Consider the following 54,255-nt stretch of genomic DNA (forward strand, 5'->3'; position numbering starts at 1 on the left):
ATACATAAATGGTTGTTAATTACTTGTTACGTCCTTTTTGTAACGTGATATTTGCTTGCAAAATAATGGGTGACTGGTTCACCAACATAAACTATACGGAGTAATGTAAACTGATATTACTAGTCTCATTGTATTGCATTGATAATGATTGATAGCTACCGGAGAATAATATCATTGTTTATTACAAGCTCGAAAAAACAAACCCCAACAAAGAGACCTTCGGTTTACATACAGCCAGTCAGATAAAAAGATTTCTATGGTCAGCCCAACTTGACCCAGCCCATTTTCTCCCGTTACACAACTCAGCCCATCCATATTGCCTCTTTTGTTTTTTTCATTTTTTGTAAAGTATCCATATTGCCTCTTGACTCTTGAGTATTGACTGATTATTATTCCTCAGATTTACTAGTAAACCATTCATATATATAAAGGTAACAAGTCACTGCCTACAACCAACAATATTTGATTATCCACATTCTCACCAAACAAACCTAGCTTAAAAACAAATATATTTAATCCTTACTCATGTCATAAAAATATACTAATTACACTGTTCAAATAATCAATCACCCTATAATTTCTATTAGGTGTTCGTATTTTCAAAATGAATACAAGCATTGAACACTTATTAAAAACTGTTCATGAAGAAACCAAATAAATTTAAACAAAGTTTTAGCAATATATGCGCCGTTGCAACAGAAATATGCACAGTGATCAGCCATTCAGCCATGGTCTCAGTGAGAACTAATCAGGTCTTTGTTGACTTCATCCACTCTACATAATCGTCCACGATGAGGGGCCAAGCAAGTGTGTCATCATAATTTTTTAAATCTGGGAAACTTATCTGTGAAAGATAAAGTTGCGTTATAAGATGAAATTAACACGCAGGTGAATCAAATGTGCGTTCTCATTCATAGCTTTTACATAACTTGTGGGTTTATGATCTGGGCTATGATACATCTCTAACTGGTGAGATTTCAATAATTAACATATTACCTTAAAAGAAAACTAATCATACTATAAGATTGTCACCATAGTAAAATGTTTGTGGTCAAACTTTAAACAGTGCATTTTGTCATAAAATAATAATTTAAACAAAAAAGTTCCTGGTGACAACCCAACCCGTTGTAACCCATTTAAAAGTACTTGTTTGACACGTGATCCAACTAGCCCGATCAGTCCATTTTTTGACACCTACGGTGATAGGCTAAGCAGCTAAAAAGCTTGACTAAGAAGTAAGAACTATAGGGGGAAAAAAATGGGAAGAAAAAAAAACACGGTTGATTGAAAGAAAAAACCAAACATATGACTACCTCATTGCAAAATCTATAGAAAGCCGTCCATTGATCCGTGTTTATAACCTTGTAATCCACCTGTGTCTGCACAATGACAGAATAATCATTTAACGATGCTTCATTCATATTATCATCCTGTCTATTTTCTTACTTTTATCTAGGGTCAAAGGCTTGAAATGTCCCTATTTTCCTCTTTTGTACACCGTTTCACCACTAAGTTTTTTATTGAATAGTTTGCCCAACTATCGTTTAGATTTTGTATCCATGGTGGTTAGGAACAATAATTAGAGGTGACCATTTCAACCAGTTGTTTTTAATTGAATTGAATGATAACGGGTCAAATGGTCAACATACAAAAACAAAATTCTGATAAACTAGATCAAAATGGATCAAAACTCCAGAAGTTACCTAAAGTGTACTAAAATTATTTAAATGATATAGCTTATCATATTTAATAAAACCATCACTACAAAATTATAATGAAAACGGACAATGGGCATGTTGGCAGTCAACTCATCTTGGCACACTCTTAAAAGTACTTGTGATGTAAAAGTTTGCATATAATGAAAGTTCTAGCTCACCTTTAGATACCTAACAAACGACTTGACCTGATGATGGAACTTTGATCCTAAAACAAGCTCTAGTAATTGACATATGCACTCAACATCTATGCTCTTCTGTCTATCCTCTGCATAATCATAAAAATAGATGCTAATGAATAATACGAAGCTGAGGACCAGAAAAGTTCAAAGTGGCTAGGGACTTCTCATACCTGTTAGGCAATATTCAAATGCATAGGTATAGAAGTTCAAATGATTTGCTGGCTTTTGAACCTTTAAGAAACAAAATAACAAGATTAGAAATCCGTACATATAGACGTGACAAAATGGACAGGACAGACAAAGGGATACAATCAATACATGTATTTTTTGACCAGATTGCAATGGGTCAGATTGGGTCGACCCAACATGGTTCTTATCTGAAAGTTTCTTTTTTCTAAACAATAATTGGTCAGTCGAACTTTAATGCCAAAATTATATTATATCATTTATTGAACAAACAGATTTAGGCGACTTTATGCATTTTAGAAAAATACGCTTTGGAAATTTTTCAGTCCAGCCCGTTTGACCTATTGCTCTATTTTAACCAGGATGACTCATTAAGGTTGTTACTCGTTAGGGATGATCACAACCCATTCATAAGTTAATGGGTCGAAATTGTTACACCTACTAGTATGCTTATATCCGTATACCTCGTTCTCCAGTTCTGGAAGTGCCTGCTGCAACTTAATTATGGTATCAGCCTGCAGTGCTTTAAGGCCTCTTCGCCACTCCTCCTATAAACATTGGGAGGAAAATTAGTAATTAAAAAGTGTATTCCACCAAACAATATCACCCATTAAGGTTAATGAGATTCATAATGTTCCTAGAAGCATCCAAATATTAGTAATGCATATTTTCCTTACCAGGGTGAAAAATCCCTGCTTTTCAGCTTGCATTTTCCTGGAAGTTTTTTAGACCAATCAGTGCGTTAGAAACAAAAGGTAATAAAGGCAGCTGAAAACGGAAGCAATGAAACCTACCAAGCAAGCATTAGCATCCGTACATCGGTGTAATCAATTCCAAGATCAGAAGATAGACGCTCAATTCCTTCAGGACTGTTCGGAATTCATATTTAGAGATTAATTAGAGATGATGCAGAGAGTGGCAAAATGAACACATATTTAATATAATAATTAGATATACTAGGCTTACCCAATCATGGACGATGTGGCATATGAATTATATAGGTTATCTATGCATTCCTCCTTGCTAGGAACTTTAACTGGAGCTGCAGAACCATATCTTCAGTGTAAGTATAGTAACGATATACAAAATTGTAAGTAGTTTAGTCTAGATTATAGACTGTACATCTGAGCGTGCACATTCTTCGGTCCAATTCAAATTTGTAGATTAACAGATCAGATTTTTTCAAAACTTTTTTCCCTATATATATGGTGTCAACCTTTCTAGGTAAAACTTTTTTAGAACTTGCCTTCCTAATATGCTATTAGAGCTAGCTTACAATGTACGCTTCGTTTTGTTCTTTTTAGTATAATGTAATTTCAGTTTGTTTATCGACGACACTAACCCATTGAAACAACAACTAAGAATTAAACAAACTAACATGTTCAGTGTTGAATTACACTTCATTAGGAATTAACGCGTCACTTATTATATTTGATCGACTGCTATAACAACAATACCCAATCCCGTTTCATTATACTTGGTCGACTGCAAATGTATCGCACGTTAAATAAATATATATATATATATATATATATATATATAGACAAGTGCTATTCGTGTTGCATAATTTATTTAGGTAACCTTCACGGCAAATTAGAAAGAAAAAAAAAGATAGTGTAAAAACATAAACTTCAATATATATTCACCCATGTTATATGAATTTCCTTAGATAAATATAAAAAGAAAAAATCATCAAGATTGAAAGCATAAAGAAGAAAAATATAATGAGATATATATAATATACCTTGAGCTTGAGTAAAGGAGAAGGAGGAGGAAGAGGGCTTCGAATAAGAAGAAGTGGGAGGGGAAGGAGGTTTCTTGTTCTTGTTTGAATTTCGTCGACCCATCGATCTTTTTTTAATTAATTGGGTTGACGACCAATTAACAGGGGAACACACGGACGCACGGACGACCAGGTGGAATGCTAAAGTTTAAAGATGATTCGACTTTAGAACGATGTGATATAACATGGAGTTTCTTTTTATAACATTAACCTACCTTATATATACACATCATACTCATACACATTCTAAATTTATGTAAGTATTGGTTTTGGGTTCTTTTTGGGCTTTTTTTTCTTTACCTTTTTTTTGGTTTAATATGTGTAGATTTCCTTAAAACTGAGTTCTTTTTAGGCCCATTAGCATAAAGGGGTTACCTACTTTATTAAATTAAATATAAATATAAATATATTTTATATTTTATGGATTATTGTTTTTATATGCTGATAAATAAAAGTTGGGGTTTGCTAAATACAGCTCTTAGGGCTGTGTTTAAGGTGCATAAATTGTTTGTACATTTACCATGAAAATCAGGGGGCGGGCTTTTAATATGGAAGGTATAAGTTTTATGCACGTTAAATACATCCGTTACATTTTCCATAAAAGTTAGACAAGTCTATCAATTATGGAAGTCCTTGGGATATATAATACAAGTATCAAGTATGGAAACTTTAGATATAGAAGTTCTTAATTAGAGTACAAGTAAATTACTTGGTTGACAAGTTACTCTATCCAAAAATTCTCTCATCTACAACAATTATCTTCCTGATTAATTGTAACCTTAAGCCAAAATTTCTAGTATATCAATCTTTAGTTTGGCCCGTGAGTGATTAGACATAAACACGTAAAATACCAAAGTCGTTTGTTCTTGATTGTTGTTATTTTTACTTTAGTTTATGTCTATTGTTATGGGTATTTGATAATCAAATGCCGAAATGCGTTTATTTATTGTGAGTTGTGAAGTATAGTATAATGGTACACTTACAAACAAAAGTTTACAAATACGTATTCCACCAATCAAATCAACTCATTTTTTCTCTGTTATTTTTCTCTCTTTTTATTTATTGGTTCATGTCGCATATCATTTATGTTTGTATAATATTTGTAAGTCTAGCATTTCTCCAATATGAAACCAACAATCAGAGGCAGAGCAAGTTAAAGAGTATTCATTTTCCTCTAACCAACACAATTTCTATGTAAGCTTTCATTCATTCACAAAGTTAGATCCACATAATTTTTTCCAATTGCTACCTTCATTCAAGTAATCAGCCCTTTTAATGTGAGTTCTTGACTGCGCCACACTGCCACTACCTACTGTAGTACAAGTATTACCACTTACCACTATATATATTGAATTGAAACAACAAATTGAATAACAACTTTGTAAGTACCGTTACAATTTTTTTTTAAACCACATTATCATGAGCCCCTAACAATGTACTAGAAGCTAAATGTACAATTATAAATCTAGAAATAAGCAAAACAACAAATTCTATATTCATTTCATGACTTTAACTATAAAAGTTACAAAATGAATGAATGAAAAACTCGTGTCAAGTACAAATACATTTACACTTTATTTAACTGTTCAATATGCTGTACATAGAGAGGTCTAAATCATAAAGTCTCATTTGAAACACCAACAAAACATATGTACAAATGCCTCAAAGAACACAACACCAAGATGTTCATGATTTGTTGACTACTTTGAACTTATAAGTAATATTAGCTATATGGAATATCTTTCATTACTTGGTAATCCTAATAAGATCAGTGTAACAAATTGACATTATTACCAAGTTTATAGAAATACTTTTCCCAGAAAAAAATTATAAAGCTTCACTCTTTATGCTTCATTCTTCAACAATGCTAATACTTTTTTCTTCAACAATACCATGAAGAGTTCTTTCTTCAATAACACCAACGCTTTTTTCTTCAACAATACTATGAAGACTCGGTTGCCAATAATCATGAGTTGTGATCAACTTCTTGGGTGATCCTCCATTTTTCCCAATTCGTTGATCACCAGTACTCGAAGAAGGCATTGATCCAATTCCTTTGCTTGGTCCTGCTTTATGTTTCGACCCCATCAACCCACAAGCAAAACAACTTTTATTATTCGACTCATTTCCACCATTAAATGACTTTACGCAAGTCCCATCACCATCTTCCACCGAGCAACAACTTGTATCGCTATCCAAGCCTTCATCTTCACCGTCTTCTTTAGAACTTTCACTGTCTCGGTCCACAAGTCCTGAAGACAGAGATTTTTTTATGGATAGTTTTTGAAGTTTTCTAACAGTCGATATTGGAACCACATAGACCTTTTGGCCAGGCATTAACATTGTGTCCGGTTGCACAATTGCCCACGGTTGTTTGAACACGTTTGGGTGAGCCACACAACATTTGGGGTTGCGACGAATTATCTCAGAAGCTTGGACCGGTCGGTCATGAAGCTCGGCGTGTCCTCCTGGGTGCACGATTTTAACTCTTAGATTTTTTGTACTATTTGTATATAGCCAACTTCCAATTCCCATAACTAATCTCTTAATGGAACACGGATTGGTGAAATTAATGGTGTTATATTAATATGTTTATGGCCTAACATAGTCTTTGATAATATCGTGTCAACTATGCTGGATTTGGACAGCATCGATGGTCTACGGCAAGGACAATATATGGTTACTATTTTGGTTTTGGCTTTGCCAACAATTGCTCCAATAATATTCAAGGATTCCCTAACGAATGAACGGGCTACCCTCTAATCCATAAAATCCAATTTTACAGTTACATTGAATTGGCCATAAAAACCATGTTGTTCTAAATACTTAATGCTTTAATTCTATGTGACTTATAAAAAGAATATGAATACGAATTCTAGATACTTTTACTTAATCTGAAAATAAAAATATTGTTTTTCAAAACACCTTTTATCAGTGGTTATGAGACTATAAAAATTGTGAGTTGGGCTAGGTTATTTGGGGCTGCATATGTGTGCTAGGAGGTGATAAGCATGTAACTTTCTCTTTTTCTTTTTAAGAAAAAATGATATTGTTTGAAATAGTGGCGGAGCCAAAGTATAAGTGCGGGATGGGCCAAAACAAGAGAATAACTGACTGCAAATATGACATTTCGAATGACATGGTGATCTCTAACTAAAAATGATAGAGATTATTAAAACTACCTTAATAATAATATGCTAAATTGATGGGACGTGACTTTTGATTTTTTATCTTTCGAAATAGGATGGGTCTTATCTTGTAAATTACTAAAATTTCACTAAACTTATAAATAATATATTGTTGATATTAAGCCTCCAGGATGGGCCTTGGCCCTCTCTAAGCCCAAAGTGGCTTCGCCACTGGTTTGAAATAATGTTTGCACGATATCCGTGCAATGCGGTGGTGGTTGTTGCAACGACAATATGGTGGTGGGGGCGATTATTGGTGGAGGAGGCAACGTCGAGTGGTGTACACAATTGATGTAAAAATAGTTAATATAAGAGTTAATGCATATATTTCAAAAGATAAATGATTAATAGTGTTATTTAATCATTAATTAATGTTAAGGTATATGAAAATATTTTAAGGGTGTTACGTAAAAATATTTCATAACTTTTCAACACTTTCAAAAATAAATAGTTGTTTAGATATTTTCAAATTATTTTTAAGAGAATACAAGTAGATATTAGAGGCGATTTGTCTAACTTGGTGGTTGATGATATGAAAACACCGAAACAATGTTGTTTTCAAAGGTAACATCTCGCCTAGCATAGATATTTCGTGAAAACATGTCTTTATTTTCTGAATTAACTGTCGTAGTAAAAAATGACATTATATTGATAATACTTGTTTTTTAAAAAAATGTACTCTAAAATTTAGTATAAGTATTCGTTTTTATATTCTTTATACTCTTAAGCGATGTATTTCGCTATTTATAGATCTAACAATTATTTTTTTTATTTAAAAAATGATAAATACTCTTAAAAATTAACTTAGAAATCTTTCTATAATTATAAGAAATTTGATATGTAATATTCACTAATTCTTTTTCTAATCTCACCCTTAACTTTTCCACATATTATTCTTTAATAGTTATCAATTTGGGAGAATTAACCATCGATTCATTTCCCGTTTCCTTTTTGTTTTTGTTTTTGAAAAGCCTTTATTAAGACCTATGAAATACTAGAAGGGCCACTAGCAGCGATCAAGTAAACCACAGGGGAGGCTATTTGATAAATCTGGTCATCTAAACCCTCGTGATGGGCCTATAAATCCAACATAAAGATTAGGGTTTTACATACAATCTTCACTTCTCCTTCTCGGCTCTGCCGTTTTTACATTTCAAGTCATTATTAGCTATCAAAAGCCTATAAAAATCCAATTTTTCAAAACAAACGTTGTGTTTATTTCTTTATAAAAATATATATGATGACGATAAAGGGAAATGATGCTAAAAGATATCGAAAAATTATCATAAGCATTAATAATATTAAATGCTATGCTGATCGAAATCTATTTGCACGTCAGTCTGATCCCTAAACTCTAATTCTATTTCTGTTTTTTTTTTTTATAGATTTTAATCCTTTATTGTCCAGTATTTAACTTCACAGGTTTGTATAATTAAGATATTCTTGATTTACTTCTTTTATCCTCAAATCCTTATTGCAGCCCGGCCACTTGTACCATTTCAATATTTTTCTTCTACTCGAATTTTTTATTTTCAGTCCATGTCTATCATTTCAATCTTTTTTCTTCACTTTGAATTGTTGATGAAAATTGGATTGGAATGAGACTGAAAATAGAAATTAGGCTACAAGTAGTCAAAATGTCAAATAGTGAATTAGACATACTTGTTCTTCACCTGTTTATGATTTTTAAAAATTTTGGGTAAAAGTTTTTTTTTGGGGGTTTTAATTGGGCGATGACTAAAATTAAAAGCATGTTCGAATGGGATTTTGCAAATCTTGTCATCAAAAAATATACCATAAATAAAATGGTGAAACAACTTTTTTTTAATTTTGTTTTGATTTATTTAATTATTTTTAAATTATCAATTTATTTATTTTTTTCATAAAATATTACTCAGTACTACTTAACAAATAATATAACTATTGAAATAATAATATTAGTAATTTATTTACTTAAGTAGTTAATTCTAAATCCATTATGTTAGCCTTGAAGGTGAGTTTTTCTCAAGTTATTGGGTTTGAGAGTTTAATTGTTTCCAACACGTTTGAATCGGAACTAACTTTAAAAAAAAAACTTAATCATTTTAGGGCATATATTTGTGGCTTTTTATTTATTATATGGAAAATAATTATTTAATAGAATATGTCTAACAAACTTAAATCATGAAATTAGGGTAAAGCCTAACTTGATTTTGCTCTAATTTATTTGACATGTTTTTTTTTAATTGGATCTATTTTGATCTAGACTTGGTTTTACTCAATATTCAAACCTGACGACCGATCATTTTAGAAAATGAGCGGGTTGGGGAGATTTAGGTAACGAACGAAACCAACTGCTGGTCAAAACCAAGGGTTGTGGAATTGAAAAAATAGATCCAATTCGAATCGCTTAATAATAGATTTTTTTTATATATAAATAATAGTTTTTAAATTTATATGTAAGAAAAAATTAAAAATATATATAAAACTTCGAATTTAAACATGATATAATTTGATAAAATCTTTAAAATAAAGGAAAAAAAGGCTTGACTTTGGTTGACTCGATCTGATACAGCCGAGTCTTGACCGATACAACTGAGTCTTGACCAAGTTGACACGACTCTGGAACTCTGGTCGATTTTCAAACCTAGTATGACAAACTCGTATCGTTAGTCAGCCGATAGACGATCCGACTCGGCTGTATCGGACGAGTTTCACAAGATTGGTTAAAACCAATCATTTCAATACATTGAGTCAGATGGGTGCGAGTCTAATTGGATTTGGTTCATATAAACTTACATGACCTTTCATGTTATGAGTTTGTTAACCAAAAGACTCTTGACTTTTGATTAGTGTTGTGAAACTTGGCCGATACAGTCGAGTCGGATTGTGTATTGGTTGATTGACGATACGAGTTTTTCATACCCAGTCTGAAAATCGGTCAGGGTTCCATACTCAGATCAATTTGGTTAAGACTCGGTTGAATTGGCCAAGATTCAGCTGTATCGGTCAAGACTCGATTGTATTGGATCGGGTTTGTTTTTAATACCTTAATATTTCCTACTCTTATCTATTCAAACTAACTTTTTATTTTATTCACTAATTTAAATATTTCTATCTAATATATATGTCTATATTACTATTAATGAAATTGTTTACGATGTACATTTATAATTTTAACTTTTAAAATAACTAAAATAGCCCATTTTGAATCAATTACTTTTTCTTTTTGAATTAGTTGTTTACAATGTACTTTAACTTACACTCAGATGTATTTTTTTTTTACGTAATATACTAACCATGTTAAAAGCCTTTTAGCTAAAAAAGAATTAATTAAATAATTTATTTAAATAAATAGGTTATTAAAATTAAATACTATATAAATCAAATGGCCACCTATATTTCTTAAAAGATAAAGTTGATTCAACTTATATCAATTTTAAAGGATCGTAATCCTTAATATTAGGGGTGTTCATTAAACCGTTAAAACCAGACCAAACCGGCGCACTTAGATTGGTTTGGTCGGATTGAGTTGCTAAAATTTGGTTCGGCGGTTTAAGTTTTAAAAAACCGAGATCCTTGGTCCGGTCATAGTTTGAGAAAAAAACAAACCGTCAAAACCGGACCGGACCAAAAAGTATGTATATATATAAGATGTCACATATATCTCTAAGTTACCGGAGATATTTAACATTTACATTTTTAATAACATGTGTAATAGATTATGAGATATTTTTGCTCACATAGTTTGGAAATATATACTTATTTTTACTTTCATCCTAGTCTAACTTTACTATATCGTTTTAATTTTTTTATCTTCATTGCTCTATAATTTTTCCATTAAAAGATGCAAAATGATGTTGTAAGTATAAAGTACAGTCTATTTGCAACTTTTTCAATGGTTTTATTAGTATTAAGATGATAATTATGTGATAAAAGAAAAAAGTTATACATATAATTACATAGAGATAAAAAAAAAAAAAAAAGCTCGAAACCGTAAAATCGACCAAACTGGACCGGCTTATATGGTTTGGTTTGGTCCGGTTAGACAACATACGTGGTCTAATTTGGTTTTATATATGTTGAAACCGGATATGTCGGTTTGGTTTGAAATTTAGTCAAAACCGGACCACGAACACCCGTACTTGATAGTAACCTAGGTACCGTTAATATGTTTTTTAACTAAAGAATCACGTGTGGTACAGGACTTATGTTGATGCGAAAATTACAAAATATGAGGCGATATCATGAGCTCATCATTTATGCGACAAACCTTACTTTAGGGACACAAAATGTAATAAAAGTGACAAAAATGATTTTTTAAACGGGGTGGATTGTTGATGGATTTTGGTATTCTTGAGTTCCATCCACATATTTATGTAATTTAGAAATAGAATAGTTTGTCATTCTGAAAAGTAAATAGGATAGGATATTTGACCTTCAGGAGATTCACTTAATTTTAAGTATCAGTCTCCACATATATGTAGTGGATTATTGAGAGGTTATTAAAAAAAAAAACTAAATTGTATGTTAGGCATTCGCTTAGTTTAAAGATAGAAGCATGATAAATTGTTTGTTCAAAACTTCAAATGAGACCATGTAAATAAATAAATAATTGAAAAATGTTCAAGCCTAAGTTAGTGGAACCCAAATGAAAGCATATTCTGAATCTGAAACATTATACTATGGGTTTAAAACCCATATTGGGTTGGGCCTGAAATATTATGGTACCTTTTAAATTGATTGGAAAGAATCGCAACATCAATCTATTTTAAAATTGAAATTTAAATAATATAATTATTTATTTTCTACACATTCAAAACATGTCTATAAACACTAGCACGTTACTCGCGCAATACGGCGGTGGTTGTGGTGGGAATGGTGTGGCGGTGGAGCGACTGTTGGTGGTGGAGGCGGCGTCGTGGTGTAGATAATTAATGTAAAAGGTTAATGAGATATTTTGGATAAATAACTGATATTGTAATTTAATCATTAATGTTATTTTAGATAAATTTTTCATAACTTTTAAAGAGAGAGTTGTTTTATTTATTAAACAGTATAAAGAAATAATGGTATTTTGGGTATAAAAAAGTACTGAATTTCCTAAAATAAGAGAAGTTAATATGCGGGTTATAAAAATACACTTTTAAGTAATTCATATTGATTGAGCATATTCGAGCATTATGGTTGTAAGGCGGATTCACTTCCTTTTAATTAAGCTTGGTATCCCGATTGGTTCTTGGATGACTCGTGTTAATAGTTGGCGTCCCAATGTTCGAAAAAATATAGTAGGCGTCCCGTTATTGAATAAATTAAAAAGAGGTTGTGGGAATGGAACGTGAATATTCTTTCCATTGCGGCTCGAGCTACTCTTCTAACTTCAGTTATGGGGCCTCTTGGAATTTATTTCGATCTTCTCTCTTTTCATAATGCCGCGAAAAGCTATTAACATCCTTGAGTCATTATGTCTCACTTTGTGATACTAGATTGTTTTTTGCTAATTGTAAGACCATCACATTTGATGTAACGTGTATTATTGTTCGACATCTTGTCGAAGTTCCATTTTCATGAAATTTTAGTTGTTAATAGAAGAAGTGTCGAGTTGTACATATAACTTATAGTACATCGGTACTGTTTTAAGTATGGAACAATGTTTGTAAATTATTATCTTTTTAAATATGATAAACATAGTCACGAACATAGGCCGTGACTAGTTTTTTCCATTAAGCATAACTATCTTATGTATTTACAAAATATAAATCAAAATATAACTTCTCAACAAGCTTTAAAACATATCTTGATGATATTTTACCTTTTTCAAAAGAAAATGAAAAAGTTTTTCTAATTCTAAATTCAAACATGACTAAAGATGACGATCGGTTTTTGATCAAATGTTGTCATATTTTATATCTAGATCAGTATGGATCAAATGTCATATTCATTTTAATTAAAAAATAATAATTCATCTATCCATATACAATATATGAGATGGATAAATGGATATTCATTGGATATCTTTAAAATACTTTCACAAACAAAAGAATATATAACTCGAAATGTGTAGTAAACACCATTATCATCGATAAATATGTTCTTTCAACTTTATACAATCAGATGCCATGGTTTTTTCTACATTATACAATTAAAAGTCGCTAGTTTCATAGCTTGTAGTTCCACACGTTTTGCAGTCCAATAGTCTAAAGTATTGAATATAGTGACAAAGGTATTAAGACATTATTACTATCTTAATTCCGCTTATACACTTTTTGATTGCAACATCAAGCTTTTAGGAACAAACTACCTAAAAAGTTATTGTATAAATTATATGTATACCCAACAAAAATGTAAAATGTATTAAACACATATACATTTATATATGTAACAAATATAAATATAAATAGTTGTTAGTTTTTAGATATTGTAATTGTATTTGTATTGCATTCCCGGTGTCTTGTATTTCGTTTGTGCCTTTTAATTTAATATAATTTGCCCTTTAAAAAAAATAGCTAATTTAATTAATGAATTACACTTATGGATGACAAATTTTTATTTATATCCAATTAATTAACATCCATATTCATTTCACATCCAATATTTATCCATTTGATATCATCCATATCCACCAATAATAAATCGGATCATGTAAATTTTCATTTGAGTGGATTACCATTGTCATACTAAACATGACCAAGTTATGCAATATAAGAGGGGTGGGAGTGGATGCGGGGAGGAGTGCGGGGAACCCCGGCCCCGCGCGGGCACACCGTCGCCAGGGGTTTGGGGTGGGGTAAAATGGAAGGGAATTGGTGTAGTGAGCCCGAGGAGAGAGAAGAGGAGGTGGGGACCGTATGCGCAGCAAGAACCGCACGTGAGACTCTTAATTATTTTTGTGATGCCATCATTCGGTTGTATAGCCGAGAGTACCTACGCAGGCCGACGTCACATGACGTTGCGCGCATCTTCGAGGCCCACGAGCTTCGACATCATATGCCCGGAATGCTTGGTAGCATCGATTGCACACATGTCGAGTGGTCGGCATGTCCTAGACATTGAGAGGGCAATACACGAGGGGTGACCACAACGGTCCAACTATTATGCTTGAAATCACTGCGTCACAAGATTTGTGGATTTTGCATGCTTTTTTCGGTGTCCCGGGGTCGAACAACGACATCAACGTGTTGAATACATCCGATTTGTATGTCACAGCGCGTAACGGAACGGCTTCGGACTCTTCATTCACCGTGAATGGCCGGGATTATAAGCGTGGCTACTATCTTAGTGATGGGATCTACAACAAGTGGTCAACACGTGTTAAAGCATACCCGTATCCAACCGACCCTAAGGAAAAAAGATTCAAGAAATTGCAAGAGGCGGCTAGAAAGGATGTCGAGCGAGCTTTTGGTGTTCTCAAAGGTAAATGGAAAAATTTCAACGACCTATTCGACCTCAAACGAAAGACAAAATTGGGAAGTATGTTCATACATGTATTATTTTACACAACATGATCATTAAGAGGGACGGGAAGGCAATCTCACCGGTCCATATAATGGACCCGCCAGTGTAACCGGTGTACGATGAAAGTGTGTATGCGGAGTTGATAGACGAAGAAGTTCACCATCGCCTTCGATATGATCTTACGGAGCACGTATGGGCTCAAGATTTGGCGTATCTCGATGATTAGTTTTTTTTTTAGTATTATGTAATGTTTTTTTTTTTTAAGTATTATGTAATGTTTCTTTTTTTAAGTATTATGTAATTTTTTTAGTTTTTAATATAATAAAAGGGTATGGTTTTTAATTTTAATATAGTTTGTGAATTTGTTAAGTAAAAATAAATGGAAATAAAAAAGATGATGTGGAAATTAGGGTTGGGGTAAGTGGCGCCACCATTTTGGGGTGATTTGGGGTGAATTGAGGAAGTTTGAGGTGAAGAGTTTTTATTGGAAGATGGTGATGTGGATATTTGAGGAAGTTTGAGGTTGGCGAAACCACTCCCTCCCCCTTAACAGCTTTTCTTCGTATGAATGTATGATGTTTTCTACATATGATGTTTGATACTTTGTGCATTGGGGCTTGTACATTTAGAAGGTCAAATGGTCAAAGTTATTATGGCGGGAAAAGTGGGGATTGGTTAACCGAAACCAAAGCTTTTAGAGGGAAGAGATATCTGGCTTTGGCTTTCCCCATTGATCATGCCGCTAGAACCGCTCATCATTTTGATATATTCTTTTCTATTCCCTAAAATACCCTTTATCTATCATCACTTTCTTATTCTATCTATATAATATTTGAAAATATTTTCGTAAAATTATTATTTGTAGTTAATTATATTACTGTACTTGATGGGGACATTGGTGCAAACAAGTGGATATGTCACTTTAAATATAAAACTAAATAATTTTGTTAATTGTTAGACTTCCAAGTTATTATTTTAAAATGTGCATGTTGATAAATAACAATCAAATCAAACATGACAAAGAAGGATATGTCACTAATTATTATTTTGTCATTTTTTACTCTTATTGTCTCAATATTCAATACTTTCTTTGTATCATACTTATTAATTAAGGGTTAACTTACAACATCAGGTATCTCGTCGGGGGCTTTTTATTTAAGCAATCAGATGCTAAAATTAAATAAGAAGAATCTGAGGTTGAATCACTACTGTATTAATTATCTTTAGCCATTTTTAATACTTAGATTGGTGTCAACGAGTTTCTAATGGTTTAATAAGGAAGTGATCGTTTTTCTGGAATTGTTGGCATGACTTTGTCGCTTGAACATTTTTGGTTTGATGATTCGGATAACCGATGAGAGGAAGAAGAGGTGGGCGAGTCCCATGACAACTCAATCGTCGCATTCTACATAAGGAATTTATATATTTTTAGATGATCGTTTAATATTTATAAAAATAAAGAAATAATATCTTTTTCACAATTTTCAAACTGGTCGTTTTTACAATTTTTTACTAATATAAATATACTCACATTCATAAACTAATTTCATTTACACTTTCACAGTTTCACTACAACATACTTTACTATATGAGTTTTGTTAATGACAGCCTAAGGGCTGTCAGTATTATCTATTTTGATGCATTAAAATTTGTACTTTGTCTTGTAAAAATTCAAGGGCGCGGTTATTGATATATAAAGTATTATTTTTTATGCATGTAATAAGCTGTTAATTCCATACTATATTATACAATTATTTCAAATCTTTATACAAAATTTTAAACATAACGTGAGCATGTAATGGTTGATCGAGGTTAATTGTTTCTTTTAAACATAATGATTATCTGAATATTGTAGTGTTATCACCTACTAATTCTTCATCCATTCCTTAAATGAGCAACTCGTCGTCAAGCAATATGATTTCTCAAGGCGGTTTCGTCCCTGTCATGATCAATTCATTTCTACAATCATTTTATAATAATTAACACAATTCTCGCAACGACAACCTTTTCCCCCTTCTTTTATCTAATATAAGAAAACATTGGAAAACAAATACGAGTAACTAAACATGAGACTATGAGAGCTAGCTATCATATAAGAATTTCATTAAGAAAAACCTTTAAGTAAAAAAAACTCATAATAACACATATATATTATAGGAAAAACTTTATGTGAGAAGCATTTGAACTAAAAGAATTATAAAACCTTTAAATTATAACTTGACAAAAATATGTTCATATATAAAAGATATATATGAAAAAATTTATTCATATATAAATATATAAAGTTTAATTTAATATTAAATATGTTTATATGGGAATGGTTCTTATACAGACGTTACCCATTATAAAAATAGCTAGATACGTCTATATGGAATAATATATGGAATAAGAAAAAATTTGATCATGCACTTACAATAAGGCAAAAATGATTCGTTATTTTAAAATAACTTTTAACTAAGAAAATTTTTTTATGAAAGATTTGTTTTGGATAAAATTTATTGTTTCTTTTAACAAAATGTAAAACTATGAACTAAAACTATAATGTATACAAATAGATAATAATAATAATATATTAAAATCGCACTTAACTAATGGCAATTGGTATTTGAAAATTACATCATATCCATAAAAAAAACACTCAAATTAGTTTTTTAAAGTTAACCAACAAGGGCAAAAGGGTAAATACATAGGATGCACGTCTCCAATCCAAGCTGTAGTGGGGGTGTGTAGCAAAAACAAAATTGTGGGGGCATTTCAAAACATCACCCACCACAATACACACTCACTCTCACTCACTCGCTGTGTTTTTTTTTACTAAAAAGAAGAGAAGATATGATGAAATAAAAGTGTCCCACTTGTTTTATTTTTTCTGTAAGTGTGTGTTTATTTTTTTTCACATACTCATTCAAAATCTAATAAAACACACACACACTGGCAACAGAGCACAACATTTTTGTCTCTTTGTTTTCCAATTTTGTTTTTTTTAGTGTTGTCCTTTTTTTCTTTTCATTGCAGATAATTACAAGAAGAATTTGTACACACACACACATACAAAATGGTAACTATTGGTGTTCCTGTGTGATTTTGGAAGCCCATCACTCTGTTTTCATTTTACTTTGGTAAGTTTTTTTTTTTTTTTTTTAAAGTTTTTATCTTTTTTGTTTATTATGCTTTATTTCATGATTTTATGGTATAGGTTTTGTTTACAAATCTTGATAATTTTGGGGTTTTTTTGTAATGTTAATTATGTGTTTAAAAAAATAAATCACCATGGAACAAGGTTTCATGTCTCAAATATATTTGTAATATTTGGTCTATTTTTCTTTACATATAAATAAAAGAAACCATGTTTGTATGTTTATTATAATTCTTGTTTTTGTAAAAAAATAAATCATAAACTTATATTTAATTCATGCAACTAATCTCGGGTTTATTTTGTTTTTATTGGAATGTAATTTATTATGAAAATTTGCTAATCTAGGGATTCTTGTGTGTGTGTGTGTGTATAATATATGTATATGTGTGTGTGTGTAATATATGTATATGTGTGTGTGTCGGTATTATTTTTATTTTAATTTTCTTGATATGATTAAATGAATTCAATTACATTTTTGAACAATTTGTCATTTGGGCTATTTATGGGCAGGTGTAAAAATGGAAGCTTTTGAGGCTGCAAAAGTTGTATACAACAGAATACTAGAAACAGAATCAGAAACTATAACCCGAAAAATAATCGGTTACATATACTTACTAGACCATGCTGACCGCGAAATGATTCGTCTTGCTTTTGGCCCGGATAATCTAATCCAAACCCTGATACAAAAAGCTAAAATAGAACTAAACTTAGGCCCAAAACCCGTTCCTTCACCTCCTATATCACCATCCCTTCAACCTGGCCCGATATTTCAATCACACAGACCATTTTCGACGCCTTCAGCTTTGCAGATCCCCCATCCAATGCCACTACAATATCATGATAATTTCATAGGTTTAGGCGATCAGTTTGACCCGTTTAGTCGAGATATGACTAGTTTTCCTGAGAATGGTTATTCCCCTGATGGAAGTTTTGGTCTTAGAGGAAGAAAGGGTGGAAACTCAACAAAGATATGTCATTATTTCAGTAGAGGGCATTGTAAACATGGGAGTTATTGTAAGTTCCTTCATGCGCAATCCATGTCTGACTTTAACTTGACTGAGTTTATTGAAGATCAAGCTGCATTCTCACCTGGTTCACTTGAAAAACTTGAGTTTGAAATCACTGAAATCTTGAAATCAAGAAGGGGTAATCCAATCTCAATTGCTTCATTGCCTATGATTTATTATGAACGATATGGAAGGACCCTTCAAGCTGAAGGTTACCTAACTGAGAGTCAAAGACATGGTAAAGCTGGTTATAGTTTGACTAAGCTTCTGGCTCGATTGAGAAACAGTATTCGGCTCATAGACAGGTTTACTTAGATCTTTATTTATCCTTTTGTTTTATTTTGTGGGATTTTATTCTGGTTTTGAGTAAAATTTGTGATTGATTAAGTTGCAGACCTCATGGGCAACATGCAGTAGTTTTGGCTGAGGATGCATCAAGGTACATGGAAAACCGCTTTGAGCGCAATAGTACAAGTCCGGGCCCTATTGTTAGTGGTTCGAAGCAGATTTATTTGACATTTCCAGCTGAAAGCACATTTAGTGAAGATGACGTGGCTGACTACTTTGGGTAAAAACTCATACCATAATGATTAATGAGGTAGCAAAATAGGCGGGTTGGATAAGGGTCAAAACAGGACTGTCCTAGTTGGATTGACCTGAAACCTTTTGTCAAACAGTAATACTGTTTTAGTAATCATCTATTTTATTATTTTATATGATTTATGAGGTTTTATACATTATAATTACACTCTGGATACTTTTGACCCAATTCCTTTAGATAAAGTTCTAATGACCTGTTTAATCAGTTAGACCTGCTCCCGATGAAGCATAACCTGAATCTGGTCATTCGAAGTAAATTGTTTTCATTTTCAAGCTCTACTTGTACCTATAATCAATAACCGGATGGAATAATAAATAAGCGGATAACTGAACTTTCACAGTTTGTTAAACATCTCTGAACTAAGAACCATAAATCAATAGTCAATTGGGGATATTACAAATCTAAGAGCCTTTTAGTTGATAACGTGTGTGTTAAGACATGAGCAATGACATTTTAATGTAATTGAGGTTTATTTTGCATTTTCAGATCATAACTTTTTGTTTGTTGTGTTTTCTAGTAACTTTGGTCCAGTTCAAGATGTGAGAATTCCTTGCCAACAAAAACGGATGTTTGGATTTGTAACTTTTCACAATTATGAGACGGTGCAAATGGTTTTATCAAAAGGGAACCCGCATTATGTTTGTGGTGCTCGTGTTCTTGTAAAACCTTATAGAGAAAAGTGTAAACTATTTGACAGGTAATTCGTACTCCTTTTAGTCTCTTAGTTTTCGTGCTTTAATTCCAAATATAGAGTTAACAACTCATTTTTGGGTTAAATTTTCATTCAGAAAGTACTTTGAGAAACTAGAGGGGCCAATCTATGACCATTCTCAGCATCTGGACATGGATCTGGATTTTCAAGCTAGTAAGACCTTGCTTACTTCAGAATCACATCAACTATGTAATTCAATTTGAGAACATATTTTGACTCTCTAAAGTAATCAACAGGATTAGAGCCTTCTAGAATGTTTGGTAGGCAACTAGTAGATGAGCATGAGTTAGCAATACAACTAGAGATGACGCGCCTTTCACAAGTACAATTGACACGAGGACGTTCTTACATTGAAAACACTTTTGATGATCAAAAAGAGTCTGAAGGTAAGGTTTTAAACATGTCGATTTCTATTGATTGGTTTTTACAAGCGTGTATCCTAATTTCGTGTCTTACATCCTTTAGATCAAGCCGATAACTCCAAGTTTCAATCTCCAAAGCACATCACACATCTTTTAGATCATGCGGACATCAACTTTGCTGGTCAAGACAAGTACGACCCCTTATCTAACACTCATTAGTCACTGCAGAAGGATCAGTCAGTAGTCATCCAAATATGTTACTGCTGAATCTTTATGCAATGGCTGCTAACTGATGTCTTGTTTTAGTGAATTTTGTGAGTAACTTGTACTGTTATTCATGTGTAGCGAAAGCAATGAAGGTTTGGATCTTCCGGATAGCCCGTTTGCAAGCAAATGTAGTTGAACTACCAATAAAAGAAAGTGTTTAGAGTGAAGTGGCAAGTAAATAATAGCAGATGGAAGAAAGAAAAAAAGGTGAAGAAAGAGTTTAAAGGAGTTTTTTTTTTTTAAATATAGTTTTGGTTTCGGTAAGCAATGCGACAAGTATAGTTTTTTAGTTGATTATATGAAGGAGATCAATAGATGAGAGAGATTCAAATGTGTTTTCTGATGCTAACTTCTATTCAATGGTAGATAAAAAGACTTGAAACTAAGACAACCATAATATTGGTGGATTAAATTCCTTGTCTATGAATGATTCTTATGAGAAATTATATATTTTAGGTTACTTGAACTCTATGTCCATATTTTGTTTTGTATTGTTCCTGTATGTGTTAATTGTCAAGAGTAGTATCTGTTGGTTGGACATTATGTCAAAATGTGTTTGCAAAGTGTAAATAATCCTGAAGGCGGAAAGGGTCTTAGCCAAAGGCTGTACAGTTGCAATATAAAGAGAGAAAATGTGACATGTCAGTATGTCACGTACTAAGGCCTATGCCAACGCCCCATCGACAGCTCCTTCGTGAGCCTCGTCGACGAGGACTGGTTGGCAGTGCCCCCATTGAAGCGTATCCTCACCTCCCCCTTCGACCCAACGATGACGGTAGACAAGTGGGAGCGGGCCAAGTTGACCCTAATACTTGTTTATTTATTTATTGAAGTTAACGGCTACAATTTAAAAAAAAAAAAACCACCTTATATATACATACACTTTCATCATTCTATCATTAACCCCACTTCATTCAAAAAAAAAAACACACACACACACACACACACATACAAATATAAAACAATAACCATTTCATAAAACAAAAATGTCAAGTTCCGACGAAAATTCAACATACTACATTCATAGGTATACAATAGATCCAGAAGTGTTGAACACATTTGTTACTTTTTTGGAAGATGGAGAAAGAGAAGCCGAGAGTTCCACACGGTCGAACATACCAAAAGCACCAAGAAGGTGCATTCCCAGAAACCACGCTGATGCGGCAACCCGTTAGTTTAATCATTACTTCGTCCCGAAACCCGTCTTTCCTGCTGATTATTTTCTCAGGCATTTTCGAATGCTCAAGGAAATGTTTATCCTTATAGTGAAGGACATACAATCCTTTAACGCCATACAACCATTACCGGCTCACTTTTAATACTTTCACAATCCTCCTTTCGATGTTGTGGGTGCTCCAACTTTAAACATTTTTCAAAAATGTACTTCCATTGTACGCTAGCTAACGTACACTACTTGCACCAACCAATTAGATGAGTACTTGGAAATGGGATGACAAATGTCATACGATTCTTTGGACGCTTTTTGTAAGTGCATTGTTCAATTGTATCACGCAGAGTAGGGGTGAGCAAAAACCGAACCGTAAAACTGAAAACCGAAAATAACCGATGAAACCGAACCCAAAAAACCAAAAACCGAACCAAACCCATTGGTTTGGTTTTTATTTTTCAAAAACCGAACGAATCAGTTCGGGTTTCGGTTTCATATGCAAAAACCGACTTTAAAAACCGAACCGAACCGAAAACCAAATATATTTTAATTTAATACATATTCTTATAATATTGGTTAGGAATAAACTAAATATAATATAATTTATTTTAAAAATCTAAAATATAAGTCACTTTTTCCTAACATGATCGGTCAGTACTAATATACGAGGGTTAAACTTGAAACTTTGTCTTAATGTTAGTGACAAACTGAAAATTGTGAATACAAAAAGTTAGATATGTAACCTAGTTATAAACTTAAGGGTTAAAACTGTATAAACTAAAAATGAAATAGATCTGATCGTCATCTTCGTTCCCCCACCTGCAAATTCTTCCATTCATCATATAAGCTTTACTTTTTAATGTCTCATTACTTAACTAAACGTATACATCGAGTTTTATTCATCAAGAAGCCTAACCAAAACTGAAACCGCCCCAAACCGAGATAAAAAACCGAAAAACCGAACCGCTTAAAAACCGAACCAATCGGTTCCACAAAATGAAAAACCAAATTAATCGGTTTGGGTTTCGGTTTTGGGTCAAAACCGACCCAAACCGACCCATGCTCAGCCCTAACGCAGAGTATATGAGAAAACCGACCAAAGAAGATGTTGATCGACTGACCACAAAACATTTGGAAGTGCATGGTTTTCCAGGTATGCTCGGAAGCGCTGATTGTATGCACTGGCCATGGAGAAACTGCCCCATCGCATGGCAAGGCACTCGTGGCGACAAAGGACACCCCACGATTATGCTTGAAGTGGTTGCTTCATATGATTTGTGGATTTGTCATTCTTACTTTGGACCTGTCGATTCGAACAACGACATCAACGTACTCAATGAATCTGATTTGTTCGACCAGCTCCTTGGAGATAAAGCTCCTGTGGTCAACTTTACCGCTAATGGCCAGCAGTATACAAAGGGGTATTATCTAGCTGACGGTATTTATCCTGAATGGTCTACACTTGTGAAGTCTTTCAAGTGTCCCATGGACCCCAAGACTACAAAGTTCAAGCGTTATCAAGAAGCTGCAAGGAAAGACGTAGAGCGTGCATTCGAGGTGCTTCAAGGTCGTTTTCAAATCTTCACTCATGGAGCGCGTCCTTTGAGCATCAACAAAATTAAACGTATGATGTACACTTGTGTGATTTTGGCATTTTCCACAACATGGTTGTTGATCATAACAGTCGTGTAATTAGTCCTCTCGATTTGGAGTTAATTCTAGACGAGAGGCCAGTTCGTACTTGGGAGCAACGAGTTGAAACACAGTTACGTATGATCGAGTGACGCACAACCGTTTTCTTAGCGTTCTAGTCGAACACATTTGGATCTTGCCACAAAACCATCGTCAACGTTAGAAGTTTTTTTTTCTTTTTTTTTTTTAATAATAATGTAACAGTTGTCTTTATTTATTTATTTATGTATGTATCGTGTTTTTTTTATTTTCTAGATGTAATCTATTTTAAATTTATTAATGTATTGTTTTTATTTAATAAAAGTGAGTTTATATGATTATAGGATAAATATAAAATAAAATAAAAGTCAAGGAAGAGATGAAGAAGAGGTGATGAAGAAGTATGGTTGTTAGTGAGTGGAGAAGAAGTGATTTAGGAGAGAGAGTGTGGCGCTGAGGAAAAGAAAGGAAGTTGTCTTGGATTGGCCGAGTCCTAAATGTCTACTGATAGACGCAGTAATATATACTTAGTATTTTTTAAATTATTTATTATTATCTTGAAAATGGTCAAGAAAATACTCTAACTACAACGAGGTTTGAACCCACTAATCTTATTATTGCAAACTACAACTTATATTGTTGCGTAGGAAACCCGTTGGTATGATGCTAAGTTATCAGATTGGAATCTCGATTTTAACTCTCTCGAATTTAATTCGCTAAGAGCTTGAAGTTATTAAGCTGCGTTCGTGCATTATTTGGAGATTATTTAGTAATAGCTCTCAAGCTTTGAACGCTATATTTGGTTAAGCTTGCAAGTATATAGACGAGCTTAACGTGTCTTTGATCATTGTTAAAGTTAGTGACTTGTTGCACTAAAAGAAAAGATAAGACGATAAGTTGCTATATTTTTATGGTTGGAAATATAAACGAATGTCATTGGTGTATGGGAAATTAGAGAAATGAGGTTTGACTGTCTTGGTTAACGCATGTCGCATGTATACTTAAATATAAGGTATTCCCATGAGTTTTTAACAAGTTAATGAAAAAAGAATAATTTAAGTTGATGAATCCAAGAAAAAAAAAACTTAGTTTTTACCTTTAACTGGCTATATTTACAAGAAAGATAATAACTTTATCATATTTTGATTTATGTCATAAATTTGCTTATATAATGTATTATAAATATTTAGTATCAACTTATAACTTCTTGACTTATTGTCTTCATTGTAATAATGTTTAACAATTAGTCAAGCTATTTATGTGACAACTGGTTAGCCAACCGAACAATTTGATAATCTACACTGTTGCAATGCAAATAGTGATGCAAGCCTAAGATTCTAAGAAACAAGTAACTTATTATTTATGTCATTAACCCAATGTTTAAATTAATATACATTGATTATATATTATTCATTGATACTGACCTAAGATCTTTAAAAAATATCGTATAACTAATTCATTCATTATGAGGGATATGGGTTGAAAGTGTTTTAAAACTTTATATTGCCAAGAATGTTAACCCACTAGATGACTTCTTATCCATAAATTGGGTCCATAAATACATAGAAAAGAACCTAAAAGATGTATGAGGTAGGAATGCACCAACATTACGTGCCTTTCAAGCAAATTGTGGCTTTTCACATTACCAAGGGTCACATTCACATAATCAATGTTTGAAGCAGATTGTGCACAAAAAAACGAATAATGTTTACACTCAATTTTCATTAACAGGATGTATGATGTCAAGATCCATTGCTCAAACTGAATCATGCCACTGTTATGGAAGTTCTTGGATCGTGTTAAATAAGGGTAGTACCAAGGGGAACACCTTTTGATGTCATAATCAAAAAACCTATCAAGATCATCAATGAACATATACAAATTCAACAAAAATGTCATGTTTGATCTCATATCCAAGATTCAAAAACGTAACCCACGAAATAGATATCAAAAAGAATTATAAAAGACTATACAAAAGCGTCGTTTTTATACATATTATAGGATCATGAGCTTCTTACTCTCTGGTGAAAATAACTTGCAGCCATGTATAAGAACAAGAAAACTATATATTTGGCACAAGAATCTGATATATACCTTTTTACAATTCTACTCACATTTCGTTTCCTCGCATTAAAACAGAACTTGTATTTTTATGTTCGTATGTATACCAAAAGAGTCGAACCAGCAGTATCTCGGCAATCCTAGGGAAAAAGGTGTCAGCTTACAACATCAAATTTAACAAATTGAATCTGTACAAGAAAAGATTTCTGTCAAAAGTATTGACTTGTAGAGAGTTTGGTCATATCTCATTTGTGTTCTATTTTTTTCACATTATTATAAACAATAGTATTGTCAAATTTAAGCTGCAACATAAACGCTTACTGTTCTCTTGCCAAACTAAAAGCATTCTACTTTCACAAATGTTTCTTTCTTGAGAAGTTCAAAATAATGATTATGATATATATCGGAAGCGGAATAAAAACTTCTAACCTTTCCCAACTATACCCTTTAATTATTTTACATTGTTTCATTTCATAAGAAAGTTACAATTAGAAGTAGCAAAATGGGTAGATTATGTTATCCATTCTGGAACTTTATTAGCAAAAAATAATGTCAAAAGTTCTGTTACAGACTTACAGTATTAGAGAACAATCCAACTTATTTTAGTAGAATGATTTAGGAGCTTTTTTATACGCTTAAACACACCTTAGATAACTTTTAACTTGTTTTACCACTTTGATCTGGTTTAACCCGTTGCCCTTTTAGTTAAATAACTTGGCTTGACCCAGTCCACTGTTACCATTAGAGATAGAAACAAACCCTAATTGGCCCATTTTTAGGTGAATGTGTCAAAATTCCAACCTCTAGTTTCAGGTATAAAAAAGTAAAAGCGGTATGCACCTTAGAAGCAGCTTGGAGGCAATCTTGGTTTCTCTATAAGCAATAAACAGAGGAGCTAAGATTTATATCTAACTCAGTAAAGGGAAACTGAACCACCACCTGAATTGTAGCACTAAAACTGGATCACATAACCAGTAGGAAAAATCATTTACAAAAGACGGAAAAAAAAATTAAGGAAAAAAAGTATCACTTACCAGAGTGGAGACAAAATATTTGATGGGGATTCAAGAACAAAACTTTTAATGGGTAAAACATGGGTCACGACCTTTCATATTTTTTCGCCAAATCTTTAAGTAGTAACCTTTGTCGAAAGGCCAAGTATTTATCTACAGTAGTTCCTGCCCAATGCTGGCAAAAACTCTCATCAGTTGGAACAAATGAACTCAAAGGAAAGGGTCCCTCTGGAGCCTTCTTTAGAGCAACCAAAAACCTATGCCGGGGACGAATTCTCTGATCCAGGGATAAGCTTAGATATGTGGGGTACTTGGTCAAAGATTTGACCTCGTTTTGAAGTTCATTAACCAGATACAAGTATTTGGGCTTCAAATTTCCCTCGAGGGATAATGAAAAGACCTGTATATACACATAAACACATAAGAACTTGAATGAATAGTTTCACACATTTTCAAGTGGAACTGTATTAGAGGTCTCCATATCGACCTATTTTTTACAAATGGGTCACTTTGGGTTGTGTCTTATTTCTTACGGGTCAAGCAGGTTCAGATAAATGCTAAACACAACAAGAAATTCTTTTAAACAGGTTTAAAGGCTCCCTCCCATTCACCCAAAGATTACTTATAAGTACCAGATTATAAATAGATGAGTAAGATTAGAACTAAATTAGCATAACTCTTTATAATCCAGTAATATTTAACACACTGATTATTCATATTAAAAAAAAAAAAGTGTAACAAAACCTGAGGAGAAAAAGTGTTTCGGGTCAACCCAGCCCAGCCCATACCAAACAAAACTGGTTAGCCAGCTAGCCCATTAGCTCTAGCAGCATAACAAGCAAACAAAAAAATACATGCACCTACAGTCGAAAAATAAAATATTTTACAAACAGCGGCGGATAACGAATTTCAAACCAGAATACGCATTCAATTTTTTTCAGGGATGTCTTAAATTTGTACTATAAAAAACTACAAATTAGATATAGAACCAACAGGCCTTTGGCCTATCAGCACTTAAATTTGTACTATAAAAAACTACAAATTAGATATAGAACCAACAGGCCTTTGGCCTATCAGCATTTGAGGTGACCTACCAACCAAAAGGTTAAGGGTTCTTAGTCCCGTTGGGGACAAATGTGTGAATATCTGTTTTTCAAAAAATTTAAGAAATGATTTAATTAATTGGACAAGTACATGCATACCAAATGGTACATGGGATCAGGGGGTTCCCATCCAATTACCCTTTTTACATGCATACCAAGCTTCAATGTAGGTCAGTCCATCGAATCATAGATTTTTCCCTTTGAATATAAAAAAAATGGTTACAAAACAATATGTTTATTTTGGTAAATTGATCCAAAAATCCTTCGTTTTACAAATTTAGTGCACAGAGTACTAAAAATTGGCTGCAATTTCGATCCATTACTTACCATTCAAAAGTTAAGTTATGGTTTATTATATATAATAACATTGGGTCAAAAGACTTGAATAAAAATTAACTAAAAAGATAATACGTATTTTTAATATATTAAATAAGACCTCCTAATTCATTTGATTCAAAAGTTAAAGTGCAAATAAAATGTTATAATTTCTTTAGTCATATATGAGTATATGACACAGTATTGGTTTTAGAAAAGAAGCATCTCGTGTCAGCTTAACCTGACGTGTTTAGACCCACATAAACAAATCCGTCTCAACTCTTAACTAGTTACCCTGCACAATAGGTATTTCTATCTAAAAAGATAAAAATGTATACCTGCGTGAGGCTAGTCGAAACTTTCAATATGTCCGAATTGTGCATGCCGATACTCCTTAAAAAGTTTATTCTCGGTAATAAGCCATCTTCAATGCTGTAGTGAAGGAGTTGGGGATGTTTGGTGACCATTTTTACAATATTATCCCTGGGTGCTCCAAGTTCTTTGGCAAGAAATCTATACCGAGAGTTCCATGAATTATCAATCCGTTGAACCAAAATTTGGGGGCTCAGCTGCACAACTTTACTCAAATCACTTTCTTTAATACCAACTTCTTCAATCAAATATCTAACCGTTGGTTTTAATGAATTTTCCACACTATAAGAGAATATAGATGGGGTAGCAGTTATTATCTGCCCAATTCTTGATTCTTGAATGCCCAAACTGACCAAAAATGCCACATGGGATTTAAGATTGCTTTCCACTGTATACTGCAAAATCTGTGGTTGTCTCATGAGTATTTTCTTTATATCTTTACTTTTTACACCGACACTCATCAAGAAATCCAATCTTTCTTGTGCTGCAGTAACATTTATTTGAAGGGAAGGCATGTGTCTCCCATACATCTGTACAAAGTGAGAATCTTTAAGGCCAAAAGTTGTGAGGTAGTCGAGTAACGGAAACCATTTATCATCTACATCTACTTCCTCTGATAAACGCCGATATCTGTTCTTTGAAGACTTCCCTGCATCCTGCTGGTAATTAGAAAATTTAGATACCGTTCCTATTCAGAGGTAGCAAAACGGGATGGTTGGGTAAGAGGATAACATATACTTTTTAGTACCAGTTAGATCTGGTATTCTGGTTGCCATGAAACACTTTCTTGTCATTCTTTCCTTGAAAAATTTAGGATTAGTTAATGTGTTGCATACAATTACAAAACTATATTTAATATACAGATAATTCAACTCATATCGAGTGATTATGGAGGTTGTATGAATTAAAAATATGCTTTTTAAAAGTTTTTACTCGTATCCATTTTAGCTAACTATATGAACTTATCTGTTTGACAAGTAGGAACAAAAAATATCTCAAATCGACCCCATTCGTAAGTAAACAAGTCCAAATGTTGGCACCTCTACACAAATCTCAATGGAATGTTACAAACATAATCTAGATAGTTGAAACAATCTACCTTATCTTTCCCAGCGTGGTTGTATCTGTCTAATATGACCTTTCCATTACCGTTGACGTTCTTTTTCTTTCCACCCATTCGTGAAAACATGCTTCCTACAAATTGAGTTCACTTTAATGATATAATCAAAAAATATAATGATATCTATAACATCCTCAAAAGTCAAGAGAACTACCTCTGTCTCCATTGCCATTAATTGCAGGTTGTGACTTTCGTCTGAGTTTAGCGTCATCAGAACCTGGACATGGATCCTGTAAATACACCAAGCAGTCAACGGGGATAATGTTGATCAATATATCCAAATCATCAACGAAGTAGCTATCTCCTAAAGCAGGTTCTCAAATACCATAAGCTATCGTTAGTTTATAGCACACATTAAGATTGCAGTGTCTGACAAGAAAGTTACTACAATTGTAATTTTCTTAGGGTCAAAGAATCAGATTTTGGAGGGGTGGTGACAAAATGTAAGTAAGAAAAGCCAATTAACTACATAAACTTAAAACTCCTTGACTATCACGTACCATGTCATTTAAGGACATATTTAATGTAATATTAACGAGTTACCCATTTGAACAAATAGCCATAACATTGAAACTAAATACATCATTGAATTAACCAACTTCCATAAAATTCATATTTCAATGTGAAACCAAAGAAGCCTAAAAATGTGAATTTCAAGTTACCCATTTGAGGAAAAGCCACAAAAATGAAGCGGCGTATGTCCCTTTATGGAAACTGTTAAATTTTACTCCAAACTTGCACCTTTTCGAAGAAAAAAGAATCAAAATTGCCAATTTTAGCAAAAGACAATAAAAGCGAGGAAGTAAACCACCCATCAAACTTCAAAATTCAGTATATTAACAGCTTAAGAACCATGAAAAAGCAAAACTTCAAGTTACCCATTTAATCAAACAAGCATACAATGAATCCACAAATGTCACAAAATGCGAGTTGTTCAATCAAACTTTAAATTCAGTTAATTCTATAGCATTCTGAGAAATGCGACATATACCCCTGGACAAGCAAATCACTTTTGGAATCACTATTAAGGATCCTCTTACGGTGAATTGCTAATATTTTCTAAGAAATTAACAACTTATAACCGATCATCAAGCTTCAAACCATCACATTTCAAGAAATTAACAACCAAAGATTCATAAAAATGCAAACTTTTAACTAAGCCTGATAATTAATACAAGATAATACTCCTACATCCCAATGAAGGTTCAAATCCTGCCCCTATGTCCCTTTAATCATAGTTTATGTGCATAACTACTAGATAACAATATATAAAATTATATATATATATATAAACAATAAAATGAAATAGCTCACATCAGACAGCCAATCGTCATCATCATCAGCAGCATTGAAATCAATAGATTCATTTTCATTATCACTGTCATAAGGAGACAATCTTTGACCAAACCTAGTCCTTCTATTTGACTTCAAAATCTTGGGATTTGAATGTGATGAAGATACAGCACCAAACCTTCTACAAATACTACTCCTCCTTATTCTTTTTTCAACCCCATTGTGTAAGTGATATGCTAAGCTTTCTAAATAAGGAAAAGATGAGTTTGAGTTGGAATATAGAACGATGAAATTTGATGTGTAGATAGAAGAAACTGCCATTTCTTAGGGAAGGGGGATAAGGTAAAACCCTAATAATGAGAATAATGTGAAATGAGTCAGAGAGAATCATAATAGGAGTAGTGGCAGAATCTGTGGATGAATCCATGAGTGTCTTGTTGGCTTGTCTTCATTCACACATTCTTAAATACGTGTTTAAAACCCAATAAAATGATTCTTTGCCTGTAATTTCCCTTTTATGTTCTCCGGTGTAACATATTTTCACTTTTAACGCTAAATAACTTTCTTTATTAGATGATATTTAATTAAAATTCTATGAATGGATTATGATTTAAAAGTCTTCTCTTTTTATTAATATACTAGCTAAGCAACCCGGACATTCTAATCAAAATTTTAAAACAAAGAAAAGGTAAAAGAATGTATGTAATTTTTGTTATCAATATGTTATACCTTGATATGAAGATAGTGAATTAACTAACATAATGATATGTAAAATAAGAGTACCCGTTGCTTTAACAAAGTATAAAAAGACATTTCATAATATTTTATAGAATAATTTAAAATTTATTTGTTTCAAATAAAAGATTAAGAATTTTAAATAAGCATTAAGTGAAGTTTTCTTTGTTTTTGTTTTTTTTTTGTCAAATATGACATCATAAATTAAAGAAAAAACCTTTTAAAAATGTGTAATCTTGACACACCATAATTTTTCTAAAAATACTTTTAAAAAACAATCCTTCTTTATTATATATAAAGATAAAGATTTTTCATCAAGTTTCTATTATCAAAAAAATGTATTTTTAAAAGTTAAAAATAAAGACTTTAAATATTCAAAATAAGACTGAGATAGATAAGGTACCTTTTATATCAACTCCCTTTCTTTTTTCACGAATTACAAGTTTGACATATTAAATCTCCTCATTCAACACATTTATCACTTAATATATATGGTTTATCAAAAAATACATTAAATGAAATAATTTACAACATATATTGCTAGTTTAAGACAAAATGCATAAATATTGGTAATAAATAAAAGGATTCCAAAAAAGAAATAGTAATATATAAATGTTAACGAATATCTAATTACCAGTAGGTGATAAACGCTTAAATTGTATGATCTTAATGGATAAAATGGATATGTTTTGTGAAGATTAATAGACGATTAAGGCGCATTTAAGTTTGTTAAGTGTTTCAGGTCATAGATGACAATTTGGAGCTAATTAGATCAAGAAACGAGTCAAGAAAAGTCAAAGCACAAGTCTGGAAAATTCCATTCATGGGGCACCGTTCAACACACTGGGACCCACCGTCTGGGACGGTGACCCATTTATTGACACCGTGTGAGACGTCTTGGCAGCGTAAAGGTTTCAGGAAGAATTTGGACCACCGTGTGGGACGATAACACCCACCGTCTGGGATGGTAGGCCAATTTTGGTCAGCATCTGGGACGTTTGTTGAGCGTAAAGGAATTTGCTACAATTTCTAATACCGTTTGAGACGCTAGAAGACATCGTCTGGGACGGTGGCCACCTGTGCAACTTCCGAATTTTGTGGTTTTAATTAATTTCCAGTTTATGTCATTATTCCACACGAATTGGGAAGTTACCACTCATATTTTCTCATACTTGGAGTAGTTTCTAACACACACAACACTCCAATTTCATCATCAAATCACAAATTCATGGAGATTACAATCCGAATTGAAGATTCATTGATGAAGATTTTAGGCTAATTCTCTTTTGATCATTCTCATGTGAACAATTATGTAAGACAATTGTATTCAACCTTTTTTATGTTCAAGTTGGATTAGATGTTTAATTCTTAACTGTGTTTTGCATCTAATGTTGTTTGGAATTGAATGAATGATTACTTGTTTATAACTTTGAATATATTTCATCTATCTTTTGATTTCAAATTCTTGTTTTATCATGGATTATTGAAAGAATCTCTTATGAACTTGTAATCTTGTTAATGAAAGGATAATTTAGTTGTGTCAATTCCCAGGTTTTCGTTATCGTGAATCATCACAACCTAATTGATTAATTCTTAACATTCATTCAATCCAAGTCTATAATGAATCATGTCTATGTGATTTCCAACGAACATAAGTTAGGTTATACTTTTGAAAACATAAGTTGAAGCATGAGAATGGTCCTTTTTATTCAATTGAATTATATTGTTAAGTTCTTAATTAATTTTAGCTTTAAGCAAACAATCACTCAATCGATATTAAGTTTATGTCTAGTTTAATTAACTTGTCAAAATAGTTAACACTTTCCCGTGATTTCCTGAGGATACGATACTCTATTTACCCGTACTAATTATTGGTATTTAGTTTTATTTTTGATCGGTCCAAAGTAGGTAAATCTGTTACCCGATTGTTTAAAAGTAAACAAAGACCTGTTAAGTTTGAAATTAGGTTAGGGATGGCGATCTTTAATTGATCTACATCTGAGTCTAGAGTTACTGAAACCCGGCTCATACTCGGCCCATTGGTTATCTATAGTTCTTAAAACCCTTGGCATTTGTAGATCAGTACAAAACGATTTGTTTTGAAGCAAGTGTCAACCGGCAGACAACGGATATTGCTTAGGCTTTTGGTTATTGATGTAAACGGACCACTAAACACCAAGGATGATGGATTCGTTGCTTGAATGAACGTGTAAGGTGTTCAACAACTTTACCAAAAGGAGAAATGTGCAATATGATTTTGAAGGACAAAAAAGAGTACATGCTACGAATAACTAACTTTGTTAAATATAGTAAAAATTATGCCCTGCTTTTTGTGAAGTGCAATATCATCATCTTAATTTTCTTCCCCCTAAAGAGAGTATAATAATTGAACTTACATTAGAAAACCAAACTTTTATGCTAAGAATGTTAAAAAAAAAAACAAAATTAAAACTGATATTGTGTTAATTTACTCACCAATTTGCGTACAAAGATATAAAAGTCGTTCCTATTGTATATATGAACAGAGAAGAGAAGACATGTATATATATTGATAATTGGTTGATTTACCAATCAAATCAAATCAAATATATATGATTATATCAGTCTAACTTATATATAGATATGAGTATACTAGTTATTCTTTCATGTTTGTTGATGCTTATTACCGCAACAAGCTGCATAAGTTTGCAGCAGCAGGGGCATATCAGCATTAATCAACAAGTAGCACTGTTTGTTTTTGGTGATTCACTTTTTGACCCCGGAAATAACAACTACATAAATACTACAACCGGCTACCAAGCAAACTTTGAGCCCTATGGCTTCTCATACTTCAGTCCCCCAAGTGGCCGATTTTCCAATGGCCGTCTTATCTCTGATTTCATCGGTCAGTAGTTTTACTGTAATTAAATTATACATACATATATCATGATCAGCTCTATCATGATCACTCTTGTTTTACGCATGTACAGCCGAGTATGCAGGCCTTCCTCTCATTTCAGCTTATTTCGAATTCCAACTAGGCAAGAATAATACTAATAGTTTTGTCAACGGAGCAAATTTTGCATCCGGTGGAGCTGGTGCATTAATGGAAACACATGCTGGATTTGTATGTATCTACCCATCTGATTTCACAATCCGTACTAGTTAAAATGCTAATTAACTTGTATTAATTGTGTTAATTGGTATATACCATGTATACAAAATAAAGGGCAGGTAATCGACCTTAAGACACAGCTGCAGTATTTTCACGATTTACGGAAACATTTTAGGCGGAGTTTAGGTGCTGTGAAAACTAAACAGCTGCTCTCCGATGCGGTTTACCTGTTTAGCTGTGGTGCAAATGACTATTTGAGTCCTTTGGGTTACAATGACACTAGTAATGCTCTATTTATGTATAATACTACTCGTGTACAGTATGTTCAAATGGTGATTGGAAATTTGACTCGTGTGTTCAAGGTACGTATGTAACAACCATTAATTATTGTGAATCCTAATTAAATAATTTTAAATCTTATATTGTTTTTTTACTTAAACAACAAACAGGGGATTTATAAAAAGGGAGGAATAAAAGAGTTTGCAATTTGTGATAATGTCAACGACTATCTATTCTTCGATTCTGTTCATCTCACACAAGTAGCCAATCACCAATATGCAGACATGTTTTGGAGCGGAGGAGATTCAAATCTCACAATGCCATACAATTTGAAGACATTGTTTCAAGGTACGTAATTGATTCAAACTTCATTTGTTATTTATCTAATTAAAATCTAGGTGGTTAACATTCTTTTTTGTTCTGCAGGAAAATGACTACAAGAAGTGTACAACGACGAGACTTAACATTTCATTAAATTTGTAGCCTGTGTACGCATAAATAATTTTACTATATTTTAATGGGAGATTATCATATATCCCCTTGCTAAAGCTTAAAATAACATATTTACCCATTTGATGTATGTATTATCACATATACCCAATGTTAACCATATATATATAAAACTGTCGTATATGTCCAAATAGATTATTTTGATAAAAACTCAATATTAAAACACTTTGATAATTATAAATACATTAGCTAATGACCATTCTATCCTTTTACTTTTCTTGATAGGCAAATACCAGTATGCCAGGTTAATATCATTCCTTATTTCATAGATTACTTAAACATTGGAAATACTCATTTTACAGCAGAAATAGAATAAAATTATAAGATATATTTACTAGGTTGTTTTACAACGAAGAATCACAATTATATACGAATATTTACAGTAAATATATATGCATATTTATAGCTTGTATAACATAACATCCATCATGGCTGATTTCCCTAACACCATTCGATCCATTAATTAATTGTAAATCATAAATTGATATACAATAATTTCATAAACCATCTTTTTATCAAATTACATTGCTTTTTTCCTGCTCTATTTTTTCTTCAAAACACATGAACATGTATATCGCTCACAGTGAGAGTTTTACATTTATTAAGATTCTTTTTTAAAAGGAAAAACATTTTATAACCTTTTCTTAAAGAGGAACCAAAAAAGAAAAATGTGGTATTTCTCGATCTAAAAAGAAAAGGGAAGAAAAAGGATAAAATGGTCAAATAGCTAATGCATTTATAATTATCAAAGTGTTTTAATATTGAGTTTTTATCAAAATAATCTATTTGGGCATATACGACATTTTTAGGGTTAACATTGGGTATATGTGATAATACATACATTAAATTGGTAAATATGTTATTTTAAGCTTTAGCAAAGGGATATATGATAATCTCTCTATTTTAATTTTAAATAGAGATATTACAATAATCCATATCATTCATTAAATATATGTTCACTTATTCCATTTTATACTTGTTGATCATCAAATTAAAAAAAAAATTCATTATTTGGATTCTTGATTTACTTAGAAATGTTTGACTTCATCTTTAATTTATTTACCTATAAAATTTTGGGCCCCGTCTTATTGAAATGGTTACGTTATTAAAGTATATTTGCGTTGAACCTTCAACCACTTAATTAAAAATAATTTTGATATGAATATGTTTATTTAAAAGTGTGCAAAAAACAAAGCGTAACTCCTAGTATAAACCTAAAAGGGGTGTGATATGGCAGAAGCATTAATATATCACTTCAGAATTCAAGCTGATGTGATATATTAAAATGCAAGTGGTGGTACGAGGTGTGCCACAAAAAGTGTAATGACTTTAAAGAAAACGAAGTGTGAAAATTTTTAAAAAGTACCCATAATAGAAAATCCAAAAAAAATAAATTATTTCAATCTATCTATAGAAAAATCAAGCCTATCCACCTTTAACTAATATTTCCAAGGTATTTCAAGTTAGCTTAGTGCTCGTCATCCTGAATCTCTTTACAAGAGTTTCAACGTTTGAATCTCCTTAGATATAATTACAAAGCTGGGTAGGGAAAAAGCTCTAAAATAATGAGATATTTATTAAACTGTATATATTTAAATTTTTTGAAAAAATGTAAACATTTAAATCTAAAAAAAAAAAATCATCTTCTTTCAGATAATAATCTATACAAAGAAAACCGTATCCATTAACCATTTTTAATATATATTAAAACAAAACCGTTAATTCAAATTTGAAAAAGTGTGAGCCGTTAATTACATTTTACTTTTTATTTTTCACCATTAGATTTCTTTGATGACATCATCATTGACCCAAGAGCTGGTTAATAACATTTTTAGTCCTTATATTTTACTTATTACACTTTACATTTATTTGTTTTAGTTTTATAAATGACCTAATTATATTTCACTCAATTAGTTTATTAAACAAATTTTTATAATAATGATATTCCTTATTTTTTTAATGTTATAACTTGTATAAAAAAATATAATATATTATATTTTCATGCATAAACAGTTTTATAGATTATATATTAGTATTTATAATGTTATATCTTAATCTTAATATATACTATAAGACAGTTGAACTAATGACTTATTAGCCAATCACATCGTTCGATTTCTTCAAATTGACTTTTGATGATGTCATTATTTAGATAAACTACAAATTAAAAATCTTAATAATCATTATCCAAATATATTATTATATTAATATTTATATTAATTTGTAGAAAAAGTCTCATTAATTTACTGTTTTTTGTTTTCCATCAATAATTTACACTTTTTAACCCTGAATACTTAATTTATATTTATTTTTAGTCATCAACTTGAGAGATTTTTTTAAAATTTACAATCATTTAATTAAATCAAAAAAATTTTAACATATGAAATATTTTATACAAAAAATTATCTAAAAACCTAATGACTTATTAACAAATATTAGATTAGAGTTTTATATTTATAAATATTAATTTTTAGTTTAATATTAGACATAAATACAATGTGAACTCTAGATACATATCTTAAACATAATAACTGATTACGATATACAACATCATTATCCTAAATACAATAGGAATCACATGAGATGAGACGATTATAAAACCAAATATAATTTACAACAGAGGGTTACTTGAATCTTAAATCCAAATCAATATAAACTCCATTCAAGATTTATTTTATCTCTCAATAAAAAAAGGTACATAATTTTCTCCTTTTTGGTATATTAGTTTTGCATTTTAATGTTTAAAGTTACAGTTGTCACTCAAATCAAGAATTCTAACTTTTATCAAAAAATATAAAAACAACCCTAGTTATTATCATATTATCATAGAACAAGTTATTGAAAATAAACCTATGCGTGTTATTGACGCGCATCATGATTAAATACATATACTTGAATGTCAAGTACAGTATCACAAATATGTTTATATTTTAATTCTTACTTATCTTTCATAGTAATATCACATTATCAGTACATCTGGTTTTAAAATATTCTATAATGGAGAAATTATTATATATAGTTTGTGTCTTGTGGAATGACTACGACAAACATTTCCATCAATATGTCTAGGCTAATAATGACAGTGATGAACCTATTATTATTGTACTACAACTTGCAAAATATAACACTTAAAACCGTATTTCTTTAAAATTATAAGCCAAATGTATGAAGATCTAATATTGATAATATCGTAATCTCGTGTCTATTGTTGGAGACGAGTTTAAAAACTAGTAATTGAGTATTTGACAAAATTTCAATTTAAAATTGGTTGATAAATGAATATGTTATTGATAAATTTACTATATGTTTATATATTTGTTGATAACCTGCTATACCATTTACTTCACTAGTTACCTTTTGGTAAAGAATCTTAGTTGTATGACTTTTTTTATATACCTTTTTTGTGTTTAATTTTAATAAAACATTAAAAATATTATACTTTTTAAAAAGATTTTAATTATATTTTATTTCCATCATTAACGCTTTATTTCAACGAAACTACAAGTATTTTTCAAAAATCTTTATATTATATAGTTTTTTGATGTGATTGTTTAAATATCTGAATTAAAATAACATTTTTGATACCTTTGATAAGAGTAGAGGTATAATTATAACTTAGTGTTCAAAAAAATATATCTTTAAATATTTCATATATATAATTTAGTTTAATGGTTGAAAACATTATGATTTATTAACATTTTTCCTTAGCAATGAATGTAGCATTATAATTATTGTTCAAAAGTATGTAAAAATGTAGTATTATAATTATTGTTTAAAAGTATATAAATTTTTATTTAGATGTTAATAGGTTTTTAGGTATTAAAAGTTCTTTAAAGCAAAAAAAATATACAAATTTGGCGTGTTACACGGGTTATAAGCTAGTTATTCCTGCTTCTCTTTGGCATAAATGTTTGCATTATAGAAATTTAATCTATATACAAAAGCCCATTTCGTATTAAAAGTTAGCCCCTCTGGCTTCTGGGTTCCTGTCACATCAAAACAGAAACAGCCCAATAGTAAGCCCATCTAAATAAAACACTGTCTTCTCAATCTCAATTCTAAACACACACACTCTCTCTCTTTTTGTCAAAATAGATATAGTCGTATAGATACACAGGGGAGAGCAGTCATTGAACAAGCAAATCAAAACAACAAAGATGAACACCGACATAACAGCATCAGCTAAGCCTGAATACCCAGTGATAGATCGCAACCCACCTTTCACTAAAACCGTCGCTAACTTCAACACTCTTGATTACCTCCGTCTCACCACCATCTCCGGCATCTCCGTCACCGTCGGCTATCTTTCCGGTACACTCATTTTTATACATTTTTTTAACAAAATCCACCTCAATTTTCAACTTATTTTCAAAACCAAGTTCCAGTTTATAATAAAGTTTGAATCTTTGTTAAACTCTTGCAAAACCCATCTCTAATTTCACTTCAATTTCAAGACCCACTTCAGTTTTATAATAAAGTTTGAATCTTGATGAAAATTTTGCAGGTATAAAGCCAGGAATCAGAGGTCCGTCAATGGTCACCGGAGGTTTGATCGGAGTTATGGGTGGGTTTATGTATGCTTATCAGAACTCTGCCGGACGTCTTATGGGCTTTTTCCCTAATGATGGTGAAGTTGCTCGTTACAAAAAGTAATTTTACTCACTTTTTTCTATAAGCCCTATTTTTTTCTTATATAAAAAAATTAGGGTTTTGTTTTTTGTTTTAATGAAAAATGAAGCTAAGTTCGTGTTAACTGGATGGTCATTGTGTGAGCTCATTAATAATTAAAATTGTTGTTGCTAGTAGTTGATTTCGGTTGTGAAATGTAAAGAACTACTTGCATAATTGTTGCATTATTGCTTCAGAATTTGGAAATCTGGGATCTATGTTTCGCTAATGATTCAATGTCGTTGCAATGTGGGTGTATTAAACAGTTTATAAAACGGAGAGGGGGTCCATTTTAGGGTACATAGAGTTGAGCATTTGGCTTACCATCGTGGTCATTTCCAGACTCTTCCTGCCAATGGCCATCCCAAAGTGTTTACCCAGGGAGGTCTCGATTTTGGGTCTCTTCTGAGACCTTTGGGCCGCCGTTTTACTAGGTCATCCTGGAGATGGTACAATGAACATTTGTATATATTTAGTTAATCATAGACAATAAAGTTGGGGTATACTTATGTCCATATACCGAAGGAATTAGATACAATATATGGAATATTGTTCTACCACTTTGTTTCATCTAGTGTTAAGCAGATTTTGACTCCTATATAATCAGATAGTCATAAGTAGAAGTAGGTTACCGAAACGTGGTAGATAAACTGTTGGAACTTTATCAAGGTGTTCGATGCTTACATTTATCCATGTCGAATGTTGAAAGTTTAATAGTGACTATATTTCTGTAAATCTGATTATCTTGGTGTTGGATTTTCAGAAAAATAATAAATATGGTCACTTTAAACCCACTGAAAATAGATTATTGTGACCTGAAGTTGCAAACTTGCAATCATCAAACACACATTCAAACACGTCCATAAGTATGCATTAACCAAATCATCAGGTATACCATTATTAATGGCCGTTAGCCCGTTATATTGCTTCTGATTCCATCATAGTCTTCTTGAATCTTGAGTAATCTGTTGTTGACATTTATGAATCATAATTCATGTTGTTAGTATGGTTGACATGCTCTGCCTTTAAATCTATAGTAAAAAGAAAAAATTCTGTACGCCAGCATCTGCGGAAAAAAATGCAGTCTATGTTTTACTCTTGATTTGATATTGCCCATTTGCCCTTTATCTTTAGCAGGGTTTACTTTGTATCCATGAATTGATCTGAATTGCTCCCCATTCTTTTATATTATTACTGTTCATAACACATTCATTGTATGAATACCCATCAGATTTTCTTAGTAAACTAATTAACCAATTTGTGTATTGTGTTTTGCTCTTGATTTGATCTTTTTGTTTATGAATTTGCAGCAATGTTCTTTAGATACATCCTTAAATGTTTTTGCATCACATTGCCATTCTTTACATTGATTTGATCTTCTTTGTTCATTAATGGTTATCATCTTCTATTGTAATTCCTCTTGCCATGAATATATGTGGTAGCCGAAATCATAGCTAAAACTTCTAGGGTACCTTTAAAAAATGCCCAAACTAGTTTAAACCAGGAGTAGATTAGTGTAAAAACTGGTAGAAGTTTGTAATGACATTGATATCGCAAATGGATTTAAAAATCCTTTCCTATCTAAGGCCTGGACAGATTAGACCTGGTAGAAGTTTTAGAACTAATTGGTAGGGGTCCTAGGGGATGCAAAACTAAATTTATAATTTTCTAGTCCCTTGCCCTCTTTAAGGCCAAGACAGATTAGACCTGCTATTTTTTTCTATAAAGTTGTACGTGGTAGCTGAATATAGGCATGGAGAAGAGACATGTAAATAAGGCGGGAGCAAGCTGAATTGTTTTCTGTAGAAGCTGTTCTCGAGCAGCTTACATAAAACTTTAGGACTGTAGTCCAAACATGTAGAATTGGTATCTTGACGAATCAAATTTTCGGTGCGACCTCTCGGAAAGGAAATCAATCCTAAATACTTGCATTATGTGGGGCTTTTATATTCGCAGAACAAATGTGCCCCAGAAAAAGCCATTCATTCATGTGGCAGTCAAAACCGTTTAGATTGTATAGGAACAAGATGGCCCTTTGCTTCTAGGAGCCTATGATGGATGTCTCTTTAATAATGTTATATTGCCATCACATAAGTAGGGACATTCGTACATGCATTACCTACACTCTTAACGGCTATGCTGCTAAAAACCTATAACCAGCTTAATGGAAATGGTGGATCGAAATTTGCACGTTCTTTGTTTTATGTTATCATCTCTAACTCAAAGGCTACCCCAAATTCAACAAGCATAAATAATCAAAATTGAAATTCATCATTCAATTTGGCACCAAGAAATAACTCATCAGTCAGCAGAAAAGCTAACATGGACTAACACATTTCTCTGCACAACCACCTTAGACCAAACAGCTACGATGACTACCTCAAACACTTAGATAGCTAAACCATAACTAGTGCATCAGCCATCAAGTAACCAGGACATGACTTTTAGTATCAAAACTCAAGTATCTTATCCAGATGAAAACCCCAAGAGTGAACATGACTGGTTTATAGAGGGCAAGCCACAATTGAGTAAAACTAGTAGCACCAACGCGGATTCCCAAGGACCCAGATGCGCGAAACATCGGGATGTTAGCCAGATAAGAGAGAGTTATCTGTTTGGTGGAGAGAACCACTACAAACTCCTGAGCCAGCAAGATTTCACCAAAGGGCGAACAGAACAATAAATGGTTAAGTGATTCTGGTTCAAGTCCGCATAAAGTACACATCATGGAGTTCACCACGATACCCCGCGAGGCCAGATTAGTAAGGGTTAAAAGTCGATAAATCGTTACAAATGGATGACATACCAATATAATTATTGTACAAAATATGTATGACGAATAGCTAAATAGTTGTACACCTCTAGTTTCATTCTGATGTGGTGGAGACAAAGTTGTAAAATTAATGATGTAATACTCTAATTAAATTGCGTACATTCAAAAAAAAATCCCATCTATTTTTAATATTTTTTAGGTAAACACTTTCATATATAACCACCAAATATATTACACAAAAATGATAGCCAGTGACCAGAGGCTAACTTTATGGGTCTCGCTAAATACATAGTTAAGGTGAACTCTTTGTTTGTTGTCCTCTAACTTACTCAATTGTGGGGGTTTCTCGGATGTCTGGTTCGATCTAGGGATTCGTTTCACATAGTTCAACTCATTTTGTTTCTCTTCCTAGCCCGTACACTTCGGCGAGCCCTGAATTAAAATGAGAGGTTCACAATATACTTGTATACTTGTTATAAGATTCAGGAGTGAGATTACGATATGCAAAGTGTGATTTTTTTGTATATATTAACTATAACCTTTAAGACAACATATAGTTTTTTCCTTAACTTTATATATCACAATCTCTTACACCAATCTAACAAAAACATCAAAACCGCAAAATTCCATCAAGTTACTTTTTGTACTCTATTGTCTAAAGTTCTAAACTTAGGCTCCACATGCAACATAAATACTTCAAAAGTTAAAATTAATGACAGTAATTAATAAATGGCCGTTCATTAGTGACTTGTGAGTCTACATGTTGGTCCACACTAATCCATGGTTTATACAAGTGATACCTACCCTATACGTTTGTTATATTGATATTTGAATGTAACTAGTTTTTTTACCCAAATTTATGTCTCGAACTCAAAATTTAAAAAGTACAATTAAACATGTAGCAATAACAATAAAAAAATGCAAAAGAGTAAAAAGATGTATAAAAATATATGCAATAACTATATTAATGCTTTAAATGTTATAAGAACGTAAGACGTAATGATAACAAAAGTTATTATATAAAAAACATTATTTATATAAAAATACAGATGCAAATAATCAAAACAAATGTTTAGAAGTAAATCCGTAACTGTGTGAAAGTTATCTGATAAAAATCCAAAAGTTTAGTGTAACGAAAATAAAAACTTTGATGTAAGGCAAAAGTTAAAAGATCGAAAAAATTGGTAAAAATTATTATATGTTATAAGAACTTGTAAGGCACAAAGGATTTGTAAATTTGTATAGACCTTTTGTATAAGAACAGAAACAATAACTATGTTAATGATTTAAATGTTACATGAATCTAAGACGTAACGATAATAAAAGTTATTATATATTAAAAACGTTATATATAATATATATATATATACATAAAAAGACGGATAAAAATAGTCAAACCAAATGTTTAAAAGTACAATCGTAACTACGTGAAAGTTATTTGATGAAAAAATGAGAACCTAAAAACTTAGTGTCAAGAAAATTAAAACGAAAACTTTAATGTGGAACAAAAGTTAAAAGAATATAAATTTCAAGGAGTTAGAACTGAAAAATGGTAAAAATTATAATGTGTTATAAGAACTTGTACATTCTACGAATAAAACACTTATACATTCATATAGGTTTTTAATATATTATAAATGAGATAAAAGTTTAAAAAAATAGAAATTTTAAGGGGTTAAAATGAATATTGGTTAGAATTAAAAGGGTTAAAATGAAATTTAATTAAAATTAGTATGTGCTTTAATAGCTTATACCTTTCATGTTTAAAAGACTTGTACATAGCACATTAGTTTTTAGTATGTAGAGTATATAAGTAATATGTTATATGTTTATAGCAATAAGTATTTTATGTAACTTTTAAAGATATTGGTGAATAGTCTTGTAACTTGTGTCCATAGTTGTCGACTTGTAAATCTTGACTCGACTCGAAATATGATTTTTCGGATCGTAACTCGAATCGTAAGAGTCAGGATATTTGAATATGTATATTTTTATAATTATTTGTAATTATTTATTGTAAAAATATTGTAATTTATTAATATGATAAGCTAAAAATAAAAATACTATTAAAATCAAAGTAAATTTAAAAGCATATAAAAGAGTTATATTTATAAAAAAATAAAAAAATTTTAAGAATTATTTTGTGACTCATGACTCGACTCGTGACTCGTACATGACTCGGACCGACTCGCATCACAAAACACGAGTCATGTTACGAGTCTGGAGTAAAACGAGTCATTCTATCGAATCGCCTCGTTTTCTTTTTGTTTTGACTCGACTCGTACGAGTCGACTCGTGACTCGTACGAGTTTAACAACTATGCTTGTGTCCCAGTGGTTGATTTTTCCATGTGGACAGATGATAAATATCTGGCAAGAAGTTAAACTGTTAAAGTATAATAAATAGATACAAAATGTAATATAATTGTTTTGAGCTGTAACAACTAATACATTAAGTTAAGTTAGTATGGGTGTATGTTTACACATTTAATCTGGGTGAAAAATTCTTTATATATTAACTTTTTTTTATATTTTTAACAAATGATTGGGTCATATATATTTATGTGTTTAAAATTAATATGTGAGAAATATCTAATCGTCTCGTATTCACTTTCCCAGCTACTAACTAGTGTATAATTATCCATGCCAAAAGAAAAGAAAAACCTAGTGTGTATATAGTTAAACATATTTTACATTAAGTTAATGGCTTTTTAACTTTTTCGGAAATTTGGTGGAAATGTGACATTGTAATAGGTACCACAAAAGTGTAAGAGATATACTTGGCCACAAACACTACTTGATGACGAAGTGTTTACCAATATGGAAAGTAATCCTAGAAGAATATCTGAAGAATAATAAATCACTCGACATTCTTATGATTAACTGCAATTTTGTTAGATCAAAATTCAAAGATTTATATTAGATTTAACGAGCATGGTACCCGCGCAATGCGGCGGCGTTAGCGGGGACGGCAGTTTTGTGTTGTCGGTGATGGTATTATTGTTGGTGGTAGCGGTGTCAAATGGTGTAAGATTGTAGGTTGATGTAAAGGTGATAGTGAAAATATTTTAGAAGATAATGGTTTGAAGTGTAAATTAATTCATTAAAAACATAAAATGTCCAAAGGCACTTTTGGTATTTCAAAGACAGAACTTTCTAAAAATAAAAATAGGGTTTTGCTTTATTAAATAGTAAAGATGGTGCTCTTTCTCATCGTAAGAGTGTGTTTAATTATAGAAAATGTTTTCCAGTTAAAAAAATGTTATTACATGTTCAAATATAATAACTAAAATTTATCATTAATAATTTACGTTATAAATTACGTTCGGTACATGTATCTAACATAATTGTTTATATAATTTATTGTTAACATAAATTAGATATGACAAAAATCGCAGTGGAGCACGAGTAATTTATCTAGTTTTGTATAAAGCTTCGATCAATTGTGTGCTTTATGTTATTTTCAAAGCTCTAAAAAATGATTCTAATAATGTTTTTAGTATTCGTTTAAACATAATAATGTATGACATTCAGAGGCAAAGTGATGATTTGATATTAAGAGGACTAGTCGTTTGATTGGTTCATTCGCTAATGAAAAGAGTCATGTTAATTGATAATTGAAAGGAAGTGTTTAATAAGATCGTTTTGGTTGGAAGGTTACTAATCACCCTCTAACCGCGCTATCTCCGACTAACTGGAATAACCACGCCACAATCAACTACTTCAAATTAGAAGTAAAAAGTCGTAATAGTACATTTGTCGACATCATAAGACTACGACTTTCTAACTTTGTGTTGACTGCATTCATGTTCAGCTAATGACAGACAGTCAAATACGGTCTTATTAATGGCATCACGTTGACGACAAGAAATGTCAACAAGCTAGACTAATTTACACAAACAAATAAGATAGCAACTGTATTCAACTTTCAAGTACGTCATGTTCTTTTTCTAATAGGTTTGTTTGATGCTCTATCAATGTGATTCCTTCCTCATATAAAACGTATTGACTTGCTGAGATAATTAAAAATTAAAACAAAAGATAAAGAAAATATGGGATGGATATGAGATCAACGAAACTAAATATATGGTTATGAGATCTAGGAAACTAAATATGGGATGGATAATGTAGTACAAACGATACAAGTTTGTATTACATGTAGTAGAATGACCTTGTCACCTCTAAAACTAGTGTAGCCTAATTGCTAACTAGAGATACTTAATTGTATAATACGATAGTGGTAGTGGAGGCGGGCGTGGTGTGCTCTGGTGGTGGAAGCGACGACAACTGGTGATAATAGTGATAACGACGGATAGTATAAGTAATTATTGTGAAGATAATTAATTTTACAATGGTATAATGTTACGAAGTAGTGTACGTATTTCAAGTGTAGAGTATGTAATTAATGTGAAGATAATTGCTAAAAAAAATATAAAAGTAATTAATGGATAAAAAACAGGAGTTGAAAACGTGTAATTTTCATCAATAACATGAAATTTTAATTAAAAAAAGTATAAATGAAAACTTGAAAGTTTTGAAACTAAAAAATCTTTGTTATAACTGATTTAACAAGGGTTACCGTATGTTAATTTGTTAGACTAAACATAATAATAATCAAAACAGACAACGAAGGTAAATTTTTAAAAAACTCAACGACGTTCACACGGTTCGGTTGACCAACATCACTATCCTAAAGGTTGACTTTTACCATACCGCGGCTATAAAGTTCAATTTCGGTGTACAATATGTAATATTTTTCTATAAAATATAAACTAAAATTTATTTATTATAACTAAATTAAAACTTTCTTATTAAAACACAAGTATGATATTTCTTTTAAAATTCTTAGTTAATTAACTCAAAATCAAACCTACATTTAACGTTAATTAACATCCTACTGGTCCCATCTCCTAGTCTCCTATCCCTATCGACTACCATAATTTGAATGTGACTAATAATTTGTTAAAACCATATTAATTTAACATTATAAAATTGTTATAAAGTACATGATAACTTCTTTATCTCTAGTTTTTTACTTCTTTTTTTTTTAAAGATGTTCCCTTGCTCCTATTATGAAAAGTATAAATATATTGTGACATGATGGAATATAATATATACAATCTTAAAAAGGAAATTATTGAAAAGTTAAAAGAAACAAAAAGAATGTAAAGTGATGGACCAAATTAATTTATATCATTAGTCTCTTATCATTTAAAATATCTTCATTATCTCTTTAAATAGATTATTTTAACAACTATTACCACCACTACTCGCAGCTGCGACCTCCACCAGTCACTTTCATCACCACCCATCGGTGTCACTACATTGTGTTGACATACTTCTAGTTCATACTAAAAGTTGTAAACTTATGTAACAATTCAGAGTTTTTAAGGATTTTACCTTTTTAGTCTTTCCAAATTTAATAAGAATAATCGGTCAAAAACTGTGTCAGCTATTAATGAAAATTTTGAATCGATTATGTCAAAATAAATATTATTTATGTGTTATTAGAATTATTTAATAATCAGTATTCTAATTACCCTGAATAAATAATAAGTAATTGCCGCTAAAAGAATAACTATTTTATCACTTGTGAGTTGGATATCTCTTTAGGGTATGTGTAAATATTTGATTATTGAAAGACTAAAAATACAATATAAACAACCCTAATCCTCCATTTTTACTTTATAACACTACGATCTAATTTTGTCACAAAAGTCCATTTTAACAATACACCTTATATGAAACTCAAGTAAGCCATTTCTCTTTATATTAGTTTTGAGGCTAAGATGGGTGGAGGTTGGAGGAGGGTGAGTGACTTGCGTCATATGACATGTGGGGTAGAAAATACGATCTTGTAAAAAAGATGAAAATAGGTAGATTTTAAAGAGTGAACAACTTGCATCATGTGACATTTTTATTGATTGTTTTGTTTATTTATCTAACTATCTTCCATATTAATTAGGTGTGAGAGACTTTTTATTGGGAAAGAGTTCAAAGTCAACAACAAATGCGCGACTTTCATGGTTCGTTGGCTAGCCAGTTCGCCCTTTGGGGCCAGTGTAGACGGGAAATTTGGCGACTTTAAGGTGGGTTTGCCTTTTTGATTGTCCACTTCCGTCAGTCTAATTGGTATGTATATTTCTACAACATATTTTAGCCATCTACAACAATATCTGTATCATGTAGTTGTATTCTGTGTATGAAAACTTATATCTTTGTTGTAAATGGCTAAATTTTGTTGTAGAAATATCACTACCTTATGTATAATGTATTCTTTCATCATGTTTCTATTAGTTTATAATAACTAATCAACATATTATTCCTTAACTATATAGAAATTATACTTTCTTTGTTTTAAGCCTTAATTTTATGACGTAGTAAAACAGAAATCAAAATATATTTTTGACTTTATTTTAATTATATTTTCTCCATAAGAAAATTGTTGGCTATAAATAGCAGTGCCACCACCACATAAAAAGTAGGCATACTCCTCTTTTCTCTTCAACTGAAGGCTTACACAGACAGCACCCAATCGAAAGTATCATCAATCAATCAAAAGTAAAAGCAAATTCTTTTATATCTGATCTCCATTCAGAAATAAGGTTAGTTAATTCTGTTACTACTTTTCTTAGAAATAATATTTAAATAAATAATATATAAGTTTTAAACGACATCTTCATGGGTTTTGTTTTGTTTTTTCTTTTAGCTGTTATTATTGTTTTAATATATGTCTTGCCAATCTAATCTAATGACTATTCGTATGAATTTAAGTGTCTGTTTAGTTGTAAAAGTTATAAGAACTGAAATCTTGTCTAAAATGATTTTTTTTCAAAAAACTTTCTGAGATGTTATGTTTTTGAGACATGAAGATGACGACAACTAAACGCGGTCTCACTATTTTTGGGTGATTATAAAAACTATACGATCGTTTTAGGCCCCAAATGTACTCTGAGGGTGCCAATATGTGTTGAGCTCGGGTTGACCATTTAATAGTATCCAACCCATTTAGTTAAAAATCTTATTAAAAATCCTTACGTATTATAGGACTAGGCGATGACTTTAGAGTTTAGACCCCAAAAATCTAAAGCCTCTATATATTATATACTCCGTAAGTCCGTATTAGACTTAATGACTTAATGTTTGAACTTTGGGTTAAGTCCTGCATTGCATTGACACCCTTATTGGTTTTTGCATCTAACATCTACTTCTTTTTATTACTAGTAGTTTAATAACTTTTGCTTTTTTGTATACTTTAATTTATATGCTAATAAAAATGGGCCCCAAAATTGATCTCGCTTAAGGCCTCCAAAAACCTTAAGTCGACACTGGTGGCCCATTTGTGGAAAGGGGGTAATAAACAGGACAGGTTGCTGGGTTGAATATATAAAATTTTTATTTTTCTATATAAGAAACGTTTAACAGTTTATCTGCAACGTAACATTTACCTGTTTATCTGGACGGGTTGGTCAGGTAAACGAATTATCAGTGGGGCAGTACATCAGATATATAAATAAATGTATAGGTATATATGTGGGTGTATACAAATGCTTAACCTGTTTACCTATAACCCAACCCGCGACATTTATGACAGCCGTCCTAAGCCCAGCCCTAACAGGTCTATATTTGTTTATGAATCTGATCCTTGAATCTAACAGCTTTTTCATTACCTGGCTCCTGCAAGATGAACCGTAATCTATATCCAACTGATACAAGCTATGGAAACCGTTTATCCATTCAGACACCTGAATTCGGTAATTACTCTTCTTCAACAGCCAGCTTTTCCTCAAATGGTAGCTCCATCTCACAACAAGATTCTCATTCCTTCTATCGAGACGCATATCACTCGCCTGACTATACTTACACCTCAGATGTAAGTATGGCCGGTTTTACAGATAATGCAGATGATCTAGAGTACAGACTGAGACAACTGGAAAGTGCTATGCTGGGAACCGATCAAGAATTTATCGAAACTAATGATGTTTCTTCTTCTTGGGCTAGTACTAATCAATTTGCTTTAGAGTCTACTGATGACAGAACAATGACAGATATGATATCTAGACGAGACTTTAAAGAATTACTTATTGCTTGTGCTAAAGCCGTTGCAGAAAACGATGCAATTACTGCCAACTGGTTAATCTCAGAGTTGCGTTCTATGGTGTCGGTATTTGGCGAGCCAGTGCATCGATTAGGAGCTTATATGTTGGAAGGGCTTGTAGCAAGATTATCTTCTTCAGGTAGTTCTATTTACAAATCCCTAAAATGCAAGGAACCAAGTGGTGGCGAACTATTTTCCTACATGCGTTTACTCTACGAAGCATGCCCTTATTTCAAGTTTGGATATTTGTCCGCCAACGGAGCAATTGCTGAAGCCATGAAGAACGAAAATAAGATCCATATAATTGACTTTCAGATAGCGCAAGGTAGTCAGTGGGTAACCCTTATCCAAGCTCTTGCTTCACGCCCCGGTGGACCTCCTAGGCTTAAAATAACGGGTGTTGATGATTCAACAAATGCGTATGCAAGGGGTGGAGGAGTCAACATTGTTGGTCAAAGGTTAGCGAGTTTAGCAGAGTCTTGTAACATCCCATTTGAGTTTCATGGTGTTTCGGTTTCTGGTTCAGAGATTGAAGTTGATCATCTTGGTGTTCAGCCTGGTGAACCCATAGCCGTTAACTTTGCATTCATGCTTCATCACATGCCAGACGAGAGTGTAGATCCTCAGAATCATAGAGATAGACTTTTAAGACTTGTCAAGAGTTTATCGCCCAAAGTTGTAACTCTAGTTGAACAAGAATCCAATGTCAATACGGCCCCTTTCTTTAACAGGTTTCAAGAAACGTTCAGTTACTACTTGGCTATCTTTGAATCAATTGATGCAACTCTACCTAAGGACCATCATCAGCGGATCAATGTCGAACAACATTGTCTTGCACGTGATATCGTCAATATTATAGCATGTGAGGGGGCTGAAAGGGTGGAGAGACATGAACTTCTTGGGAAATGGAAGTCTCGGTTTACTATGGCTGGATTCACACCATACCCATTGAGCTCCCTTGTGAACTCCACCATAAAGGCTTTGTTGCTTGAGAACTACTCTCAAAAGTATAGACTTGAAGAACGAGATGGAGCTCTGTTTCTAGGATGGATGAATCGTAACTTGGTTGCTTCTTGTGCATGGAAATGATCTCAAATGCACATCAGAAAGTTTGTAAGTTCTTGATGATTGGCAAAACATCCTTCCCACATGTTATATATGTATAATGTATAATATGTCAATTTTGTTATAATAAATAAATGCCCAAAATTTTCAGAATATATCTTTAGACTAAACGTCTTTGATGCTGCACTAAATATATACAAATGTTCAAAATTTTCAGAATATATCTTTTTGGTATAAATATCAAAGGTGGTAAAATGGGTGGGTCAGGTAATTTGTCAAAATGGGTAAAGTTTTTATGTGGGTCAGATTGGGTAAACCGTTAACACTTTCTCTTTTTTGTAATCTTTTATATGTTCTCAGATATTTGATCTAGTAAAAGAAGATCGTGTGAATCACCTATTTGTTTAGTAATCAACTTAGGAGGATTTGAGCATCTAAAAACCTCTTTGGGCAAGTTTTGAAGTTTTTTCCGCTTTGACCCCTTGCAGATAATTACGTACAACTCAAAGCGTCCCATGTTATGAGTAAATTTGACTGATCTTAATACACACACACACACACATATATATATATATATATTGAAAAGTTATTTTGAGAACCTTTTTTTTGCGAGAACTTTTGAGAACTTTTTAAATCAAGCCCAACCGATGATTATTTTTTACATGAAAATTGTTTTTTGATTATTTTAAGAATAACTTATGTGTAATTTTGAAGTTTATAATTGTGTGGAGGTATGGATTATCATCCGTTATACAATTATGTGAAGATTTGGTGATCACATGTGCACGAATATTGCTATGATTACATGTGATTGACTTACAAACATGTGATCATAGCAATATTCCTGCACATGTGATCAATAATTCAAATCTGCACATAATTGTATAACGGATGATAATCCATGATCCACACAATTATAAACTTCAAAATTACACATAAGTTATTCTAGAAAACAATCAAAAAACATTTTTCATGTAAAGAACAATCATCGGTTGGACTTGATTTGAAAGGTTCTCGCAAAAAAAAGGGTCTCAAAATAACTTTATCCTATATAATATATATATATATGTTATTAGTCTGTTTCATAATGAACAGGTTTGCCGTAAAATTTCAGCAGTGCTGAATCTGGAATCAGAAAACAATCAATTATTGTTACAACTTGTGGTATTCACCTATATTTTCTTGGGTAATAGCAATATCTAGTTCATGGAACTCGATGCGTAATTTACTGGTTTCAAGTAAAATCTTAAGTGATTGAATTAATCAGTAGTTTATTAAGAGACATTGACAAACAACACTTCTGGTCCCATCCAACTAAAGGTATTCTTTCTCATGAAGCATGGAAATGAAACTTTATAAACCAGAATAGCCCCTTGCTTGAAGGCTAGCATTCCTGTATCTTGCCAAAAACTCCGTACAGTATATGCTAAGAGTTGTATTGTGAAATAATAAGTTGTATAACCACAATTATTATAAGAGAAACGAGAATACGTGGTTCACTTGATGTACAAACTCACATTTTGACTTTTATTAATCATTAAAAGCCATGGGGTTAATATTTTATAGATTATACAATAAATAGTAAAAATTTAATATGTGAAAATTTACACTCAAACTTAAGTATCTAACAACTAGATACTCATTTTTCTTTTATTATAAAATAAAAGTTTAGTTATATATACGGTTGACATGACTAAATCTTAAGTAAGGCTTTGATTTAAAATTAAAAACAAAAGTATAGTAGATTTATTCACTTTTTATGTGATTAATTATATATATTTATGGCTCTCAGAGCTGAGAGAAAAAAATTAACTCAATTTTTGATCTTGACCACTAAAATTAATAACCAAATTGATCTCAACCCTTAAAACCAATAGTCAAATAATCAAACAATCAATGTAACCTTTCAGATTCATTCGCATTTAAATATTTAATATATGAAATTAAAATCAAGCATTTTCTATTATTAATTTAATTAATAGATTTGACTAAAAATTAATTACATATCTTTATACAAAATATCAATTCATTTACCCTCTTTAACCATATAGGTGACCTACCAAAATAACTTCCGGCCACTACCTGCCACCAGCTACCAGTAGCCGCTGTTACCTCTGGCCAATGGCCACCACCAGCCGTCGTACACCTGCAACCAAATTCCATCCAAAACGGATGTACACACGGATAAATACCGCCGCACACCACATATCTATAAACGTAAGATTACATTAAGTTTTTTAACCACTATGTTCATTCATCACACATACACACAAATCTATTGAAGTATATCATACCCACAAAATTCATCAAAATTCATTACAAAAGTGAAGATATTACCATATAAC

General features: G+C 31.9%; 7 protein-coding genes and 1 non-coding gene across 14 annotated transcripts; 6 read left to right on the plus strand and 2 right to left on the minus strand.

The window, feature by feature from the left end:
• Window positions 1–509: 509 nt before the first annotated feature.
• LOC122580432 (DCN1-like protein 5) lies at window positions 510–3,952 on the minus strand. The gene is made up of 9 exons (XM_043752705.1): window positions 3,828–3,952; window positions 3,050–3,125; window positions 2,878–2,952; window positions 2,761–2,797; window positions 2,548–2,631; window positions 2,068–2,128; window positions 1,877–1,983; window positions 1,314–1,379; window positions 510–844 (listed from the first exon to the last, which is right to left on the minus strand). The coding sequence occupies exons 1-9, from the start codon at window positions 3,928–3,930 to the stop codon at window positions 749–751; spliced, it is 705 nt and encodes a 234-aa protein (XP_043608640.1). The 5' UTR covers window positions 3,931–3,952; the 3' UTR covers window positions 510–748.
• Window positions 3,953–8,302: 4,350 nt separating this feature from the next.
• Window positions 8,303–8,405, plus strand: LOC122580723. The gene has a single exon (XR_006320865.1). It is a non-coding gene; the product is annotated as a small nucleolar RNA Z122 (small nucleolar RNA).
• Window positions 8,406–17,499: 9,094 nt separating this feature from the next.
• LOC122578677 (zinc finger CCCH domain-containing protein 18-like) lies at window positions 17,500–21,039 on the plus strand. Of its 2 annotated transcripts, none has more exons than XM_043750694.1 (8): window positions 17,500–17,607; window positions 18,135–18,936; window positions 19,020–19,199; window positions 19,750–19,929; window positions 20,021–20,097; window positions 20,181–20,330; window positions 20,410–20,497; window positions 20,652–21,039. In XM_043750694.1, exons 2-8 carry the CDS (start codon window positions 18,143–18,145, stop codon window positions 20,707–20,709), a joined length of 1,527 nt encoding a protein of 508 aa, XP_043606629.1. In that variant the 5' UTR covers window positions 17,500–17,607; window positions 18,135–18,142; the 3' UTR covers window positions 20,710–21,039. The 2 variants fall into 2 exon arrangements, with proteins under 2 accessions (XP_043606629.1, XP_043606631.1); XM_043750696.1 differs by having other exon boundaries at window positions 19,026–19,199.
• Window positions 21,040–22,737: 1,698 nt separating this feature from the next.
• Window positions 22,738–23,433, plus strand: LOC122610703. The gene has a single exon (XM_043783670.1). The coding sequence runs from the start codon at window positions 22,738–22,740 to the stop codon at window positions 23,431–23,433; it is 696 nt and encodes a 231-aa protein (XP_043639605.1).
• A 1,595-nt stretch (window positions 23,434–25,028) lies between these two features.
• Window positions 25,029–31,127, minus strand: LOC122579683 (transcription termination factor MTERF9, chloroplastic). 4 transcript variants are annotated; one of them, XM_043751905.1, is made up of 8 exons: window positions 30,711–31,127; window positions 29,551–29,626; window positions 29,376–29,470; window positions 28,243–28,935; window positions 26,508–26,886; window positions 26,314–26,412; window positions 25,507–25,613; window positions 25,029–25,264 (listed from the first exon to the last, which is right to left on the minus strand). In XM_043751905.1, exons 1-5 carry the CDS (start codon window positions 31,008–31,010, stop codon window positions 26,572–26,574), a joined length of 1,479 nt encoding a protein of 492 aa, XP_043607840.1. In that variant the 5' UTR covers window positions 31,011–31,127; the 3' UTR covers window positions 25,029–25,264; window positions 25,507–25,613; window positions 26,314–26,412; window positions 26,508–26,571. The 4 variants fall into 4 exon arrangements, with proteins under 4 accessions (XP_043607840.1, XP_043607841.1, XP_043607837.1 ...); XM_043751906.1 differs by lacking the exon at window positions 25,029–25,264 and having other exon boundaries at window positions 25,332–25,613; window positions 28,243–28,932; XM_043751902.1 differs by lacking the exon at window positions 25,029–25,264 and having other exon boundaries at window positions 25,332–25,613.
• Window positions 31,128–34,046: 2,919 nt separating this feature from the next.
• Window positions 34,047–35,231, plus strand: LOC122610705 (GDSL lipase-like). Its single transcript, XM_043783671.1, has 5 exons — window positions 34,047–34,308; window positions 34,394–34,530; window positions 34,638–34,880; window positions 34,968–35,145; window positions 35,224–35,231. The coding sequence occupies exons 1-5, from the start codon at window positions 34,047–34,049 to the stop codon at window positions 35,229–35,231; spliced, it is 828 nt and encodes a 275-aa protein (XP_043639606.1).
• Window positions 35,232–39,361: 4,130 nt separating this feature from the next.
• LOC122579488 lies at window positions 39,362–40,204 on the plus strand. Its single transcript, XM_043751670.1, has 2 exons — window positions 39,362–39,618; window positions 39,812–40,204. The coding sequence occupies exons 1-2, from the start codon at window positions 39,465–39,467 to the stop codon at window positions 39,958–39,960; spliced, it is 303 nt and encodes a 100-aa protein (XP_043607605.1). The 5' UTR covers window positions 39,362–39,464; the 3' UTR covers window positions 39,961–40,204.
• Window positions 40,205–49,247: 9,043 nt separating this feature from the next.
• On the plus strand, window positions 49,248–53,995 carry LOC122580655 (scarecrow-like protein 21). Of its 3 annotated transcripts, none has more exons than XM_043752925.1 (3): window positions 49,248–49,352; window positions 50,406–51,958; window positions 53,962–53,995. In XM_043752925.1, the coding sequence occupies exon 2, from the start codon at window positions 50,432–50,434 to the stop codon at window positions 51,932–51,934; it is 1,503 nt and encodes a 500-aa protein (XP_043608860.1). In that variant the 5' UTR covers window positions 49,248–49,352; window positions 50,406–50,431; the 3' UTR covers window positions 51,935–51,958; window positions 53,962–53,995. The 3 variants fall into 3 exon arrangements, with proteins under 3 accessions (XP_043608860.1, XP_043608857.1, XP_043608856.1); XM_043752922.1 differs by lacking the exon at window positions 53,962–53,995 and adding an exon at window positions 52,271–52,306; XM_043752921.1 differs by lacking the exon at window positions 53,962–53,995 and having other exon boundaries at window positions 50,432–52,065.
• Window positions 53,996–54,255: the final 260 nt, after the last annotated feature.

This window comes from Erigeron canadensis, chromosome 8 (assembly GCF_010389155.1).
Source record: "Erigeron canadensis isolate Cc75 chromosome 8, C_canadensis_v1, whole genome shotgun sequence".
NCBI classification, from domain to species: domain Eukaryota; kingdom Viridiplantae; phylum Streptophyta; class Magnoliopsida; order Asterales; family Asteraceae; genus Erigeron; species Erigeron canadensis.

Bases quoted from the DNA above. Each gene is read 5' to 3' on its own strand.
- LOC122580432 (XM_043752705.1), bottom strand. From the start codon at position 3,930: ATGGGTCGACGAAATTCAAACAAGAACAAGAAACCTCCTTCCCCTCCC. The intron at 3,126-3,827 runs GTATATTATATA...ATGGTTCTGCAG, and splicing joins CTCCTTTACTCAAGCTCAAG to CTCCAGTTAAAGTTCCTAGC. The intron at 1,380-1,876 runs GTGAGCTAGAAC...GTCATTGTGCAG, and splicing joins CGTTTGTTAGGTATCTAAAG to ACACAGGTGGATTACAAGGT.
- LOC122578677 (XM_043750694.1), top strand. From the start codon at position 18,143: ATGGAAGCTTTTGAGGCTGCAAAAGTTGTATACAACAGAATACTAGAA. The intron at 19,930-20,020 runs GTAATTCGTACT...ATTTTCATTCAG, and splicing joins AAGTGTAAACTATTTGACAG to AAAGTACTTTGAGAAACTAG. The intron at 20,098-20,180 runs GTAAGACCTTGC...AGTAATCAACAG, and splicing joins GGATCTGGATTTTCAAGCTA to GATTAGAGCCTTCTAGAATG.
- LOC122610703 (XM_043783670.1), top strand. From the start codon at position 22,738: ATGAAAAACCAAATTAATCGGTTTGGGTTTCGGTTTTGGGTCAAAACC.
- LOC122579683 (XM_043751905.1), bottom strand. From the start codon at position 31,010: ATGGCAGTTTCTTCTATCTACACATCAAATTTCATCGTTCTATATTCC. The intron at 29,471-29,550 runs GTAGTTCTCTTG...CTCAATTTGTAG, and splicing joins TAATGGCAATGGAGACAGAG to GAAGCATGTTTTCACGAATG. The intron at 28,936-29,375 runs GTAGATTGTTTC...TCTAATTACCAG, and splicing joins ACCACGCTGGGAAAGATAAG to CAGGATGCAGGGAAGTCTTC.
- LOC122610705 (XM_043783671.1), top strand. From the start codon at position 34,047: ATGAGTATACTAGTTATTCTTTCATGTTTGTTGATGCTTATTACCGCA. The intron at 34,531-34,637 runs GTATGTATCTAC...AATAAAGGGCAG, and splicing joins TGGAAACACATGCTGGATTT to GTAATCGACCTTAAGACACA. The intron at 34,881-34,967 runs GTACGTATGTAA...AACAACAAACAG, and splicing joins ATTTGACTCGTGTGTTCAAG to GGGATTTATAAAAAGGGAGG.
- LOC122579488 (XM_043751670.1), top strand. From the start codon at position 39,465: ATGAACACCGACATAACAGCATCAGCTAAGCCTGAATACCCAGTGATA. The intron at 39,619-39,811 runs GTACACTCATTT...AAAATTTTGCAG, and splicing joins CACCGTCGGCTATCTTTCCG to GTATAAAGCCAGGAATCAGA.
- LOC122580655 (XM_043752925.1), top strand. From the start codon at position 50,432: ATGAACCGTAATCTATATCCAACTGATACAAGCTATGGAAACCGTTTA.